The 61,249-nt window shown below is 38.9% G+C and overlaps 1 protein-coding gene across 1 annotated transcript; it reads left to right on the top strand.

The window, feature by feature from the left end:
• Nucleotides 1-2,741: 2,741 nt before the first annotated feature.
• LOC139745027 (serine/threonine-protein kinase 32B-like) lies at nucleotides 2,742-49,623 on the top strand. Its single transcript, XM_071655436.1, has 9 exons — nucleotides 2,742-2,764; nucleotides 3,565-3,692; nucleotides 7,493-7,582; nucleotides 8,634-8,737; nucleotides 12,920-13,036; nucleotides 42,688-42,813; nucleotides 43,800-43,925; nucleotides 46,544-46,608; nucleotides 48,104-49,623. Exons 1-9 carry the CDS (start codon nucleotides 2,742-2,744, stop codon nucleotides 48,249-48,251), a joined length of 927 nt encoding a protein of 308 aa, XP_071511537.1. The 3' UTR covers nucleotides 48,252-49,623.
• The last annotated feature ends 11,626 nt before the right edge of the window (nucleotides 49,624-61,249 follow it).

Here is a 61,249-nt window from a genome sequence, read left to right as displayed (position 1 = left end):
GAATCTTTATTTCTGCAAATGATATCACATTCTAAAAAATGCATGAAACTGTCCACACAGGGTAAAGTTTTGTATTTATCAAAATGGCAACTGTGTGTGTTCTCCTCTTCCTCCTCCTCTTCCTCCTCCTCTCTTCCTCTTCCCTCCTCCTCCCTCCTCCCCTTCCTCCCCTTCCTCCCCTTCCTCCCCTCCTCCCCTTCCTCCCCTTCCTCTTCCTCCTCCTCCTCCTCCTCCTCCTCCTCCCCTTCCTCCTCCTCCTCCTCCTCCTCCTCCTCCTCCTCCCCTTCCTCCTCCTCCTCCTCCTCCTCCTCCTCCTCCTCCCCTTCCTCCCCTTCCTCCCCTTCCTCCCCTTCCTCCCCTTCCTCCCCTTCCTCCCCCTCCCCCTCCTCTTCCTCCTCCTCCTCTTCCTCCTCCTCCTCCTCTTCCTTCTCCTCCTCCTCCTCCTCCTCCTCCTCCTCCTCCTCCTCCTCCTCCTCCCCTTCCTCCCCTTCCTCCTCCTCCTCCTCCTTCCTCCTCCTCCTCTTTCTCCTCCTCTTTCTCCTCCTCTTCCTCCTCCTTCTCCTCCTCTTTTTCCTCCTCCTCCTCCTCCTCCTCCTCCTCCATGGCAATCATTGAAAGAAATGATATGTGACACATCATCACATTACCTGTATAAAGTCAGAGATCACAAAAGGAAGAAAAGTATATGTAAAGCTGACTTTTGCAATATTACCTTCTCGGTTTTCTAACTTTTAAATTCTTTTTAAAGATATTATTCATGTAATCAAAACACAGCAAATTATATATCAATCCAAAGCTTAGCGTCTGATGAATTCATCACTGTCACTGGCATGTACAAATATCCTAAAACCATTTTTACTGTTTTCTATTACCTCAGCATCTGTGGCTCTCATCCCCTATTGACTGATTCTGTGACGCGCTATGTGTATTTTTGGCATGGGCGCAGCCATAGTGGGTGTATCAGCCAACCCCCCCTCCGCACTCCCCCACCCCTCTCCCTACATTAGCACGCGCGCAGAATGAAAAACTGCTTTAGCCAATAGGCGTCTCGTACTGAGTGCGCGAATGCTTGCTTAGTGCGCGAACCTTTGTTACAAGTGTGTGATAAACATGTTGCCTGGGGTGGGGGAGAGCAGGGGGGGTCGGCTGATACACCCACTATGGCTGCGCCCTGTGCCGTAAAATGTCTGCTGCCCTCAACGAACCCGAATCGGTCAATACACTCATCACTGCTAAATTGTTACAACTCTAGAACACTGTGATGTTAGGAGCACTCAGGGTTTTTTTCCCCCATCTTTTGGCAGAAATGGAAAAACATGAAATATAGTGAAGGTTTGTGGAAAAGAAAGTGGGACACTTATGAGACCATGATACATCATCGCCCACTCTCACTATCTCTCTCCCCCTCTCTCTTTTGATTTTGCATAAAGTGATATGTTACGGTGACTGGCTTCACTGTTCTTGGATAATGTGAAACTTGGGGATTCCAAAACTATTCATTTTCTTGTCCAATTCTGATGATACTTTTTCTTCTCCCCATGTATGATTTTATTGTCTCTTTTTATTTAAATCAATGTAAACATGGATTGGATTCCCTCACCTAAATGGTGCAAGATATCTCATTCTGCAGTAACTGCATGGGAGACTTCGAATTCTGTGACCAAACAGATCACTCTTCCATCCTTGCCACACAAAATGGCTGCTTTGGTAACCGTAGCGACAGCATCATCACAGTGTAAAGAGACTGCTGCAGCAGATAAGGATCCCTCACATTTTTGCTCACTTTCCATTGATGGGACTCTGATGTTATCTGTGTTTCCATTTTGGAGATGCATTTGATATTTTTTATGGGGGGGGGGGGAGGAAGGAATTCATAAATCTCTCATATTAAAGGTCACCTAATCTGAAAGGGCATCTGACACAAGAGTGATGAACAGATGAGTGCATTTGGTTTGGAAGACAATCTAAATGACATTACATGACAAATAGAGTGAATGCATTTGATTGAATTAGTAGCAAATAACTTTAGTACTTACATAAAATGCCTTTGATTAAATTATGATAAATTGATTTCTATGCCCTTTCCTCTCATCTGTAAGTTTAGCAAAGAGAGTCAGTTACTACTACATAATGTTTCTATTAAAATTTTAAACTATAGATGAAGCTGCTGTCTTTCGTATCATGTTTGCCCTCATCTGCTGTTTTAGTGTTTTTATTCTCCAGTGGCAATATTTCCACCATGAAATGAGTAGATATGTTAGATGTGTCACCTGCAACAGTGCTGTCCCTTTAGGATTGCATTCTCATTGAAAGTTCAAACTCTGACGAGGCATTTATCCACCATTGCTAGATTTACATGTATTTGGAGATTTATGATAGTAGCACTGGTTGCCTACTGCTGAAGATTTTATGTCAGGCACAAAAAGTAAAATGGGAAGGGGGGGGGGGGGGGGTGTGCAGTGATTACTCATTCATTAACAATGGAATTAGAATTGATCATGTGTCAAATAAAACAGGTATTAAGACCAGGACTGTTATTTTGATTGTGAGTACCATGCACTCTCATTAAAACGAACACGGTTATAACAAAATTCCGCTTACAGTGAAATAAAAATTTAGGCTGCAGCATTATCCGCTCTTATGTCCTTTATTGTTTATTTGTTCAGTTATAACAAAATCTTGATGAAACAAAAAAAATTGTCGTTTCGAGGACTTTGTTATAACGGGAGTCCACTGTAAACATGGACTTGGCACACTGCCAGAGGTGAGAATACACAAATGTGGCAGGATAAGGGTTAATCATTGATACATGTTTACTTGACTGAATGCTTCAAATAAATCAACAGGTTGTTATCAGGAGGATGGAATGATGTTAGGATGAATTGTTTAAGTAGCCACTCGGAGGAAGTAATTACCCATGGACCTAAAGGGAAAGTCCAGACGATTTTAATAATTTCACATCATGTGGTACATAAAATGACAGCTCCATGTATAGATTTATGGAATTTGTTAAAGTCTGTGAGCAGATAAACTATTTAATAGCATTACTCTGAAATAAAAAAAAACAATCAAACAAATTACACTTAACAAGGATGATAAGATTAGGAGGCTCTCATATTTCAGAAATATATGATTTGCAAATTACAGTAATGCTTGCTTTATCTGTGGAGGATTTATGCAAATGTATAAACTTGTATAAACTATCACCAAGTAGGCCTACTGCTTGATTCACGAGTGTCCCTCCCATAATCTCTCATGGCCATGGCCATATCCAATAACGTGAGAATGATGGACGAAACAAGCACGATTCACTTTATTAAAGCCCATAAAATTGGAATAACCCTGGTAGGGTATAGTGTGCATCCGGAGGGACCTTGCCTTTTGTTTTGATATTCTACGTATGTGTATGTATGTGCATATACAAATATACCAAAAAAAAAGTCCCTGGACAGTTCCCGCAGCATCTGGGGGGAATTAATATCTCCTCGCCTCCCGAGGCCTATGAGTGAGATTTACTCGGCCAAATTGTCTGATCTTCCACCCCCTGTGGGTGGCATGCTCCAGTTCTGCATCAGATGAGAAGGATGCCCGGGCAGGTGTCGGGGGGCTCATCGCCTTACAAACCATCCGTTTATCCAAGCGCATCTGCTCGTCAGGGCGCGGAGCATCTAATTTCCCCAGTTTTCCGGCTCGTGAAAGTCTCCAGCTTGTGAAAGTCGCACTGTTGTCTCCCCTTTCCGCACGGTGTGTGCGATATCGGTAGATAACGATGCTCCGCATCTGCATATGATGGCGGTTTCCACGAATCCGTCTCATTCGCAGTGCTGTGCCAAGCACTGTGAAATTCTCCTCTCCTCGCCTCCTCCTTTTTTTTTTTCTGTAGCTTTGCTGCTCTTAAGTTTGTGATGATGTGGATCCTTGTGTCTATGGTAGACTCAAATATACAAATTCAAAGATGGTATCTGTACAAAGGTATGAAGTTAAGCAATGTCATATACAATATTATTCACATTACCGTAAAGTTCCGTGTATAAGACGCACTATTTTTTCGTCGGAAAACGTTGAAAATCGGGGGTGCGTCGTATACACGGGTACAGTCCAATCACAGAAAAAAATCCGTCATGTACACCCAATTTTATAAGGCCAACTTGGGGCCATGTATGCCCATCGACGTTTGGAAGGTAAGCAATCACTAAAACTTACGGATAAAAGAGCGATCTTTCAATCTGGACACACACAAAAGCTGCAAATACGAGATAAACTTACATTGGCCTTGTGCAATAACGATATATCAATCTGGCCATAGACAACAGCTGTAACAGCACTGCTGTATGCTACCGATGTCAGTCTACCAAGCTACCAACAGCCAACCTAGTAGCTGGAATACGCGATGTACAGGTATCATTACTAAATTACCGATACCGTAAACTTATCAATGTACTAGTATCAATATGGCCATAGACAAAAGCTGTAAAATACGGAGTAGGATCGACACTCTGTCACCGTAAATATGAACGATGTGTGAAGCATGCATGCATATCCGTGTCGTTCGTTTGCTCTTCATTTCACGAGTGCGAGGCCAGCTAGGATAGCATAGCTACAACACTGTAGCTAGCTAGCTAGTTAGCTAGCAAGCCTTTGGCAAAGGCAGCACCTGCAGAGAGGCTTTTGCAATGGACTCGCGTGCACACAGCGATCGGATCGAAGCGCGCTTGCCCGTTGCGCGCTGTGTGTGCAAGTCCATTGCTCTCTGTGTGCGTGTGCTGAAATTATAGCGAGCTGCCTTTTGCAAAAGGCTAGCACTGCGCATACAAGCATGGTACAAGAGACCAAGGAGTGTGTTTGAAGCTCCTTGAAGAGACACACGTTACTGGTAACAGTGCATGAGTGTAATTACCGTACGCACCGTACGTCTTGCCGTATGATCCCTCTGCTACACTTGTTGATGTTTTTCTTATTTTTCGTTATGAACCTTCCAGTCTGACATGTGTCAATATGCGAGACACCCTCTGCTATGTATGACAGCAAAGATCGTACTGTACACTCATGAATACGATATGCATGACACATGTACCACGATTGAAAGGTGAAACAATAGCAAGTGAGTACCGAGACAAGTCTCGCATTTTGCGTCTTCCATATTTTGTTGATGTCCGATGAATACCGTTAAAAGAAAATATAAAAGGAAACGAAAAATAGAGCAAATACATGCTGCATTCTAGGGAAATTTTGAGCTGAAATAATATGTATGACACACGCAATATTTGCGTGGACATATTCGTGGGTTGTTTTTTTTTTAAATTCTAGGTCCGAAATTAGGGGTGCGTCTTATACACGGGTGCGTCTTATACACGGAACTTTACGGTATTGAAATTTTTGCAACTCGAATTGCACTTTGCCCGGTGCTCTACCGACTGAGCTGTAGAAAGCCCTAGTTCAGTGTTCGTCCCAGAAATCCCTAATTCTCAATGCTCGTGTGGTCAGAAGCTACAGCAGTGTGTATGTGTGTGACACACGCGCACACTGTCTTTAACCTGACATAAACCCGAAGGGTAATTCAACTTGGGGAATAAATAAGAGGGATCAGGAGAGATTTCCTTTGAATTTACCCATTGCTTGCATAAAATGGATATGCAGGGCATTAACCCGTTAAGGACGAGTCCCGAGTATACATTTGTACTCGGGCTGGTGTCTATGGGAAATGCTAGTTGTAGCAAAATCAGTCCATCCTCAATGGGTTAAAATGCATGAGGGACCTCCAAAATCTAGGAAACAACAGGTTGATGTGGTCATGCTCTTTTCTGCTTTTTGTGGCTGTTGTTGGTACTCTTAAATGAAGACAACTTTTGATCAGAAGACAAGGTCATTATTGAGTGGCAGGTAATTAAAATAGTGTCCTGTGATTTATCTCCTTGAAAGGTACAATGCACAATGACAATATGAGAATAACTTTTGACATAATGATATATGTTGCCTGTTGTCAATATGATTGGATTCTATTTCAAGACTAGACACAGGTGGTGGTGACATAGGCCCGAATTCATGAAGATGGTACAATTGAAATCATGGTTTAAACCATGGACATTTTGTATGGAATGCCAAGTGCCGCATGGCCTATTTCGTTACAAAATCAGTCATTTCGTCGATTTCGTCGACGAAATGTTCATTTCGTTAACAAAATGATCATTTTTTCCATGACCATTTTGTTAATGAAATAATCATTTTGTCCATTTCGTCAACAAAATTACTGATTTTGTAACGAAATAGACCATGCGACACTTGGCACTCCATGCAAATTGTCCATGGTTTAAACCATGGTTTCAATTGTACCACCTTCGTGAAGTCGGGCCAAAGTGAATGATTTAAATTTTTAATGAAGACATCCAGTGAATCACTGTGTTGCCAGACTCAACCCTGATGTGCCAATACATAAGAGTGATGAGTTGTCATCTTCAATGACTGTCATTTTGTGGGTATACGAGTTTCCATTCAATGGACAATAATTTTGTGGAAATGAGGTAGTCTTCAATAATGAAATGTAGAATTGATGAGTTGCAGCCTCCAGTGACAGTTGTGTCTTCAGAATGAGAGCGCAATTTCAATAGAAGGAATGCTGATATGGGGTAATGTCAATGTGTTTTATTTTGATAATAGAGAATCAGTTTGATGCAGCAGTGTTAGAAACCTAGGACTGGCAGAAACTCACTTTATATTTATCATTCATAACTTGATTGTACATACATTGTATGTTTACTGATATGATGGAATACAAGTCGTCAACATCGCAGTACTTACAGTCATGACTCGAGTGGTGGAGACAACTTTGAATGCGAAGCCTGTTGGAAGAGTATTTCAGGTTGTGTGATGTGGAATGATTGAAGGTGATGGTGGTAGTGATGGTGGTGGCGATGATGGTAATGGTGAAAGTGATGGTGATAGTGATGATAATGGTGGTAAAGATGGTGGTAATGGTAATGATGATAGTGATGGTGATGATGATGATGATGATGATAGTGTTGATGATGGTGATGGTGGTATTGGTGATGGTGTTGGTGATTGTGATGGTATTGGTTTCGATGATGTTGATGTGTTCATGATGGTGATGATGGTGTTGGTAATGGTGGTGGTGGTATGGTCATGGTGATGTTGAAGGTCATGGTGATGGTGGAGATGGTTTTGGTGATGGTGGAGATGGTTTTGGTGATGCTGATTGTGATGATGGTGATGGTGGTGGTGGTGGTAATTGTGATGGTAACAATATCAAATGATTACTCAAATGATAACTGATCATGATGTCATTGATTGCTGTAATAGTTTATCATATTTCTAATGCTGGTTGTCATCTCAAAGATGAAAATGAAGACGATGACTATGATGATGATGATGATGAAATGAAAATGATGGTATCTCTCTGTTATGATGGTGATTTTATGGCCGAATGTATTCAGTCAATTTATGAAAAACCCTCATTCTCTCTCTTTTCTTTCTACAGGTCATGTTCACATCACAGATTTCAACATAGCTACTATAGTCAAAGAGAACACATACGGTACCTCTATGTCGGGGACAAAGCCCTACATGGGTGAGTGCTATGTCATTTTACACTGCAAGGTAAATATTCATTAAAGTTTATGCCTCCTCGGGTTGTCTGTCTGTCCCTCCATTCATCTGTCTAGCTGTCTGGATGTCCCACATCTTATCATTATGAGTTAAGTTTTAAAAAAAAAGTTCTTAAATGGATTTACTTGGTACCTGGCCCACAAGGTATGCTACATGCGGGTAGGTGTAGATCCTCACTAAATTTTGGCTAAATCCCTCAGGAACAAAGGTCAAAAGTCACAGAACTTTTGCTAAAAAGGTTTTCTGAGTAATTTCTGATGGTAATGTAATCTGATAGGAAGTGTTGTGAAATAAATGGACAGTAATACTAAGTTTTAATGAAGTGATAGTGGTGAAAGGTCAAAGATCAAGGCCATTTGTCACCACCCTCGCACCAAGGATGTAAGCACTGGGTGGGATTTGAACTTGGGTCCTGCGATTAGGAGTCGGGAGTCTTATCCACTGCCGCAGCACCTCCAGTAATCTGACTGTAAGAGATATGATTTTTGTCAGAAATAAGCCAGTTCGGAGTTCCACTCTGCACATGAGCAGAAAAAAGGTCATTCGGACCAACGGGCACGTTGGTTTTTAAAGTCACTGGGATAAGCGTCTGTGATGTATTATTATGTATAATGATTATTCATGTAGGCCTAATCCTTATAAATGCTGCTTGCCAGCACATCCACCTGACAGCAAAAGTGGTATTTGGCAATATCGATAGAAAGAGGTTGTTCTCACATTCAATGTAAGATAATGAAATGGATGCTTTCCCAAGTGTTAATTGACGGATCATTCTGGCCATCTGGTTTATGCGAGTTCATTCTTTGTTCAAGCAGGATTGATGAATACCATAAATCGTTGCGTAAAGCTTATGCATTATGTTGCTCTGAAAACGAGTGAAGAGCCCCTTAACCGACTGAGAAAAAAGAAAGGTCATTCGGACCAATGTGCCCATGAGCTAACTCCGAACTGACTTATTGAAATGATTTGTATCTTTTTTTTTGTGTGTATTTCTTTCAACCTGTCACAAATAGCACCAGAAATCTTCCAGACGGCGACAGACGACTGTAAAGGTTACTCGTATCCCGTGGATTGGTGGTCACTCGGTGTATGTGCCTATGAGATGCTCAGAGGGAAGGTAATGCGAACACACCTTGCATAGAAATTCATTTGCACACAAAACAGCTGTCCGCTGGTTTAAAGCAAAATTTGTTATCAACATTTAAACTCCATTTTGACCCATATAGCCAGCATTACAAGATCCATCATATCAAATCATATCATATCATAATTGAATTTAAACTGTATCATATACAGTATATGAATATGTATGGAGATGATCAAATGATCTGATTTTGCATAACCAAACTTTCGTAATGAAATCATTGAAAGAGCATTGGTCAAATGTATCTGGATGGATCCCTGCTATATGAGCCCACTGCAAATTTCCTATGGAGAGACATTTAATGAAGTTGTCCAGCAACCCTACAATACTGGCCACTCTTCATAAAGGCCATCTTTAGATATAGACATTTTATGTTATCCCCAAGGGTCCAATACATGCAGGTTTGACTGCACATAAATTTGTCAGTGTGAAATTTCTTTGGTTTTAATATTTGCTGTTGATTTTTTTAGATGTGTCACAGCAGTGGTGGTGAATGTTTTGACTGTGGTGTCATACGCTCTGGGAAAGCAACGTACCATAGATTGTTGAATAAGGTTGCTGACGTGCATGTCCTTGATTGGATGTTGTTGTTGCTATTTGAAAGCTTAGCAAAGTGGGAACTTGTTTCTGGTAACGCTAGTCATGGCTAGATCCATGGAAGGTCCTCCTCTTTGTGACAGATTCCAAGAACAGGGGTCGTTCCTTGTTGAAGAACGGAATTAGCTTCTTCCGATTGGCCTTTGAGAGCTCAGCGGAGTTGCCGGGGAACGGGAGGTGTTGACTCGCTTGGGTCAAGTTTCGGGAGTTTGCACGAAGTATGGGGGTCCCCGGCGTTCCCCGCACTGTTTGCCCAATCTGCCGCTTATGGCATTATCACAGCCTTGATTAAACAAAGGGAGAGAGTTTGCACCCGGCTTTCGGAGGGAATCCACCGGATTCATGGCCTCTTTCATTATGAGAGATTCGGCCGCTAGAGAGTATCTTGTTCACTGCCGTATGTCGTACACTGCCAATTTTCGGGTCCCGCAATCTTTCATACATTAATTTCTCTCCTTCAAATGTACTTGACGTCTTATTCAGTCTATCTTTATGTTTACCATTTGTTCTCATGTATGCCCTGTTTACACTTTATTACATTTTCTAATTTGTGTTTATTTGTGGAAAATAATGCTAAACCTTAACAATTCCATAACTTTATATATGTTTCTGCTCGAAGGGTGCCGGAGGCATTATTTTATATTGTATGTCCGATTTGTATGACCCCCCCCCCCCCCCCCATCATTCTCATTGTTTAATTGTATCAATCAATCAAGTCAGCTTTTCCTTGGTGTGGGAATTGCACTTAAAGTCCTTGCCCCCTAAAAAAGATACATGTTAGTAACGATGACTAACAGTAGTACATTTGTATGTGATGTAGCTATCACCGTCCTGTATAGTTGTTATTTTTATATACTTGAGTTGGTTCTTGAAAAAGAACTTTCATGAAAGCAAGCAATGCATACAACTCGCAGCAAGAATATTACAAATTAGGGATGAGAGAAGTTGATGAAGAAAAGGACAGTACAGAGACCAAAGACATCAAAAGAATGGGCATTTGATGTATGACATAATTATATGATTTGTACGATAACGGAGAGCTTAACAATACCAATGTAGGAAAAGAAAGCTCGGCAGGCTACAGCTGAATATGGAGGATCAATGACTTTATGACTTTTATAGGGAAACCTCCTTATAACAATTACCTCAAAACCATAACAATTACCTCATTATATCAGATTTCTGACTCTCACAGGGTACAAAATCAATCAGAGTAATCATCCCTGTTAGCAACAGCATGCCTATTTGCAGCAGGGGCAGTTTCATTCATTGCTAAAACAGCTAAAGAGCATCCAGTGTGCTCAGTCCCACTTTAGAATGAAAAGCGGGAGATACTAACAAGTGTTATGGGAAGTGAGGGTACTCTCGCACCTGATTGGGCCTTTTTATCAATGAATGAAATGACCCCTGCTGCAAATAGGCACTGTGTCACAAACAGGGATGATTACTCCAGAATTTGGACATGCAAAGTCACATTGTTATAAGAGAAGTTTGTTACATCCAACCTCTTTTTTACAAGGTTCCACTGTAAGAGAGAAACCTCAGTCAGAGATTGTCACACCAGGGCCCTGTTTCATAAAACTTGCTATCAGTATTAACAAGGTACGATAGTTGTTATTAGCTACTGAAATACTTGCATCTGACTGGCTGAGAGCAAATTTGTCGTAGAAATGTGGCAGTTGTTACTTAAGTTTTATAAAACAGAACCCAGGTTTTTCTTGCAGTATTAAAGAGAACAGCTACATGTCCTACAGTGAGCCTTCGCCTGAGTCAAAGGTCTCTTTAAGTCCTCTTCTCTTTATATTCTATGGATTTTAGTCCCTCATAAGTCAAACTCTCTAGAAGTCAAAGCTATTTCATTAGTCCAAATAGATTCGACTATTAAAGACAGGGTTGACTGTCCAGTGTAGAGGTCAAAATGAAAGTTATGAAAATATTAACTTTAGCTTGAGTTGTTTAATCTCCCTTCCAATGGAATGTATTGATTCTCATGAGATGCATTTAATGTGACTCTTTTCCATTTTATTTCTCCTATGCAAAATGTAAATTGTGTATTTGTGTGAATAGACACTGTGCTGCTTCTTCTGGAGGTTCTTTTTTTTTTTTTCTTCCGAACTCAAGTTTTGAGACTAACCTGTTGCATCAAGGGAAGGGTAGTGAAGATGCATAATTATCATGGAGGAGCTTTAGGAAGGAATCCACTTGTAGAGGCTTAGTTAGGTGCTCTCCTAAGTCAGTATTTATTTTCTGCAGCCACTACCGACTGCTCGCTCTAGCTCCCTTACCCCACGGCCATTTTACTTGTTCCGGCGGCTTCAGAAGACATAAGAACATGGTGCACATGGGCTCCATGGTGATCAGGAAATCAATGCTTTTAAGTGAATTGAGCGCCAAGGTTTTCTTCACGCTCGAGGGAGAGGGGATGCATGTGGCTGCCCTTGAATTCGAAATGTGTTCTTTGGAAAGTTTTGGGAAGAGGGGAATGAATTATGCATTATTTTTACAGCTATTTTAAGGCAGACTATTTAAGTGAATGAGCGTCTATTCTCCACGGAGGGCTTGAGTCTTTGTTGTTCTTATTGACTACAATGTTTTCAAGATCATCCATGCTAGATATAATCTCTTCAAAGTCTGTAAATTTCAACTGTGGTTAACATGGCAAAGAATTTGAATAAAACATTTATATTGGAGAACAGAAAACTCCGGATATCACTAATTTGATATGCTGGTGATTGTAATTTTGGTAACTTGGTCCAAAGTTGACTATTCTTTCACAGTTGTATTATATTCAGATTTTGTGGATATGCCTATGAAGATTGATAACCATTATAACAATATCCATGTGGAACTTGATTGAGATTACCCTTTGTGTTAACAGATACAATCATATTTTACAGTACCATCAGGGCTGGATTGCCAAAAGAGTTCTATTGCCCTTGGCCACAAAATCAAGGGTCTTTTTTTTTTCCTTTTGCAGTTTGGAAAGAAAGACCTGTAAGTGTTGTTGAGTTGATGTATAATTACTGTAAAACACAATGCTTTTGTGGCATGAAATTTTTGCGATTTGGAGCCGACGGCCTTTTTTGCAGCACGAAATCTTTCACGAGTTGCCTTTAACATTCAATGCATATAGTGTAGACAAGAACTTTCACATGCATTTTGCTTTGGCTCTCGCGAAATTTGCGAAATCAAAATGCACCCAAACATTCCTCGTTTTACAGTATATCATAATGGGAGCCATTGAATGTGATACTGAAATTATAACAGTGATATTAATATTTGGTTAGCCTGTGCACTATAAAAGGTCATCAAATGTAGTCAGTTCCTAACGTTGTAGATGAAGTACTGTTTGAGTCACAAGACTATTTATGTTTTAGGACTTTAAAATCACCCTTGAATTTAAAAGTGCTCTAAATGCTTCATGTGAAACATTTGGTATGTTGCCTTCCCCACTAGCCACCATTGATACTATATCTCACCTTTCAGGGTTGCTGTCTTATAAAATGAGATGATTGTGAATCAACTTGTTTTGTTCTATGTTTCTCCATTCCCTCCCAGAGACCCTTTGACATCCATGCCAACTCCTCCATCGGAGACATCCAGCATCTCTTTTCCACCAGTAATGTGCATTACCCCTCCAACTGGAATCCATCCATGACCGACCTTATCAAACAGGTAAAACACCCTCTGTGTGAGTGTATCGATATGTTTGCTGCATACGCCATATATTTAGCGAGTCTGATTTTTGCGAATCAGGACTTTCAGACCACCACTTTTAGTATTTTCCGTGCTGAAAAGAAGCTGCCTTATGCACGGAACTATAGGGTACACATATCAGGAGCAACAAAGGAAGGATGGCTTTTGAGAGGGCTGAATAGCATATAGAGTAGATAGACAGACAGATAGATAGATAGATAGATAGATAGATAGATAGATAGATAGATAGATAGATAGATAGATAGATAGATAGATAGATAGATAGATTGATAGATAGATAAATAGATGGATACAGGAGAATATATCATACCTAATAGATAGATCAAGAGAGAAAAGAGAGGGAGGGGGGAGAGAAAGAAATGGAGAAAGAGTGGGAGGGGAGAGAGAAAAAAAGAGACGGGTTGGATGAGAGGATGATGAGGAGGTTGATGGATCGTAAAATCTCTCCTCAAACACACCGCCAAGGAGGACACTTGCCCAAGATCTTGATGACTGCCACAATGATCGTATGTCTGTTTTGCCCTTTTTTTTCAATACGGTCGAGGAGGAAGTGTTTACAGAATCTCTGATTGATTTTAAGGACTGCCAGCAGTTCATTAGGACTGGCGCCAAAAAATTCCTCTGTGCATGCAAAAAGGAAAACTTTCTCCACATATTATGTACCCCATTCTCAATTTGACATCAGTTTAAAAGGATAATCTGTATATTGATATATAAGCACTCTCTTACCTTAAATACAAAGTGGATGCTTAGCAGCATAAATTGAGTTGAATTTTGCATGCTTATTGCATGCAAGTGTTGCTTGCAATGCAGTCATGCATCAGAGTTTGCATAAATTTATTTTTGAATATCATATTAAAGAAAAAAAAGTTGCGATCTTTGTTTTTATAGTATTCAAAGAGTGGTACTATTTATGGGGGAATTCAATTTCAGATTGACTAAGATCAAAATGACATTATGACCCCGTTTACAGTGCGGGGCTACAGTGCGCGGCCGAGCCCTGCCTCAATTGTGAGGCCGGGCCCCGCAATTTTGTCCGTTTACACTGCCGGCCGCTCGGCCGCGCTTTTGATTCAAACCTTTCAATATGTTGTCGTTGTGGCGCTCTGCTTGTAAACAAATGCTATTTGGTATTGTCTGGTTTTCAGACCCTTTGCCAAATGAATTCCGTGGCGACGAAGTCGCCGTTCAGGCAAAGGTCTTTGCCGAAGGAAAAAATCCTTGGCAGGTTAAAACCACCTTAAACTGTCTAGTTTTTGACATTGAGGGGGTTAATATCCTGAACAGCGAAATAGTACAGGCAGAGAGTTGGGAGCCAGACTAAAATTGGCTGCGCATTTGCCCAGTTTACGTTTACACTGAGAAAAGGCCGGGCTCGGCTGCGGCTGAGACCACCTCCAGAGCAAGGCCCCGCATTTGGCCTTTTGCGCGTTTACACTGAAGCGGGGCTGGGCCGAGCCGCGGCCGAGCCTCGCACTGTAAACGGGGTCATAGACAATCACATGATGTAATGATCCTCATCTTCTTCTTCCTTTTTTTGGATGGTACTCTTTATACTTCATTCAATCCCTTTGCACGATGAACAATAGCATTTCAAAAGAAGAAGCTTCTTTGCCGTCACAACCCCTCTTCCAGAAACATCTATTCCAGTGTATTTCTTTTTTCCAAAATTCTAGGCACCCCCGGAACCCATGACAGAAAGTGGGCCTCACTTTTACATAATATATATATGCATCTCAATTGCCAGATTCAGCGCTCTCTCAGATGGCCATATTGATGACATAAACCTCAAACATGAACGGTGCAGAGGATTTACTGTGATTTGCAATTCTGCAATTTTGAGTCGAAGCGATGGGTATATCGCTGAATGCAGCCCATTCCCGAGGGCATTGCATGAGATTCCAAATAGTTTCACTGACAAGCCTGAGAGATATTCTCTGGGGCTAGAGTAAAAATGATTCATTTTAAGTATTGAAGCTGTCTAAAAGTATAACCGGTAGTTTGGTAGCTGAAACAATACCTCTCAGTGGCCAGTCTATTAAACTCTTGTCTAATCGCCACATGCATTTATCATGTAGGAAGCAGCCACTGTTCCTTTGTGGTGTGTGTGCACTGTGTGTGTGTATGTGTATGATATAAGAAAATGCTCCATATGTGACCCTGCATCACAAAACAAACAGAAAGTCGCCAGACATGAATTTATAGTTAAGACCATATTCTGAAAGAGCAGACTTTAAGCTTTAAAATGATGTATAACTCAAATCAAATGGACTCTCCTAACCTATCTAAATATTGGAAAGAAAGCACAAACTCAGGAAAAGTGTGAACTGAGAAAAGGGGCTCTGAAGTACAGTGTCTATTCAAGCGCTTAATCTTTACCAAACTGTGCTGGCTGTGCGATGAATGGGACAAAAAACAGGAAGTAAACCACCAGAGTAACAACAATGAAGGGATTATCAGATTAAACTGAAATTGAGCATGCCTTATTAAAACATTCTGTCCTTAATTAATGCCAACTTTCAAAGCAGTAGCATCATCCTTTCAAGAGGTATTAGAGTTTAAAGTGAAGAGTGTGTATAAGGTTTTTCAGAAATGAAAAGGGGCCTCTAAAGACACACCTAATCACACTATTCTTCTAAAAATTATCGAGATAAACTTCTAGAAAACACACTTTCCTGCCCGTTTTATGATCCCAAATTTTAGCATAATGTAGAAGAAGACTTGCTCTTTCAGAAAACATGAAAAAGTCAAGATCGGCTAGGTTGACCCATTTCACCTATTTTCAGTCCTCAGACAAAATCAGTGTGTGTGATTTTTTGTTTGTTTTGTGATGCACGGTCACATATGTTCTTGTTCTTCCATATGTGCTAAAAGTTACACTTGGCAAACAGGTTGTTAATGAGGGCATAGATTTTAGCAGTGCTGCTCTCACTGTACGGCATACCTTGCTTTGAAATCATCAAGTCAAGTACAGGTTCAAGATGGTCATGGTGCTAGCCACTAAGACTTACAAGCCTGTGGGTATATTTGATTACAAAGGTGAAATGTTAAAATATGTTCTTGTTCTTCCATATGTGCTAAAAGTTACGCTTGGCAAACAGGTTGTTAATGAGGGCATAGATTTTAGCAGTGCTGCTCTCACTGTACAGCATACCTTGCTTTGAAATCATCAAGTCAAGTACAGGTTCAAGATGGTCATGGTGCTAGCCACTAAGACTTACAAGCCTGTGGGTATATTTGATTACAAAGGTGAAATGTTAAATGCAGATGTTGATCTGCTGCCGTATCAATTTTTGTGGAATCTGGCTTATCAATGCTACATGAGGTCGAGACACGCTGATTAGATTTTGCGCAAAAGCCCTCAGGCTCAAAGGTCTGAAATGGGTGAGAAATAATTTGTTGCCTGAAATGACAGGGATTTCAGATTAAAGTCAAAGGTCACCAAAATTTTGCTGAAATTTTATTTTCTGACCATACAACTTGTACACTCCACTAGGGATAAGTGTGATGACAGCGTTATTTGGTGTTATTGTAGACATGATGTTGAAAATATATTTTCGGTGCGGCAGAAAGGAACAAAGTTTAGTCTGTGGTCAGTGATCCAGATTAATGAAGGGTCGTATACTTATGTGGTATGCAATGATGATTGCATGAGAATTTGAGGCACCCAAGTTGACCGTGCGGAGCAGTTGAATTGCACGAAAAAATGTGTTTATTTTGTTGTTGTTTTTTGTACGAGTGTGTATGTGTATATGTGTGTCTGTTTATTTGTGTATGTGGGTTTCTGTTTGTTTGTTGCAGACAAAGACGAGATACAATGTGCCTAGAGGAAGAGAGTTGATATGGACAGTAGTTGCTCAAGTGGTAAATTACCCACGTAGATTTGGCCTTTGTCAAGATCTCATTTGTGTCAAGTCAGCACTTAGCAGCAATTGCAACATGTCTTTTTGCTATTGTTTTTGTGATTTTTACCCTTAGCTCTGCTTCTTTTGGGGTCCCAAACCATTCATTATTCTTAATGCTGTATCCTTTTGTAAAATGTCAAATGTTTAATGAATTGGTTAAATAAACTTGAACTTGAACTTGAACTTGCTCATCATTCACACAAATCCCTGCTTCAATGCCAAATACGCAGGAAAAAGTGACACACAATGGCGTCACACCAAGCTGCTTTAATATGACATTCTTTCTTACAGTCTGTAGAATAGGCCACATGCTGATGAAAACTGTGTGGAATTTTTTTTTCATCTTCTGAAATTGCCACAAAACTGGTGTAAAAATCCTTCGACCCATTTCGTAGGCCATAGAAATTGGACCCCCAAGGCGTCCTGCGTCATGTAGAGATTGCATTAAAATGAAATAAGAAACAAAAATTGTGATTACCTGTGAGTAGGAAAATGAAATTGCACAACACTCACATTTGCGTGGTTGTTGCCAAGCTGCTCACCATGGCAACTGGAAATTATTGTAGTTGCATGTGGTGGAAAAAATGATGTACAGTCATGGCTTCACATACTGCTGCTATTGCATTCTTTCCTACCGTCTGTAGAATGTTGTATATGCCATATATTTCACGAGTCTAAATTTTCGTGAATCGGGAATTCACAATGATTTTGCGAGTGGTAAAATTCGCGATCGCGGAGTCCTGTACTGAACGGAGAAATGTACATGCGTACGTCACATCCACAGCAGGATCAGAGTCAATATTTTCGCGTGTTTTTAATTTCACGAATAGCACCTGACTCGCGAAATTCGCGAAAATAAAAGCCTCACGAAATATTCGGCGTATACAGTAGGGAACATGCTGCTAAAATGGTGTGGCATTTTCTACATCTTCTGAAATTGCCACAAAACTGGTGTAAAAATTCTTCACCCCATTATGTAGGCCATAGCAGGACCCAACAGGAGTCCAGCTTTGTGCAGAGATTGTAGCAATTTGAAATAAGAAACAAAAATTTTGATTACCTGAATAGGGAAGTACGTGACACACTGCTCACATTTGATTGGTTGTTGCCAAGCTGCTAACCATGGCAACTAGAAATGATTGTTTATAGAGTCATGTGTTGGAACCTGACTCATTAAATTGGAGAATGGTTCATTTAATCTTCAAAAAGTATATGGACTGAGTGGTGCGAGCATTTAATTGTATTCATTCACAATGTGAAGAGTGTGGCATTACCATGTAAAAGCCAGTGCACAGTTTTATACATAGCGGTAATTCTTGCTGCAGAAATCAGTGAATGATTTCATTCAATGAAATCATTGAAATTCACTAAATTAAAAAGAAAATGCAATTGGTAGTTATCACATGATGTGAAATCAGTTATTCAAGTTGATATGAAATGAACTCTACAAAAAGTATCTACTTGAATGCCTTAATTCTTGATCCTTTTTTTTTTCATCTTTATGAAAATTAAATACACATCGAGAAGCAGATGGTTGTCTGTCTTTTACTGGCTGTCCCTTGTGTATGTTGTAATTACACTACGTCACGTTTGTTCTAATATGTACACAGCCTAAACATCTGCTCTAATTAGAGCCAATTTGAGTGCCATTACAAGTACCCAAACTTTTGTACTTCGACCATTATGCCAATTTAGAGGGTTAAATGAAGTAGATATCAACATAATGCCCAGAGATTTTTTTCCATGTTTTTTTTTTTTTTTTTTGGGGGGGGGGGCGGGTTTCTGTGGGAGGAGGGGGAATTTTGTAGGTGTGGTATTGGAAGGCATCTTAACTTCGATACTAAAAGTAAAAATTCACGGGACATGGACTGCTTAGTTGACTGTTCGCAATATTTCATCAGAAAAAATGGTTGCCATGACGACACCATTGACAATATGCCTTTCTACAGGCAAGGATATTAGATTGTCTGCTCATTTGAAAAGTGCAGGGCACTGCTGCAAATACATATATGGCTTGAGAAGAGGTGCATGATGTATGAGTATGTATTGTATAAACCATGACTGTCCCAGGTACTCTTGACAGTCCTAGAATTTTGTGTCCTTTTACTACTATAGAGCCATTGCAAGTATTTTAGCTTGAATAAAGAGATAAACAAAGCAACAACGGGCATTCACGGTCATCAGGGATAATTTATGAGTGAGATTACATGCTGTTTCAATACATGTACATCATCCCTGCTCCTTCTGTGAAAGCACCTTGCCAGGTGACGTTTGCATGTTGAGTGGATGCCCTTTGAGGACAAGTCCCGGCTATGCTTAGGCAGGTGTCTATGCGAAATACATGTTGTAGCAAAATCAAAGTGTCCTCAACGGGTTGAGCCCCCTTTCCACCGACAATCTGAGACTCATCTGATCCCCAAAATGCAAAAGTTTTGACATTCTGCTGAACTCCGATGAAATCTGATGCGACAATTAAGCTCCGGAGACTCATACGAAGGCTCACCAAGGGTGATACCAACTTAACCTGTCCAATGACTGCTCTATCATCAGAAACTCAACACACTGTCTTAGGACGTTGGCTGGACATGCCCTATAGTCGACCAACACAAATCTAACGCACACCAGACTGACTCGACACTTATCCAACACTGACTGGACTTGCGACCGGAAATGGCATCCGATGGTGAACTAAGCTCCAAGCTTACATCCTTTATCAGACGATCTTGCCGCATCAGATCACACCCAACATGTCTGACACTGACCTGATAGAAGGCCAACACAAGTGAGATTCATCAGACTGCGATCCGATACTTTGATGGGTGGCTGGAAGCAATAATCTTTGCTTTCCACAACTGACCGATGAGAAGAAATCTCTGTGAAATGGGGGCATTTCTTGATTGGACCGTGCTGCACTTGCTGGTAGAAAGGTTGACCCCACTAAATCTAGAAAGTATGTACAATGTATGCCATGAACACTGACCATCAACTAAAAACTTATTTTGAACATCAATATTTGGTTTGCACATCATAATGAAAGATAGATTTGATACACATTCTCGCTGAGTACTTGAACAAAATTGCACTGCCAACATGAGTAAGGACCCAAAAAAGTAAAAGGAAAACAGTAACAAAATCTTTTGGAAGCACTTTCTGCAAAGTATTTTTGTCATATGGCTTTATGGTAATATGTGGCAAAGAGTTTCGGGTCTGGGAAACTAGCTGCCACTGCCTATGGCAACAGCAAGTATTGTGGATGCCTGCAATCAGTTGCATTGCCCAAAACAGTGATGGTGGGCAATTTATGCAAAAAAAAATGTGCATTAAAGCTGAAGATACAGCCAGACTTGTAGTAGGTTGGGGTCGTGCTAGTCTGGTTTCCAGACCCTTTGCCAACTGGACTCCGCGGCGACAAAGTCGCCGCCTTTGCCGAAGGCAAAGGGTCTGGGCACATTCGCTTCAAGTGGGAGGAGCCTAAATTTACCCCCAGTGAGCGAGGGCGATCATTCTGTCATTACGTAATAAGGAAGAGGTCACGTTAGTGACCCCTGCATCCTCACCCAGAGGTTCCAAGGACACTCTCCATATACATTACATGCATGCATCCACTGTCCGTGGAGTATTTCCATGCACTGTTTACTGCATGGAAAGGTTTTCTGGTGCGATAATCCTGTTTCTGATAGGGCCTATTTAGTCACTATATCCACACTATGCACGGAGCTATACACCATGCCCAAGACACATGGCATCCAAAGAGCGAAAAATGAAGTCGAAAAAAGAAAGTGCAGCGGAGTATTGTCGAAAATTTTTTGTAAAAACTTTGTATGTGGAGATGAGTTGTGGGTGGGCGGCCCATGTGATATATAATGTATTATTCTATGTACATGTATTTTTTTATGTTCGTGTTTGCTGATGAATACGTTCAGTTGAGACCCTTCTTTCTATAACTTAATAGCAGCTAGTGAATAAAAAAGAAACAGATGATTAGCAACGTGCTCTTCCGATCAGTTCTTGTCTTCATAATATCGTGTCCCTCTCGTGGAAACATTGCGGCAACTGACTAAACTTAAAAATATAACGATATTGTTTACTAGTATTTCTTCATCTCACACATATGATAATCACCAAGATAATAACATCGGGATATGTATGAACCCACACAAGAAAAATGAAGTACACTTGCATGTATAGGTGAGCTGGGGTATTGTGGCCCCTCAACATAAGATGTCTTCATACACCACTCTTCTATCCCTTGAAATTGCCCGCTTGATAGCCGTACAAGGTCACTTCTTACCACTATATGCTCCAACATCCATCCATTTAGCAATTATAGCATCTATAGGGGGACCAGTTTTTAAAAGAACGCGCGATAAGAGCCACATCTATTCATTTCCAATTTATTTTTCATAAAGTCACTTGATGATAAAAACCTTGTCTGAAGTGGTTATGTATAATGAAACAAATAATTAAACAAATATTTCTTTGACAGAAGGCCATTGTTTGAAGCATGATGCGCTTCGGGGCAATTATGCCCCCCCCCCCCCTTGAAAAGCTTTGTTTTGCTAAGAACATCCATGGGTATATATGCAAGAAAGAATACTAATTATTTAGTTTAAGTCGCAATTAACATGGTTCATTGCTGGCATATATCAAGTGGACGTAATACAGTGCAGTCATAATGAATTATCATTGCAGCTTGGTTTGGGATATTTTCAGCTGAAAGACTTCATTTCCCAAGGTCATCATGCAACAAAATTAACGGCCAAACGTTACAAACAATAATAGACTCTGACTTACAGTTTTTGTATTCACATAATTAAGATATGACAAGCTCTAGCATTTGATATAGATTTGTCCATGTAACTCATATATTTTTTCGGCTTATTGCAGATTTATCACTTGTATATAGGAAAGCATCGGTTTTGTGGAATATTTTGCCTCAATTCTCAAAAGATGCTCATGTACTTTTTTTTTCATTGTTTTTCATATGCTCAGAGACCCGTCCATATTAGTTAATCATAATAGACTTTCTATAAAAGAAACAGGTGCCAAGTTTATGGCAAATGATATGTTTAGAGACAATTATCACCCCATCGTAAGACTATTAATTGTTTTTTTTTATTTCTATATATAAGAAGCAACGCAAGTTGGCTGCTTTTATTACCTCATTCAATGCAAAATGAAAATTGAGTGTAGATAAGTAGAGAACAGAAATAAGTTCGGTACTAAATGGCACACCACAACCAATTATTAATTTTGGTCTCCATCCTGTAATTTTTGCTTTTTAATCCCTCGACGACAAACTTCTCCATTTCACCATTATGCATGTCTTTAGTTGATATGCTCCTTGGACCTTATAGGATGTAAGCATGTACGCCATATAGGTGGTATAACCAGGGAGGTGGGAAAACCGAGCACTTGTGTGACCTTTTGTAAATATTGATGTTGTTACATTTCTGATTCCAATAATTGAATGGTGAATGTGGCAAAGAATGGTTCATCCCGATGACGATGTTGGCTATAGAGTATATGGGAAAGGTGGGATACGGAGGAAGAAGAGGAAATATTCGTTTTCTATCAATAATGCAATCCAAAATTCCAATTGTATTCCAGCGCTCTTCCCTTAAATTTCATTGTGTAATATTCTATATAGTATCTTAACAATAACAACACCGCATTTCGCTGAAAAATAAAACATATTTTATTTTCGAAATTACGAATCCTATTTCATCACCAGATTGACGCGCCTTTGGAATAACGACCCTTCATTCATTTTGGGATAAACTAAACTTTGGAATAAAGAACCCAATTAAGTTTTTTCGGAATAAGGAACATTATTCAATATCATCTGATGATATTGAATAATGTTCGTCATTCCGAAAAACATGATCTGATCAACAAACCTTCTGAAGAATTACGACTCTGCATTCATTTTGGGATTAATCATAAATTTTTGATTCACGAAACTTATTACATTTTAGCACTGACAAACTTTCGGAATAATGAACTTAATCATTCGCATTAGCGAACTGTTCGGAACGTAACGAATTATAACAATGAGAATTATACGTATGAAAGCATTGACAAAAATTTAAAGAATATAATAATAAATGTCCAATTCAGATACTTTTAGCTTGAATAAATTTTTTTAAATATTTTTCCCGTGCACAGGTCATATTGAATCATAGCTCTTCTCCGAATATTAGCCTGCCTTATGCAATAATAATAGCTTGTCATCAACATATTTTACAGAGCATGTGGAAGCACTATGCTTTTCAGATGGAGAAATTGTGTGTGTTTTTGTAATGTATCTCATCGTTCTGACTCTTAAGTATGAGTTTAACGTTATACGAACAAATACAGCGGAAGGCGTTGTGCATCAATCAATATCGCCACAATCAAGTCTATTATACTTGCAGGGTTTTGTTGTTGTTGTTGTTGTTGTTGTTTTGCTTTTTTAGAGGGCCTCAATTTTTTCATCCACAAAGATGCCTGATTTTGAAACTCACAATTCCGGATACCTGATTTGGGAAACCTCTTTAGAGTTTTCATTGTTCGTCGAAAATGATCATTGATATCATGAGAACAATAATTATATCTCTCTAAGATTTATAATGTTTGTTTTTTGTTAAGTGCTGTCTGGGGCAAATTATTTGTATAGGGCCCCATTTTCTCTCTCTCTTCTTTCGCTCTTTAAAACAACAACAACAACAACAATAATGTCTACATGAATTGTTAACTTGTTTCTCTCTGAAAAACCCCAACCATCCCCCTTCCCCCCCAAAAAAAAGCAACAAATTAAAATACTTCACTGTTGATGCTGTTCATTTGGATATTTGAGCAACAATTCGCACATTGATGAATGTCGGAAAGATTTGGGACCTCAGATAATGTTCATTTACATTGAGCTGATGATTGCATTCCACGTCTATAGCACCTATAAAGGGACTGTACAGTACTGGTTGAGGTGGGCATTCATCTTTTGAACATTCCTAAGTGAGATAATGAAAAGCCTCTTATGAAATATGAAAGAGCATGTAATTTTAAGAAGGATTCAATGTTTATTTGATGAAAATTGGTTTTCAAATGGCTGAGATATCCAAAAAAAAAGTGCTAATAATAAAAGGCGACATGCCACAACTTTATTAGGATCTCTTTGTTTCACCTTGTTTTTTATCTTGGCCATTTCAAAACCGATTTTCATCGAATAAACTTTTGATACCCCTTAGAACTTAGAAGGTTTCTGAATATCTCGCAAAACGTTAAAAGCTATATCCTCACCACGACCAAAACTGTACACACCCTTTAAGATTAAATCATTGAAGTGAACTCAATATCACATTTAAAAAAAAAATGTGTATCTGAAATTGCCAGTTTCTATCAAAATATGCATCCATTTTGTATTTTTTCATTGGTCAAAGATCCGTGAATTTTGCTTTATTTGTAGGATTCAGTATACTAGTAGTCAAATTAGACCGGTTTTTGCATTCATACTCATAAGGCCTACTAAAAAAAAAAGGTTAAAAAAGATGTTGCTGGTTTTCCCCAAGTCGAGCCTACAAAAGAAATCCATTAGACAACATAGTGGAAACGAGAAAACGACTCAGATGGTTATGCATTAAAATACCGTGATTGAGATACTTTGTAAAGAAAGGAAGGGAAATGTGGTTCGCAATTGTTAACTTTACTGATTGTATTGCACTATAGGCCCTACATTAGTTGAAAAAAAAAAACAACCCAGCACAAATGAAGAAACAAACAAACAAAAATCTTCCTTGGACACCTATTCCTCATTGAGCTTATAACATAAGTAACAAGGATATGTGATTTTTGATTCTTCTTCTTCTTCTGATTAAGTCTGCCTCCTTCAATAGACTGAAGATTCTTGCAGACTGATTTCGTCGATAGACACAATGACACAAAATGGTCTGCTTTAATTTTATTGGAAACATAGTTCACTTGACCATTGTGCGCATCTATAGTAGTAAACAGGAAAAAACGTGAGTAACAATCAAAAACATCGAAAACTTTTAGGAATACACATCATGGAGTACACACTGTCTACGATTGCCGATTCTTCCATCCGACCTTACTTTAGATCTTAGAAAAGTCTGAATGTTCGTGTGCAGAGAGGTAGAATATACGCCTCCCTGAATGTATACCATCACCCTCATCCTGCATACTACAGTATACAGCATCCACACCATTGGTACACACACGCCGCAATGCCAACACACAGGTAGTAGGGAGAGTCCTCCCACCACCCGGCTCTGATAACACGCTGAGCAGGATAATTCGAATTTCGCGCTTCAGAGGACGGGAGCGCTGACAGATTTATGGATTCCGCCCAAAATCGGGCGGAATCCATTAACTCCAAGACGAATGCTTCCAGACCCTCTGCGCGAGAAAATCAACTTAAACTATACTAGTTTTCGACGTTGAGGGCGTTAATATCATGGATAGCGAAATAGTATGGGCAGAGGGTCTGGAAGCCAGACTAGGGTCATGCAGGCCTGTGTTGTGTTACAAACCAGATGTGAAATGTGTACTGTATCATAGCAATCCCGTATGCATATCACCTGATCGACGTACATATAGGCCTAACTCATACCCATTGTGCAATATGGGGGGGGGGGGGGATTGGTAGGAGAATGAGGAATATGGGGGAGATAGAAATAGCTGAAACATGTATGTGAATGCGACTAGAAGTATGTCACTGAAATAACCCCAACAATATTTTGAAGTTCTTGTGAATTTTCATGCAAGCTGCTGCTAGCAAATAATACGTTTGAAGAGAATTTTCCAATACATTATGTTCTTTTTAGAATCCCCACCCCTGGAAATCCAACTTTGTTTTATCTTGTATTCATTGCAGCATAATATTCGTTAAAAAAAGTCCTAATACCAACTGTAGTTGCCAGTACATTACATATTGTAAGGGATATAATGCTTTGTTGATCTTAAACTATGTTCCCTCTATTTTTGTTTTTGCCTGGAGCTCCATTGCATCAGAATGGATCACATCTTATCATATCATCTTGAGTTCAAGTTCAAGTTCAAGTTCAAGTTTATTTAACCAATTCATTAAACATTTGACATTTTACAAAAGGATACAGCATTAAGAATAATGAATGGTTTGGGACCCCAAAAGAAGCAGAGCTTGTAAAAAAGGGGTCCCGGATAAACATATAAAACAAAGCAAAACATACTAAAGTTTTAAACATATTAACAAGAAGTATAATAGTAACATATTTACATAGGACAGATGCAACACAAGCACACACACACACACACGCGCACACACACACATTCAATCACACAAACACGTGTCACAAAAACTCTCATGCACATACATATAATTTACATGAAATTGCAGAAAGATACTTTCTATCTTACTATACTTTTTTAAATTCAGCTCTGAGAGGGTATTCAGAGTTGGTATTTTTGTGACTTTACCAGCTCAGAATTATGTCCGAGTAGTCCCCTGCATGGGTGGACATGAGCTTATAAACCTTTCCAAAGATTAGACCGTTGTTGATGCTGCGTGTCTCCTTGGGCTTAAGCAGATATGTCGGAGTGGGCCCGTTCACATATGAACTAAAACATTGCTTTTCTAACTCAAACCTTATCTAGCAGTTTTTGCAATGTGAATACAAATTTGCAAGTGCATATACCCACAAGCTGTTGTGAGTTTGAGTCTTATTACCTGAAATATTTGTGAGTTTTTATTTATAGAATTGACACCTGACATTTTCTGTTGTACATATAGGCACCATAAAAACCACCTTTCACATCTATTGCTTGTGGCTTCTTGCATGCTATCGGTACACACGGCAAGCCAGGGATTTGCAAGGGCATGGCATGCCCCCCCCCCCCCCCCCCCCCCGAAATACTGCGAGACTTTCTGAAGTCGTGGTATTTTGATCAAGTGTAGACAGAGGATCGAGCCAAATCTTGTGATTTTAAATCTAGTGGTAATCAGAATGAGGGTGGGGCCTCAGATCATTCCTACCTTATTTCTACCCTATATTGGAGTGGCAAAAACATGGGGGGGGGGGGTGGAGTTTGCAATTGTAATGAGCAACACTACCCAGAATACTGCAGACTGCCATGTTGCCTTCACACGTGATCACAGTGATCCATGATGCAATTTTGCGTGCATATGCAGACTGTTTCAGTGCTTCATTGGTTTAATATCTTTGTTATTGTTGATGTTATTTTTTTTTTATGGAACTTGGCGCATGTAGTTACCTTGGGATGTATGCACAAAGCATATTTTTGGGGTGTTTGACAATACTATGGTGACCACATTAGTGGATTTTTTTTTTATATTGGGCTAGATGTCATCATGGCAATTAACTGATTTTACTGCAATGAAACTTTCCAAGCACAAGTTCTGTAGCAGGGGTAACTAATCATTCTCAATAACGTTTATTTGTTTTCTGGTGCAGACTAGAGAATTTAAGTTATTCCTTATGCCTTCCCAACTTAACATTAGATGCAATGATATCTCAGAAGCATGCAGGTTTGCGGGTGATAGGATGGTTCACACACACACACATATTCACACACAGACACACAGACACAAAGCCGCACAAACACATTCCCATGTTTTTATGAGGTTGGGCATGAAGAGCAGAAGACATCCTATGGTGAAAGTCAGCCAATAAATGCTGCTGGAAATTTATGATGTTTGACTCCAGCCTTTGGGAGATTCATGGCCGTTGAGTGCCGTGCGAGGCAGTCGTCATTTTCGTCGGTCGATTTATGGCATTCTCTCATCGCGCGGTGCTTCTCTGCGGCCCAGTGCTGTCATGCGATATAGGGAGTGACAATTGGTGGTGGTATGAATGTCTGATTCTCCTCTCTGCAGCCGCTGCTAAAATGAAATATGACGAAATAAAACGATCAGCACATATTTCCGTTTGCTGGCGAGAAATCTTCAGGGGCAATAGCTCACTACTAGCGGCTGCTCTTAGCAGTAGCCTTATGAACTGCTCCATCTAGCAGTAACCTTATAAACTGCTCCATTACAAAACGTCTCACAGCAAGATCTACTCAATGTCTGTGCAAACTGGACTGACTGTGGTCTGTACTGATTGTTCCTCGTTATCATCAGGCTGGTGTTTTTTAATGTCATTTGACCCACGTTGCCGACAGTGCATTTGATGGGGGAAAAACCCTATTCCCTAGGTAGTACTGGTAATATCCACTTGGGTTCGCTCCTGCCAAATAAAAAGATCAAACGCCTGAGGATGATGCCTGCTAAATATGCTAGGGAAGATTATTATTCCAGAATGTAGAAAAAAAAGGGGAGGGGAGGGCCATACCAGTTAAAAGTCCTCTTGTATACTGCATACTTGGTGTAAGAGTGTGATTGGCCATCTCCAAGTACAGCCTATGGCAGAAGAGTGGAGTAAAATATCAAGAGAATTGAGGGTTTTTGCTTTTGCAAGGACCTGGGTATAGAACCCCCCCCCCCCCCCCCCCTCCACCCCGAGTCGGAGGTACCTCATGCATGTTTCCTAAATCTCTGATATAGGCTCCTTTTTGTGTGATAAAATGCAGCACAAGAATTGCTTATAAAAAGAGTAATTTTTTTTTCTCTTTCTCTTTGACTCCTGAGAAACTTAAAAAAGGGTTATATGATATCTTAAAAATCCGATAAAAATTAGTAAAATCTGTGGATCAAACCGCTTTTAGTTTTGAAAGGTCATTCCTCATCCAGGATTATCTTATTTTGAAAGGTAGAGCTAACACATAAAATTTAGACGTGCAAAGTATATTGTTGTATACAGCATCTTTGGCCAATCATAGCCTCATCAGACCCACTACATTTGTATAATATAAGGCTGTAACAGTTGAATTGTGCTGTTATCAGGACTTTGTATCATTAACAAACACCTTTGTCATGAAATTTTCACTTTTGTTTGGTTTCTTTTGCTTTCTTTTGTTTGAGTTCCGAGATCTATTTGAAGATGTCACCTATGGTATTGCAATGACAGCTTACCTTAGATGAAGGGGGGGGGGGGGGGGGGGGTTGTCTGTCCTGAGATAGGGGTTGGAATGAGAGCCCACCTGAGATTGGGAGGGGTGGGGGTTGAGCAGTGTTCCAGATTTAGGGGGTCTCTGGGAAAATCCTGCAAAAAGGGGGTTTCAGAAATTTTGGCAGTCCTGCGAGATAGGGGATGCTTTCATAGGGAGAAGATGAGCATACACGTACGAAATGTTACTGAGCGGGTAGGGGGAGCGAGGTGCATAGACAAGAGCAACACAGTCCTAACCACCAAACTTTATTAGGCAGTACAATTAGAATGATAGTCCAGGTACAGAAAAGGAAGATCGACAGTGTGTTTTTTCATTTCACCCTCTGACTAGGATTGACATGCTGCAGACTTCCAGCCATGAGCCAAGTCACTTTGAATTAATACTGTCTAATACTGATATTGTCAGTCATACAGTATGTTTCAGTGCAGGTATATGTTGGCCATCTCTTCAGCTGGTGCATGGTAGCAGGAATGATACGTAGACAGGCACTTTCTTCTCCTGTCTTATGATGCTATACAAAGGGGAGGTCATAGTCTCATAGGTTGATGCATGTACATTTGAAGGCATCGTTTATCATAATTAGCAGCTGAAACAAACACCCAGCTTTAGTGCTTCAAAATAGTTCTGAAATGCGAGTTAAGGATAGAAACAACCTGTGTAAAAAAGTTAATCAGTATAATCAATGTTAAGTATAGTTAAATATACAAAAGTGTGAACAATGGTTATAATGAAAATATTTCTAGACTAAACCGTCTACAGTTATAGTTTATTGAGAAAATTAGTGATATCTCCTTATACTTGAGGCTTTATTGCAAAATTTGTATATTGTAGGATGTTGTGTCATACACTTGACCCTCATGCATTTACATCAAATGTGATATCTCAAAAAATTTTAAATCACTGCTCCCAATGGTAAACAGTACCTTTAATGCAATTACATGAGTCCTACTTGAAAATTTCATATGTTTCACCTACCATAGGTAAACCAGAGGGATGACTGTTAGAATTGGATAGTACATTCACATTCACGCTTGCATATTAGTCAGTTATTTCCATGTGCCACTGGAAGAAGTAAAGGAAAGGGGGGGGGGGGGAGGGTGGAGCATGCATATTCCACATCGTATTCCAGAAATGTCAATTATTGTAACTCATGGGTTGCTTCAGATGATGTGCTGCATCAAATTTGCAAAGTGAAAAACCTGCCTCAGGCTTATCACACTTTACACCAAAAATGTCACAGATCTTTTTTAGAAGTGGGGGGAGGGGGGGGGGGGGAGAGAATAAATCCACTCCAACATGGCATGCCAACACAGCCAGACAAAAAGGAAGGAGAGAATAAAAAGTGACAAACTATAAGGGAAAGAAAGTGGATAATTGTCTCTTTCTGTTTACCCTGGCTGGATGTTGTTAACTCTTTATGTGCCATGGTGGAAACCCCCCTGAGTGCCACGTTATTCTGAGACGCGAAGGTAGTCATGCTTCGAGAAAGAATTTGGTTTTTCCAGTTTGTATAACTTCTACAAATTTCTGTTAAGGTGGACATAATAGTGAGCAAAGTTACTGAGGAATGCCAAACTTTGCTTCGATATAAATTGTATGACAAATCTATATTCAATTTTTCTTTTGAATGACCAATTGCTACATTACTGTAAAGGCATGACTTTTGCACATAAAACCGTGACAGAAACTTAGAATGTACACGCAAATCTAGTTGGGAACACCGCTTGATAGTCAATCACCACATAAAATGCAAGCCGCGTGTGAGAGGAACAAAACGCAAGAAACGCTTTCATTGTACCGCGGGATTAGCGATTTATCGATCGGTTTAAGCGGCTATGTTTGTTGAGCAAAATATGCGAAGTTGGCATGCCGTCGACTGAGTCGGACGTGCGAACGTGGCACATAAAGAGTTAACCCTTAATGTGCTTTGTTCACCAGTAAGCCAATTTGTAATTACATTTTGTAGCTCATGTACACGTTGGTACAAATGACCTTTCTTTTTTCCTCAGTTAGTTCGGCACTTCACTCGTTTTCAAAGCGGCATAATGCATAAGCTTGCCCGACTTAACAATTTATGGAATTCATGTTCAAACAAAGAATGAACTTGCGTTGAGATCAGGTGATCAGAATACTCCATCAGCTGACAATTTAGCAGGCATCCATTTCATTGTTTGTATTGAATGCAATAACAGCCTATTTCCTTTTATATTGAAAAATGCCATTCTTGCTGTCAGGTGGATGTGCTGGCAAGCACCATTTAGATAAGGATCACATGAATAATCATCGCATCACAGATGCTTATCTCAGTGAATTTACAAACCAAACTGCCAGTCGGTACAACTTACCTTTTTCTGCTCGCGCGCAAAGTGGAATTACGAACTGGTCTATTGGCAGGCACCTTGGGGTGCTTTCTTTACTGTACCTATTGGCATCATTATAGGTGTCTGGAAAGTAATCTTGAATAGATAGGGATTACTTAAATCCCCCTAATCCGTGTCTTGTCACTATGGCCTTCCTTTTTGACTGAAGCAGATTACTACATCTGAATGGGCTTACGAACCAAGACAAAAGATCAAGTTGAACCCGTTGGGGACGATTTGATTTTGCTACAACACACATTTTCCATAGATGCTTGCCCGAGTATACTAGGGACTCGTCCTCAACGGGTTAAGGGGACTACTGAGTAGGGCCTTCTGTTGAAAAAGCTAGGTGCAGAACATGTTTACCCGTCAAAGACTAGTCTCATATATACTCAGGCAGGTGTCTATTGGAAATGTGTGTTTATAGCAAAATAAGCCTGTCCTCATTGGGTTATTAAGGACCAGAGAGAGAGAGAGCACTTGACTTTGCATAGCTGTGCTGACTGGGTCAGCTGCTACCTCTGGCTTCTGATTCATGATGGGCTTGAATGAAAAGAAAAATGATTGACAGAAATATCAAAAAGAATAAACTGAAAAATATTTATATTTAAGAGATTAAAATTTACTTGGTGTAACAGCACTACTTGTATGTGCATTTGTAATTATCTTCGCATGATTATTATTAAAGGGGGTGTACCGGTACATTGTGTGTTTTGATGCTTAGAAATTAAGTTGTTCACTGACCCCACCTCATCCCCCATCCCCACATCAGGTTTTTATGAGATTGACTTTAACTCTCTCGCTGCCCATAGCAAATTGTTTGCACTCAATCCCAGTGGCATTTTGAGATGGTGGACCTGAAGAGAGTTAGGCAGAAGTCTCTTCATGCTAGATATGATTTGTTTGCTCCCCTCATGAATATTATTTACGTAAATTAGTGTATCAGGTTCAGCCCACATGGGGGAGAAAGTTTTGAGACTTTTCGGACAGACTATGGAGATCGAAAGGAAGGATAAAGTTCTCAGAAGTTGCTGTTTCTCTAAGAAAGTTTGGTGGTGATTTGTTTGGTGTCACTGAGGACATGTGTACTGTTGTTGATTTGCCACCATCTTTTCCTTGGGCTCGTAACACCCCTCAAGCACCAAGATGGTCTAGTACTGTTATCAAGCTCGTTAAGAACTACTGCCACAACTCCTTCAGGTTACTCCCCACCACAGCCTGATCACCTCTACAACTACCACCACTACCAATGCCACTTACCAACACCACTACCATAACCACAACCACCACCGCCACTTTTTACCATTACCACCCTTTCCACTACTCATCAAACCTCTGTTGTCATAATGAGTTGCAGAGGCTGATTGAAAAGTTCAGTATTTGCAGAGTGCTGTATTTGAGAGTGTGAATACATAGTGTAAGTGGTGGGTAGGCCCTCAACATAGAGGATATGTTGGATGGTTAATTCATGGTTACAGGGAATAGTAGGCCAGCCAAGACGATTTTTTTTACTTTGGACGGCAAAATTTGTTAATGCTAAGTTTTCCAGCTGAAAGTCTTGCAAAAATACTCAAGTTTAGCGTACGGCCGGATGTCAAGCGCGTTTTTGCCGAAAAATGCCTTTTTTAGCACAAAATTTGAAAGAATGTCGAAAATCACGATTTTTATTTTTTTACCGAAATAAGTAATGGTTGATAAGTACCTTTCAAACTAGAAATGTGTTATCTTCCATTTCAAGTTTAGAACCTGACTAATATGCATTTGAATGTAGAATTTTTACACGCACATATATGGCGCAATGAAACATAAAAACTTAATTTACTCAAAATTGTACTTTGTAAAATCTACCAATATTTCAAAGTTTTTTTAAACTACCTAAATCAATCTATTCAAAAGTTTTTATTTTTCCGAAATATAATATATATTCTGATATCTCATGCAGCAAAGAAATTACAAGATAAGGCGAAAGATAACTCGTTTTATGTTATCCTAAATGGGACGATGTATTTTTACCGGACGCGCATTTTGAATGAAAAATCGAATGTATAGCGTAAGCCCATATATATTGTACATGGTATAGTGCGTGTAGGTGTTTATCTTACATAATTGGCGAAGTCAATGGACAGGTTGGATAGCTGACTGCAAAACCCTTTGTGGCACCTTGATATGACTGAAATGTGCTTCTTCCCCCCCCCCCCCCCCCCCCAAAAAAAAAGATAAAATAAAAAAAATAAAAAATAAATAAAATCAGTAGTGTTGTTACCATGGCAACTGATCATCATTAGGTCACTCCCTGAAAATTTCAAATATTCATAATTGTAAAACGTACGAAAGTGTTGAAACATTTTGTGTGTGTGTGAAAAATGTATCAATCTAACTAATCTATGTTTAACAATGAAACCTAAGAGTTATATATAAATTGTTTACTATGTTCGGAAATGGTTGTCATGGAAACCGTGATAACAAATCACGTGTTACTGGGAAAAATTACGATACCAAATCTCCCATCCTGCATACTCACCCCTTCCCCCGAGAATGCTTTGGAATTCATAATGCTATATAGTTTGCATTCTCAGGCCCTGAAACGGAGCCCTGCAAGGGATAGGCACGAAATCACTTTTACTTTTGTAATGTTCTAAGGCGAGGTGTTTGCATTTTATTTAGATTTATTCTCCCGCAGAAGACTTATACTAAATGTTTCTTTTATGATGGTTGATTGTTTACATGAACGATGTTTGGAACGCACACTTAGTCGGCGACATAAAAATGTTATTATGTATCCCGGATTTGTGTGAAAAAGTAAGGCAAATATCACCCTCAAAAGACAAAACAAGAAGTAAAAAGGAAGTAGAAGTGAAATGCGTACAATGCAATAACAGCCTCATTTCCCCTTCCCATCATTAAGTCGGTTATATCATCGAGTCTATATTGCAGATTATATTAATCCTTGGCCAAGTTCTATGTCCTTGGAGCAGACATGTATCAACTTGTTTGTTTGCAATTCGATTTTTTTTTCTATATCATCACAAATTTGTGAAAAAAAATCATTTCAGTTATCACCAACACTCTAAATTCCCAGTCAACCAACAAAACGTACTACACAATGTGCACACGCCCGCAACCACCGTCTCAAACAGCGTTCACGAATGAAATACAGTAAACAGTAAACAGTAAACGAGGCAATTTCTCTTTTTTAAAGCAATGATTTGCCATTAGCGTACATTTACTAGAATAGCAGCACTTGACATCTATGTTGCTGGTTACCAAAATGCTGATTAGAATACCATACACAGTAAGAACATGCTTGAATCCTGCAAAATATATATAATTATTTCTCTTCAACAGTATTTCGTTTTGAAAGGTAAAGAACCTCAGTCTCCATTTGTGGACATCTAAAAACAAACAAAAAAATCCATCTGAAAGCAATCTTCTTAAATGATTAAAAGCATTAGAAAAGAATGAGTCCTCAGTGAAAATGTCTTTCATGAACAAATCTCTGTGACATACATCCAAAGAGTTTGAAAAACAATACAAATTGCGCTGACTACATTAACTGCATTGATAGCCTCAATTTTTTTTTTAATGTGACATATACTATAATGTGTCCAGCATCACAAACGTTACACCAGTTAGAAAAACAAAATGTTCTCTTTAAGCAATATTTCAATATCTCTATCTTTTTAACAATTTGTGGTTATATATCCTAGCTAATCATGACTGTACGCTGTTGCATTGAACTTTCGTCAATGTACAACTAAATTAGAATGGTGACTGCCAAATTTTTAAAAATCTACTTTTAGATATTATTTTTGTGTTCTGCAGACCAGTGTGATAAGATATCTGTACTGAATACTCGTCTCTCAGTGAAGAAAAAAAAAATCACCTCTCCAAAATGCATGGGTAATGTTTCCCTCTAATACTTTCCCTTATTCCAAGTACCAGAATACATTGCTGAGGCCCTGAATAGCTAACATATATTACAGTACAGTGCACTCCCGTTATAACGAAATGCTCGGGACCAGCAGTTTTCTTTCGTTATAACGAAATTTCGTTATAACCGAACAAAAACAATATATAACGAAAACAAGAAACCACGTATAGATGTCTATATATCATATTATGTTTGCTGAATACTCATCATACACTGAAAAGTTATATGTGAAATGTGATGGGATAACTGTGACAGTATCACAATAACAAGTTCCCCTCAGAAACTGTGCGTGACACAAGGAGCGAACACCCATGCAGAGACGTTATAAATGCTTGTTCCGCTACGTATTTTCGAAAGCAATTCGCATTTCGTTATAAGGGAGCACATTTCTTTTGTTTTTCTTTGTCTGTGGGGCTCAGAAAAGACTTCGTTATAACGGAAATTTCGCTATAGCCGTGTTCGTTATAAGCGAATTTTGTACCATAGACTTTAATGGTGATAATTTTGGGACCAGAAGATTTACTTCGTTATAACGAAATTTCGTTATAACCGTGTTCGTTGTAACGGGAGTGCACTGTATTACCAACATCATGACAATTATGGCACATGTGAAAGAAACCTGGCAAAACATACATTTTGACCAGTACATTTTCTTTTCACTACTTCTTGTACTTGGCGTTTGGATTGAAAGATTTTACTTACGTTCGTTCCTTTAAGCTACATACTATTCTTTTATATCTTAAACTAGAAAAGAAAAAAACATGCTCTTTGCTATTTCCCTTCAGATTCACCAACTGTTATTTTGTTAAATTTTCTCTTTTTAAGCACTTCAACGTGCAGTTTTCTTTTTTTCTGACTAAGATGTCACATATTTTCCTCCATCTGATGAAGAAAGGCAAAGTTCACTTCCCTTTTGTTGCCCCCCCCCCTTAAAAACAAAAACAAAAGACATTCCAATCTGACAGGATTAAAATGTTGGCGTTTGGGCTTCAAAGGAAATAACAGGATCAATTTCCATGAACTACTAGTATGCGGCTTGTAACTCTGAGTCTCAAAGGCATGGTATAGTTTTGGTTGAGATGGAGATTCAGACTTTAACTTTTTGCAAGCAAATAAAAACAACTTATGAAATATGAAAGAGCATCAAATTCGTAGAGTAATTTGAAGTTTGTTTGATTAAAGTTCTTGGTTTTGAAACGGCCGAGAATTTTTTTTAAAAAGTGACACAGAATGATAATAATTAGAAGTGGGTGCCACCTTTATTAGGACCTCTTTGTTTTTGTACATCTCAGCCTTTTCAAAACCAATTTTTAACAAATAAATTTGGAATTCCTCTTGGTATTGTTTTCTCTTTAATATTTCATTACAGGGTTCTCATTATTTTACAAAATCTCCATCTCAGCCCCCATCTCAACCAAAAGTAGACCATCCCTCATCCCTTTAATGCTGCCATCAAAATTGGAAGTAGATCTATATCAAATCATATTGTAAATGCTCTTTGCCAAGTAGTGTTATGCACATTTTGATATCAGGCCTTGTTTTACTTCATCACTAAGGAAAAAAAAATAGAAAAGAAGCATTTAATCTGGATTAGTAGAAATTTCTAATATATACACATATCTTTTATATATTCAACTTCTATAATAGTCCTGAAAGCACATTGTGATTATACTTGAGAAGTTTAGATGGATGCATTCCACATGTAAGTTCAGGTTCTGATGACATCCTTCATACGGAATCTGGATGCGGACCGGATAGCCTGGCAGGGTTGTTTCTGGAGAGAGACAGAGAGAGAGAGAGAGAGAGAAAGAATGGTGTATCTGTCTTTACTTGATGAAGAAAGTGACATGGGCATTTTAATCTTTGGTGAAGACACAGTGACATATACGCTAATAAAGACATACAGTTACTTGATTTCCTCTATATGTAGTGTTTCCTTGAAACTGTAAAGTATATTATTTTATACAGTAGATCCTAATTGTAGCAATCTAACCGCGAGTACACGATGAAATATAAAATGTAGGAAACTTTCATGATCCAAATATCCAATTCTTTCCATTAAGCTTTTTATTCCATTCAGAAGAATTTCAAGGTAGTGCTTGCCTGATACTGCAACTTGATACATTCAACACTTTCGTGCATATAATGTCCCCGTGACCTTTCACATCAATACCCTCATAACTAATCAAAGTCAAATTGCTTAGAGGTTATGGTAACTTTCCCATCCGAAGGTAAATATAATGTCATGGTAGCAATGCTCTACAGTCAATAAAAATCAGGGTTTCCCTGTAATTTACAATCAGCAGCAAAATCACAACAATAACTAAAATGCTACTTGTACAAGGCTCAGCAGGTAATCATCTCTTTTGTATAAAACCAAAGATGAAGATGATCTGCTGAGTAAATGTTAAGTTATTGCAAGATGAGAATAGGACAGATGTGCGTGTGAATGGATGACTGCAACAACATAAAAAACTCGTGCAACCATCTTTGACAGAGGCTAAAAAAAGATAATCAGCGTTAATTCATGTAAATCTTCGTTGTTGGAGTGATTGACTACATGCATATGCAGTACTGCATTCATTTAGCAAAACATGCGTTAATTTTCTGCCCAATGAACGATCGACAGTCAAAAATTTGGTCAAGATGTCAAAGGCTTGACAAAATATTCCAACATATTTGGGGTTTACATTTTACATGTATTATTGCTCACCTCCCATATTTCCTTTCGAAATAGAGTACAGGATGCACAGATTAGAAGTTGGTAGTCAGGACATCTGTCTCTTTCTTTTTTTCTCTCTCTCTTGTCCGTAGTTGGCTGTGGTTTGCAGGGTCCATTTTGTCCACTTCGTGCTAATTCTGGTCAAAAATACAATTAACAAAAACTTGAATAAGTTATCATTTTTATGAGTGAAACAGGATAATCATACTGCAACAAAAAAACAAACACATTCATCATGAATTAGAATTAATCATCACGATCTCATGAATCCCTTAGTATAGAGATTTTGTATCTTCAGGTCACTGTCAACATTAATTTGTCTTACATGTGATACATTAATCATGTCATTGTTATTATCATCTTTGATGCTCTAAAGCCATATCTTACTGACAATGAATTATGTAGGATGGAAGTCATCTTGACACCTGTAATTCCTGTACACAAATATTTGATTGTATCATGCTCTCATTTGTATGTGGATTAGGATATGATTTCCTTGCATAAATCGGTTTGTATTCATGAGATGATATTCCTAATTTCAAATGGTTGACACTTACTTGTGAGCTGGAAAGGGCATTCACATCGCAGTCAAGACATCTTTCTATCTCCCCCTCACTCAAGTGGATGTGATCTCAAACTCAGCATGTCCATTTGTTGCTGACACCTTGATAAAAATAAAGAACAATACATCACAGCATATCACCCTTACGTCATACTTAACGCAACATAATAACAATGGAAAGTTAATTGATTTGTGACTACAGACGTATTTTCATCTGTGCACACATTGAACACTTGTGCCAATTGACATGGTTGAGAAATATTTCATTACATATAATATGTTACTTGATTACATTTATGTTTGATTTTTATATGATCTCATCTTCAGTAGATAGAATACCGTTCTTCCATATGATCCTCTACAATAGAACATGCAATGAATTTACAAGAAAACAAGAATACACATTTGATCAGAGATTTGCTCCCCTTCTTATATAAATGGAGATACACGTGTATAAGATTATTCTCCTCTCTTTGTTTGCAAAGTACTTGTACACTGCATTGTAATGCAACTGTCAAAGTGAAAACATGCTTGTTACAATTTTATTCAAATGGAATAGGAATATTTGATACTCAATGTATTTAGATTTGGCATTATTTTCAACTGGGCACTGAAGTGATACATTTGATAATCAAACACTTAGTAAGTTAGTATTTAAAAGATATTTCAAATTAGACCGCTATTTAAGACATTTACCGTTCTTACCTTCTGGTTGTTCTGCACTTTGTTGCAGGTAGAAAGAGCTCAGTCTTTACAATTAGATTTTGGCAAGTCAGGATAGGCCTATGTCTCTCTCTTTGGTGAAGTTTGAAGACAAGACTCAGTCTGTCCACTTGTTGGTACATCTAGCTGAAAACAGAAATCAACATGACTCAAATAATTTTTTTCATTTTTAAAGCAGAGCCTTATAAGCTAACAGTGAACAAAAAATAAAATCAATTTGAAATTTGATTGTTTTGAAAAGGCATCTTGACATTGACATAATTTTCTTTGTTCCCCATGCAAATCAATTATAACTAAAAAAATATCTCTTTTATTAAGATAATATTTTTTTTTTTTGCTTTTTAAAAAGTTAAAAAAGAAGAAGGAAGATATTTAGGTTTCAGTGAGTCGGTATAAATGAGCCATTAAAAATGTAATATTTAATTTTTTTTTCAAAGGAACCTTTATTCTTTGAGACATTAACATAAGAACTTGGTACTTATGAGTAAAGACATTTCTAAATAGTTCCTCTTTGACTAGATCTACTTGTAAACTGGAAGAGTACATGTAAATGATTCACAGATTAGGAGAGGTTGGCAGTCAGGACTGAACACTTTCTCTCTCTCTCTCTTTCGGGCATATTCGAATGGCAAGATCACTTGGTTGTAGACTCGATTATATATAAAACACCTAGGCCTAAATCCTAGACTCTTTTTCTGAACCCACAGGTCTACAAATACCAGAAAGAGTGGAATCGACCTTAGACCTCTGCTCTAAAGACTAATATTAGTCTAGCTAATTCACGTTAGAGCTAATGTTAGGATCTTCTAATGTTAGATCTAACATGAACTTTTTGATCAAAGTTAGCCTACATATATAGTATAATTATTATGCATAGATTTTAGAACCTCTAGATGTCTAAACTTAGGTCTAGCTAGGCCTAGTAAGCTTGGTCTTTACAACAAAACTGCCTAAATATGAGTAGTAGGTTACTAGAAACCTCTAACGTTAGGTAGAATCAGTGGCCCAGATCTTGACTAAGGTTAGACCTAGATCCTAATTCCAGACGCCAGCTATTTATGCTTCAGACCCCGGCCCTAGATTTTATATTGTAGGTCTAGTATATTAGACTTTAAACGTTGGTAGATCTACATCTACACCTTCTGTATAGACTACAGCCCCTTGCCCTGGACCTGGCTCTAGCCCTACAAATATATCTAACCAGCGCAGTAATGTTAGTAGTAGTGGGCATGTACTGTCCACGTTATACAACTGCTAATGTGCTAACGTTAGGTGTTAAGTTCATTGTGATTATACTATCATAGGGCCTAGCCCGATTGAATTGTTTTGGCATAATAACAGGCGTAGCCGTACATTCTAACACTAACACTAACGTTAGAGTAACACTACCCCTACTAGCTAGAATGTCTAACACTAACGTTAGTATTAACAGTTAGAGAGAGTGTAACCGTTAGATAGATTAGACCTAACAGTAGACGAGGATTCAGTCCAACTGCATGTGATGAGGCCATAGATTACAAACCTAGATCGAACGAACAAGACACCTAAATCTAGACGTATACCTAATGTTTGTTAGGCCTCTTTTCGCACCGCGTCAAGACGTGCTTTACGGAATAATCGGTGTTCCACTAACAAGCACCGCCGGCACGGTCGGGTGGCGGCCCGGGGGTTGGTAGGCATGCCCGCGCCCACGGGATCGGTGCGAAATACAGTAATTAAAGACATCGGCCTAACGTAGTACTAGCGCTTGAACCTTGATATTAACCAAGTCTCAGATGAAAGTTGTATATCTAACTGTTAGATCAAAACAGATTTTTAAGTTTCGTTATGCAGTGCAATAAAGAACTATGTATTTAATTACTAAGTTACTTACATTCGAAGGAAATAGTCCCTTTTCCAGTCACCACGTTTCCAACTCAACGACCGAAACATGCAGCTCTAGCTCGCGCGAGAGATTTCACCTGTAGCTAGCTCGTAGGGGTAGACGTACGCGGTACGCACACGTATTAAGTATTCGCGCGCACACAAGCTGCGCGGGGCTACTGGAAAATGCTCGAAAATGCATTTTCTGAGTTCCTGCAAGTTCAGAGTTTTGATTAAAAGTAAAGATTTCTTCAAGAAAACTAGAAATAATATTGGCACATTCAATTAAAGAAGCACTTGTAGTTTTATAAAACATTAAATTACTTTTGGAAGATCATCTAATTAGCTTGGAAAAGCAAACTTTGCAGAACGTTAATTAATCTGTGAATATTATTTCGAGAAAACAACACCCAAACATTTGAGAGCCCCATATATGGCTGTACAAAATGACTTTTTAAATTGCTAAGGAAACACATTTAAATTGCAATTTCATTAAAAGGGACAATTGAAACTCATGATCTTTCAAATATCAATTGAATGCAAGCAAAAAATAAAAATCGTGATTTTTGACATGCTTCTGAATTTTGTGCTAAAAATGACATTTTTCGGCAAAAACGCGCGTGACATCCGGCCGTACGCTATTCCTTAGTATTTTTGCAAAACTTTCAGTATGAGAACGGAGCATTAACAAAAAATGCCGTCGAATCCTTATCTAGAGCCTTTTTTGAGGTTTGGCTGGTCTACTAGAAATTTTTGCATGAGTAAAAGGTATATGTTTTTCGGGAATCATCCTTATGGTATTTCATCTGAGTGGACATGTAAAAGGTGTTATTCTGGAGCATATACACAATTAGGTGGTACATCATGTGATCATTTCAAAGTTTTAGAGGTTTGGAATGAGATGGCAAGTCACATGAATGTTCTTGTTGAGCACCTGACTGATATACGAGAAGAACTCTACAGCATACCTGCATGGCGCATTCTTAACTTTTTGTGAGATAAAATGATTACAGTCTTGATTGAAATGTAAATGTGGTTAATACACTGGAAGACTATGTTATGTTACAACCCAGTATATCATGCAGTTGACTGTAAAACACAATATTTTTGCGGCATGAAATTTTTTGCGAGTTGCCTCTAACATTCAATGCGTACGTGTAGACAAGAACGTTCACATGCATTTTAATTTCGCGAATCTTGGCTCTTGTGAAATTTGCGAAATTAAAATGCACGCGAACATTCTTCGTTTTACAGTATTCTTAAGTCTGCCATTATTAAAAATAAAGACATGTTCACAGGAAGATTCATGGCTATTTTCTTCGAGAACAGCATCAAATGGAAAGAGAAGATAAATGTCATATGCGTTAATGTTTTGAACGTTCGCTCTTTTTGAAATGTAGAAGATATTTTGGTATAATAACCCAAATTTGATTTCATTCCTCTTCTCCCATTCTGCCTCTCTCTCTCTCTCTCTCTCTCTCTCTCTTTCTACTTCCAGCTCTTAGCAATCGACCCTTGTCAGAGGATATCAAGTCTAGAAGCATTATCAAGGCATCCCTTCATGACCGACGTCGACTGGGACGTCGTCCTCGAGATGGAAATCAAGCCATCATTCGTGCCACCTGTAGGTAGACCGTGCTGGATGGTCTTCAAAGATGATGATAGAAAATGAAGATAGAATTTAAAGTTCAGCATTATTATGTAAAACTTGATATGAATGCATATTCAGTCCAGCAAAAAGCTATGGAGAAATTATGCTCCAATCAGTCTGAAATCACATTAAAATTGACATTTTGAAGAATTTGCATTTGATTTAGGTTGAGTTCATCTCAGAGTTTTTAATGCAGATTCTTTTTATGTGTCCAAGTCTTGAATTTTGCGGCATTTACTTTGTGAATGTATGTATCGTTTGCAAATCATATTTCTAGTAGATACCTTTCAGAGAAATAAAAGTTGTCTAGCATCTTGACTCAGTTCAAGGTTTCTATTTAAAATATTCTGGATTTGAGTATTACTTCTGTAGGTTTTCTCGATTCACTTCTCGTCTCATTTAATGCATTAACTGTGCACCTTGTATATCAAAGAGTGAGAACAATGAATGAGAGCGCAATTACAACCAAGAATCCATGGCATGAAGGAGATTTCTTATTTGTAGTGGATACCACAATTCAAACTTGGAGTTTGTGAGCCGTTCTGAGACCACCTGTTGTCAAGGTATGTGGATGAGTGGATAGGAACGCTCGTCTCTAAATCACCGGAGTGTGGTCTGGGTTCGTGGGTTCGAGCTCAATGAAGCCCAACACGTTTTTCCTTCAGCAAGGCACTTTATCCACATTGTTGCTCTCAACCCAGGAATATGATGGGGTACTTGGTAGGATGAGAATATTGGTTGATCAGCATGTGTGTGCCTGTAAAATGGCTGCGACTGGCTGGAATGCTCCCCAGGGAGTGGAGAGTACGTACGCACTGTCAGTGCTGATTGGAAATAATGTATCCAGAGACTGGGGGTATAATAGTATGTATGAATCTTGAGCACTTTACAGAGTGGATTTGGTGCAATATAACTCACATATTATAATGTTATTATTGTCATCAAATTTTTTTTTTCAGAAAGATCATCTGAACTGTGACCCGACCTTTGAACTGGAGGAGATGATCATCGAGGCGCGGCCGCTGCACAAGAAGAAGAAGCGGCTCGCCAAGCAGAGCTCGAGAGCAAAAGACAGCAAGGAGATTGTAAGCAAAAGGGACTTGCCTTTTGAATTGCAAAAAATTTCTTGAGGAGACCAAAACTTTGGGATAGTCTCCCTCTCTCAATCAGGCATGCATCATCAATCAACAGCTTCAAAATTCTTCTGAAGGAACTTTTTCTGTGGCCATGTTTGTTGTAGCACATTTCTGTAGGCTTACCAGATACCTTGAATTAATGTTAACATTATTTATTTAATGATCAGCATGTTTCTCCCTTATATTGATTGTATTGTTATGCACAGTTAAGTGTATTCCTAGAAACTATGCAATATAAATTTATAATTAGGCCTATCAGTATTATTGATACTCTGGGGCCATATTCTGAGGGCTTAATTAGTGTTTGATTAGCACTTAATTAGCAAATCGGTATTCTGAGAGTTTAATTAACTACCATGACAACAAGCGTTTTGACGGGAAAGTCTTACACACTTGCGCGTATCAATGCGCATGCACCTCTGAGAGGACTTAACCACAGAGTTAATTACGAATCGGTATTCTGAGTGTATAATTAAATGTGAAAGTTAATGGAAAACTTAATGATACCAAAGAGTGTCATTAACAACCCCGGTATCAAGCATTACAGCGTTTTTTCTCGTCTACAATGATGCTTACCGTCTTGGGTAACTGAGGAGCAGTTGAATCTTGTGGACATGGAATCTGTTGAATTCAGAGAAAAAAGAAATGTAGGCGATCTTCAAGGAATTTTGTCATTTTATGTCAGCAAAGAGGTTGAGATCTTCGTGTGCGTAGGTGAAGGGTTGTAATCAAAGAGCGGAGTGTGCGCACGGAGCTCTTGGGTTGTAATTACAGGGGGTGTAGAGGATCAGGCATTGAGAGCATATTTGTGCGTGTAATCATCATTTTGGCTTTTAACAATGCATCTGATTGGATGGAATAACAATTAAATGGGAGGAACCTAAGATAGTTATCGGGGACTTAATCATCCTTAATCACGACCTCAGAACACCAATTTGGCCTATGATTAAGGGGCTATTAACTTCTCGAGTTAATTGCGACCTCAGAATACCACCCCTGGTTTCCAACTAGTGTTACCCCTTATCAAAATGAACTGGCTTACTCGATGACTAATTGAAAAAAAAAACAAACAAACAAAAACTTTATATCAAATTGAATGTTTAGCCATTGATTTTCTAACATTCTAATATTTGTTGAATAGTTGATGCTGTGTTCGAATCATTTAAGACAAATGACATGTGGTAAGCTGAGGGAGATTCCTGTTGGGGAATAAAGATTGATTGTGCAATGATATTCTGTTTCTGTTTCTGTTCCGTCGGTATACTCAGAATTAACTGTACTCCACCAACGTTTTGTAACTAGTGTGGTCGTATGTGCAGGGCAGGAAGAATGTTTCACATTTGAAGCCTCTGTTTGAAGACTGTACTGGATGTAGACGTGACTGTTTCCTCGTTGAGTAGGTTCCAGTCTACTGCTGTCCTGTGGAAGAAAGAGTACTTGTGTACATCTTTCTTGGTCAGTGTTCTTTGGATTACTTCTGCTGTTCCCTCTGGTCATTCTCCCCCCTCTGTCATTAACTCTAATGTAGACGTTGGGATCAATTCCCACTTTCCCATTCATGACTTTGAACAGTAGTTGAAGTCTCGAAATTCTCCTCCTGTTCTCTAGGGTGTCCCATTCCAGATCCTTTAACATTTGAGAGACACTGCTCTGTTGTATGTAGTCATTCATACAGTCTACAGAATCTGCTGCCTTACGTTGACGGTTTCTATGAGGTGAATATCCCCTTTGTGATACGGATCCCATGAGCTACTGGCATACTCTAAGATAGGTCTAACTAATGTTGTGTAGACAGTGGTTTTGATGGACTTGGTACAGAACCATAGATTCCTCCTCAGGAAACCAACTACGAAGAACCTTGTTGGCTTTGGCGGTGATCTTTTTGTAGTGGGTGTCCCATCTCAGTTTGTTGTCAATTTCTACCCCGAGGTATGGATGCGTGCTGGCTTCTTGGAGAGGTTGTCCACAGAAGGTGTATTTAGTCCTGTCTGGTGGATTCTGCTTGTTTGAGATTGTCCTCACCGAGCATTTAGACGGGTTGAATGACATGTCCCATTTGATATTATATTGTGTTGAAAGTCACAGTCTCAACAATTATTTTCTTCCAGAACAGAAAACGATGTATTGCAAAGCTTGGCTGAAGATGAGATGAATTTCATGTGCTTTTTATTCTGCGGAATCAGGACATTATTTACTGGAACATATGGCATGCAAAAATATTTGTGTGCTTTTATTTTTGCACTAGCTTCTGGTTGCGCAAAATGCGTGAAAATTCCACATCGTGAGAAATATTTCCACTTTTACAGTATTCAAGTTTAGATCATTTGATATCAGTGAGGCATTGGAGTGCTTCTTAAAATTTAAAAATTGTATAACCAAACCTGCTTCAAAATTTCAAGGCAGGAGCAGCATTTTTCAGATTTAAAAAAAAAAGAGCACTTTGTTGTTTTTATGATGATGAACATTTGCAGAATAGGGGTTCGACATGCACAGTTTACCAATTGTATATCCAAGTCATGCACTTTGGTTTTATTTGTTCTTTGTCCCTCTCTCTTCTCTCTCTGTAGGATGAAGAAATGCAAGCAATGCTAGATAACTTGAGTGCAGAGTTCAGAGTATACAACAGGGAGAGGTGAGATATTTCAAGGACAAGTCGACCTAAAGCCCCGGTCACGCAGCACTCCACGTCTAAATCACGTACAAAAAGTTATGAAAATCTGGTGGACGTGGTCGTAAGTGGCAATTTTTTTTATCAATTTTGGTTTGGCCGTGCTTTGTACGGGGTATGGCTGTTGGCGGCTGTTCCACTGCTGAAGCACTGCTTAAGCACGGCTAACCACGTCCAGCCACGTGTATATATGTGGAAAAATCCATTTGTCAGTGATAAGCCGCTAAACACACGATATTTCCCGTGATACCAACGCGTAACCCGCGTCAGATGACCGTGCTCTGCCAGTGGCAGACCGCTAAACTTTCGCATCTTTACCGCGTCTCCCCCAAGTTTTAATCACTGCCGGAACATGGATTATCACGTGTGTTTCATGTGTGTTGCATGTCTTTACCATGTGTGCCGCCCGTGATTGTCCGCGGAATAAAATTTTGAACAGTTCAAAACTTTTTCCCGCGTCCGACGCCGTTCCGATTCTTCCCCGCGTCCGGCCACGTTTAAAATTGATTGTAGCTCGTCTTTTAACTCGACATCAAAGTGAACAACATCGTCTGCTTCACGGGAGACCACTTTTTGATGTGTTTTGGCCGTGATTAAGCCGTAAAGCGCTGTGTGACCGGGCTTTAATGTACATAAAGGATTGAGAGAATGCAGCAATATCAGTAGAACACATCAGTGAAAGTTTGAGGAAAATCGGACAATCGATTGATAAGTTATGAATATTTTTTTTTTTGCTGGATGAGAAGACTAACTGCAGGATATTTGTGCAATCTTTTGGTGGTTGACATCTGTAGCGATATATTGCTCAGTGCAATCAAGGAAACGTAGAGCATGTATTGCTAGCCCCTGCGTGCACCCAGTCACAACTACCGTGTGTACATGGATTGTGATATACACTTGTACAAATAGCTATTCTATACCTACTGTACATGCATGCATGTGGCTGATGCTTTGCTATTATTGATATGTTGGACTCAATAATTAAAAAGTCATAATCATTGAACGTACACATAGACGGTATGAACATGATATTATACACATTGCCATTTGAAGAGGGAGTGTAGAGGAAGATTGGGAAATTTGCTGCCATTTGTGTTGAACATAGAGTGTATGTGACCGTGCATCACAAAACCAACAAAAGTTGCATCCCTGGATTTTACGTTAGGACTCAAAAGAGATGAAATTAGTCAATCCTGTCAATTTTATTTTATTTTTAAAAATATTTTCTGAAAGAGCAATTCCGTGAACCAGATGTAGTCTCAGCGGAACATATCCCCGACGACAAAATACAGACTGATCTTTTGGTCAACTTTATCAGGGCAATCAAAATCTCTGTGAATTGTTGTTGTTGTTTTTTTATGTATGTATTCATTCATCATCTTAGGACAGTAAATTTTTACCAAGAATTTACCAGCAAACTATTCTTTTCTTCTTCTTTTTTCTCCTCGTAATCCACCAGGACGAAAAATCCCCAAGAGCTGAGAAAATCACAGGAGCTCTTCAACACTCCCACTCGGACAAGGACCACCAATGATGGCAACAACGGGGGTGCCGTCAGCGAGCAGGTCGACTCGATACCCGCTGAGTCAGAACAACTCGCAACGTAGCTACCACGGAGCCATCAGACTTTAGGAATACCTATTACATGAAGGCCTTCAAGGGCACAGTCTAGTATACTTACATTGTATAATTGGTGGGAATGATGAATGCTAAAAGAGTACAATGTACAGGTGTAATTGGATGTGTTTGGTTTGTGGTTTGTTTGTTTGTTTGTTTGATCTCTTTTGTGATGTCTTTTTTTTGGGGGGGGGGAGATGAAAATAAGTAATTTGTGTTTGTAATGAGTGATTATACTGTCAATATTATTTATCCCCACAGATGATAGGAATTGATGGACCATCTGAAAAAAAAAAACAACAAACAAACCTGAACTATCGGCACCCGTACCAAGGTTTGACCGTGCGCAAAAATACATAGGTCTCCACATGTAGTAGGCAGTTGAATTTTGGACAGCGTTGTGGTCGAATCATGGGCGGCTTGCATTAAAGCAATTGTGAAAGACTTTATACTCACATGAGCACTCACTCGTTTGGATCGCTTTGCACTTTGATAGTTGTATCTGGTTTTGCTGATAAGAAAAGGGCTTGATTTCAGTGACCACTGACTTCATTTATTAAGTCTTAATCCCTTAGTTTTAACACATTCAGAATGTGAATGATAATGTTTTTTCACAAACAAGGTACACGTTCATGGTTTGATTATGGATGGCTCTCCTTTGAGTACTTGATATTTACACAAATGATACAAGCATAATTTTTGTTTTTGTCTCAAGAGTCGATTGAATTAAATGGGATAAATATTAAGCTGACAATTTCATATATCAAATCCTGCCTGTTCATCTTGCACATTTTCCAAGTCCCCAATCCAGTGTGATTATGTACCAACTAGCAGATTAGATGGCGTGAGCATTTTACTGAATCAACAAAAAGAACTTTGTCACCATAGCAACCTCATCTTTCATGTGTACATAAACTTCATGTTTACGGTGCAAGCCAAGCTACGCTTTCACTTTGGGTTAAAGACAACTTTAGCTACTCAAAAGGGATGTGCAAGGGAACTCAACTCACATATTCTCAGTTTGGTACTGGACATAAGCAACTCATACCAGGCTGTGTGTCTTACGGATCTGTAAAGTGAGAAATAGTGCGATTGGTATATGTAAAAAGAGGGGCTGTTATCTTTTTGATGTTTTTGAAATATAAGTTATTGTAGATGTACAAATGTGTGTCCCAATCTCCCGTCATTATATGTCTTTATCTCATACACTCGGTTTATGTTTTTATGTAACGTCACTTTGAATATTGTGATGTATTTTGTGTTCACTGAACTAAACTTTATTCCCAAGTACTGAGGTCAACATTGAAAAAAAAAAGTGTATATTTAAGTGTACCAATAATAGAGTGCACGGACAGAGTAATATCTCACAACACTTTTCAATGGTGACATGTCCCCCCCCCCCCCCCCCCCCCCCCTTGCCTTCGCTCTGGACAGGACATTGAGAGAAAACAGTGACTAGAACTGAAAAGAAGGCCAAAATAAAATCTGGTTGTAACATCTTTTGTGAGTAACTTTCATCTAACATTTGGGTTGCAAGGATCAAGGAGCATAACGAGTTACTGTTGGTGCTATTAGAAAGGCCGTACCTAATTATTGCACATTCCCAATACATGATTTGTTTTTTACCTTTTTATTTCCCAATGTGAATCAGGAAAATATAGCCCCCCCCCCACCTCTTCTCAACATTTCTCTGACCAAAGAGGGTGTGTGTTGAGCAGATACCCATACACTGTTAAAGGGACTGTACAGTACCAGTTGAGGTGGGGATTCATGTTTTGAACATTCCTAAGTGAGATCATGAGAAACCTTTTATGAAATATGAAAGAGCATGTAGTTTTAAGAAGGATTCAACATTTATTTGATGAAAATTGTTTTTCAAATGGCTGAGATATCCAAAAAAGTGATGATAATAATAAAAGGCGACAGGCCACACCTTTCATTAGGATCTCTTTGTTTCACCTTGTTTTTTGGATATCGCGGCCATTTCAAAACCGATTTTCATCAAATAAACTTTTGATACCCATTAGAATTTAATGCTCTTTGACATCTCAAAGAGTGGTTTCTGAATATCTCACAAAACGTTAAAGCTAAATCCTCACCTCGACCAGAACTGTACACACCCTTTAATAATAGTGAGCATATTTGCCCTGTCATAGAACAATGCATTTCAGCCTCAAGGTTGAAGGTGCAGTGTTGCCCGTGAATTGACAAACTTTTTTTTTTTTTAAAAATAGCAGGAGGGATATGAAGTGATGAAGGAAATTCGTTTGAATGCTGACCCCAGTAGTACATTGTAATGAGGATGTGGTGCAAAATGTGCAATATTCTTAGGTCAACACTGACAGTTGTGAGTTAAAGATACAATATAGCTGAATGTCCTGAAGCTTACTTTTTTAGTGGATGTTCTTTTTTTTTTCATTATTTTGTATGGAGCTTGTGTTGAAACTTATTCATTTTTCTGTATTACTTTTACAGGTTAATAGGTACATGTAAGCAATATTTGAAAAAAAATGATGCTATAATATCTCTTAAATCAAATTGCCTTGCATACTTTTTTTCTCCTTGTACATAATTTCTTCTTCTTCTTCTTCTTCTTCTTCTTCTTCTTCTTCTTCTTCTTCTTCTTCTTCTTCTTCTTCTTTTGTCAACAGGGCACAGTAAAATACCCTTAGAAAGATTGTGATTTGTAGAAGAAAGAATATGATGGCATGAATTTCGAACCGAGTGTTATTTAGAAAAGGACAGAAATCCACATGCATTGAGTAAAACACGTAATTCCAAGACAGTACAGGAAACAGATTTCACGAAGGGATTTAATGTCTTGTTTTAATGATATCCACATGATCTATGTTGCCCTTTTGGTTCTGTTCCGAGAGAGTACTCATGCCATTCCTCAGAGTTGTATTGTCCTTGGTAAGATTTGGTTTAAAAGGCAAGATATGCTGTATGTGCAATACAATTTTTGCTAGTGTAGTATTTCCCACATTTCAGGACTCGTGAGGCAAATGTTGTGAGCATTTGCATTCATGATCCAGAACCACAACACTGGAACAAGAAGTACATGTAGGTAGCATCCCTTTTCAAGAGAAATTTACCAATTTCCCACCTTTGAGACAATCAAATCTGTTTTTGTAAGGCTATATTTTTTTCCAGAGTTTTTAATTTCACAAACATTATAGTGTATAGCAAAAGAGTTCGGTTTAGCCCAGCATAAACAACACGCTGTATTTGCATCTATTCATATTCTGATTGATGTTATGCATTGGTTGATGGCACATGCAGTTGACTATGGAATGGGGATACATGTACTGCTTGACTGCTTTCACACAGGCAGATTACCAACCTTACCCTTCTTTGTCAGCACGCAAAAAAAAGAATCTCGTTTGGGGGCATTGAAGGTTCTTGGAGAATAGTGGGAGGAACGGGTTTAATACAGCCGTGTACAAACTAAATTGGCATACCTAGGAATAACACGGATCATGTGTTCAATGCAATTCTTAGTGTTTATTCAAGCACTGAGGGGTTTATGCACACTATCTCACAAATTCCATGGGACTTACAGATACAGTACATGTTATCACTTAGCTCTTCACTTGGCATGTTCCAAATTTGTAGGAACATGCTGCTGTAAGGGTGTGCCTCTATACGAATATCGTGTAATTCACATATTTGTGCAATTGGCACACAGTCATTGTCCATGCTTACAGATTTTGATTGATCATATTGTATGCACGAACGATGTGTTTCCGACGTAATTCCCCAACATCCAAAGTTTGCCTGTTGACAAGTCTTTTACCAGAAAGTTGTTCATCACAGAGTCTTCAAAGGATTATCTTCGTGGCATTTGGCTGAAGACTCAGTGGGCACATTAAGGGCTGATATGATGAACACTGAAGATGATTTCTTTAGTGTATGATCTCTTCACGAATGAATGAAAAACAAGGGTGGACACTATGATAATTTGAGTACGAGATTGAAATTCTCAAAGATCATGTTCTATTGTTGTGTCCCATTAGCAAATTATGACACAATGTAGACTTTTACAACAGGGGTTGTGACAACTGTGGGCAAAAAAAAAACAACAACAAAAAAAAACCTACTTAAAATGAATGCCATGCATACAAATGTACATTCTAGTAAAATATTATTATTTTTACAAAACTATCAATGGGGGTCGCAAAAAAGAACTATTTATTTTGTACTGTGAGGTTTATTTATGTGCTCATACTCTGAGGCTCAGTGATTGTGTTACCTTTTTTTTTTTTGTTCTAAATCTTATTGTTATTTTGTGTTCAGCTTGTACTGTTGTATTGAACATTTACTGATTACGTGTACATGTATGCCATCTTTTGAATTTCTTCATCGATTCTGTACAAGTACTGGTACATAAAAAAGGGGGGTGCACTGTTATATTTATTGTTTCTGCCTGCAAAGTACTATTTATGTGTCACACAAGGTGATTATACTCAGCACTGTAATAAATCAAATGGATTAAAACCATTTTTGTACAAACAAAATCCACCATAGAAAGTGCTCTATTATTATGTGAAATAATGGTCTGGAAGTAACCTGTAACAGACCATACATGCAAAATGTCACTACATGTACATGTATATTATTCCTCATATTTTTGTGTGTGTTTCTATTTTGTACAGACAATGACCTTTCTATTATAAGTGCAGCAGAGAACATCAGTGTACATAAAAAGCATTTTTTTCCAATGCAATCAATGCAAGGCTGTGTACAGGATCAGTAAATGTGTTATATGGGAAGTTTTGTGCGTCAAGAGCCATCATGTGAATCCCACACGAAGTAGTGGTGGTGGGTGTTTTTGATTGTCGAAACAACTGCATGTAGATATCACAGGACCAAGATACTCATGTCACGCCACCGCATAGAACTTGACCATTTTGACGAGGCTAATTAAACCATGTCTTGATTGCAGACACATGCTGGTTGGATCTTGTTTGCTTGCTCTATGGTGTTGTTACTGCCACTGTTAAAGGGTGTGTACAGTTCTAGTCAAGATGAGGATTTAGCTTTTAACATTTTGCTGATATTCAGAAACCACTCTATGAGAGGTCAAAGAGCATGCAATTCTAAGGGGTATCAAAAGTTTATTTGATGAAAATCAGTTTTGAAGTGGCCGAGATATCCCAAAAACAAGGTAAAACAAAAAGATCGTAATAAAAGTTGTGGCATGTAGTCTTTTATTATTATCACTTTTTTTGGATATCTCAGCCATTTGAAAACCAATTTTCATCAAATAAACGTTGAATCCTTCTTAAAATTACATGCTCTTCCATATTTCATAAGAGGGTTCTCATTATCTCACTTAGGAATGTAAAAAACATGAATCCCCACCTCAACCAGTCCTGTACGTCTACAGCCCCTTTAATACAACCATGCCATCCTGTACTTGATAATTTATCGACCGTTACATCACATATTGAATGGTCATTATAAATACTGGTGGATGATTAGTCATGATACAATCATGTGATCAATGCAGTGAGGATCAAAATCATTACATTGCGATCTGCGACATCAGGTCAGGTATTAATATAATTTTAAAATTTGGCTGGCTGCCGACGGGATGCACAACAAGCAGCTTTGCAAAACTAGTATGACTCCATGCTGGAATGAAATGAAATGTATCTACAGCGTATCTGTTGTAATATAACATTTGGCAGTTCCCTGGGACTTTATTTCTTTATCATTACTTTATTTATCCTCAACACAATATTTTCCTGTAGCGCTGAGCACTTTAGGAAAATATAGATGTCATGTGTTTTATTACTCCCCTCTAAAGAGCCAATACTTTTTATGATAGTGGTATGATGCTGATATTTTTACCAAACGCTTTTGTCATCCTGGGAAGGTTGATATCATTTTGTGACAATGAAGACAATAGATGTCACACGATGCCAGCTTGGTGGTAGGAGCCTTTGACCTTAGGTCCTCCACAGCTTTATAGTCTGCTCGGCATATGTGTGTCTTGCTCAGGTTGTTGTGGGCGCCTGTCAACACAACCCAAGCAACACACACGTCTGCCAGCAGATTACAAAGCTGATGGAGACCCCAAGGTCGAAGACTGCTACCACCAAGCTGGCATCCTGCAACATCAATTGTGACCCTGCATCACAAAACAAACAGAAAGTCACCAAATATGAAATTTGAGTTAAGAGCATATTCTGAAAGAGCAGACTTTAAGCTTTAAAATGATATATAACTCAAATCAAATGGACTTTCCTAACCTATCTAAATATTGGAAAGAAAGCACACACTCTGGAAAAGTGTGAATTGAGAAAAGAGGCTCTGAAGTACAGTGTCTATTCAAGCACTTAATTTTTACCAAGCTGTGCTGGCTGTGCGATGAATGGGACAAAAAACAGGATGTAAACCACCGGAGTAAAACAATGAAGAGATTATCAGATTAAACTGAAATTGAATATGCCTTATTAACACATTCTGTCCATAATTAATGCCAACTTTTACAGCAGTAGCATTATTCTTCAAAAAGTTATTACCTTGAGTTGAAAGTGAAGAGTGTGTACAAGGTTTTTAAGAAATGAAAAGGGGACTCTAAAGACACACCTAATCACACTATTCTACAAAAAAATGTTCGAGATAAACTGCTAAAAAAACATTCTTTCCTGCGTGTTTTATGATCCCAAATTTTAGCATATGTACAAGAAGACTTGCTCTTTCAGAAAATATGAAAATGTCAAGATCGGCTAGGTTGACCCATTTCACCTATTATCAGTCCTCACACAAAATCAGTGTGTGCGACTTTTTGTTTTATGATGCACGGTCACAATTGTCTTCATTGTCACACTTATAAAGCTGGATAAAGATTTGGGGTGACATTATTATAAAGATGATGACTGGCTGGGGAGGGAACATACCAAATGTTCCACCCGAAATAGCATTTCAAACCCTGAGGGTGGAACGTTTGGACAAGAAAAGTCATCATCTGTTATATTACATGGGTTAGTCAAATATGTCAAAGTACGTCAGAGTCAACCACCAGCACAACACACTCGATCGCTCGCTCGTCGCGCAGAGCCAAATTCACTGTGCGCGCGGTCCTAGGCCTTCTGTCATTTCATGTGTTACGTGAAAATGTTTTCCCATGGGAGAACATTACGAAAAATGTTAACATTACAAAAAACATAACAAATGTGCCTCCATCACATGACTGTGTTGAGCCAATCACTAACTGGTATTTGACTAACCCATTTGATATAACAATTGTGTCTCCTCAAAGTTTTCTACTCCTGTAAAAGTGGATATTTTTGCGGGACAAATTTTTCGCACTCAGCCGGGTAAGAAAAGTTAAGCATGTTTTTAAGGTGAAAACAAAGTTCTGGTAAGGGCTTGAAAACCTGTCCGGCACCATTTCATATTTGCTTGCAATATATCGAAAGAGTCTACAAAGAAACATATCTGGCTGACGCGGTTTGCCGGAATGATGAGTCGTTTTGGAGTATTTTGAGAAAAATAATAAAAGTCGGAAAACCGACTTTTATTCCAGAAGGCTCCAGACTAACTCGGTCTCAAGGAAAACTCGCCCCTATTTCAGACAATTGACACGCAGTTCGTGATCGCCATATTTATTTCTACTGTATAATATACCAAACGAGGCCTAACTGAACAGACAGGAAAGTGCGTGCTAATCCTGTACAAAACAAATGGACAGCGCGCGGTCCTCAAGCCTATACGCACACCACCTCAGTCGCTGAGACGCCCGGTCTTTGAAGTTTTTGTTGTTTATCAAGCGTCTTTGATTGTTTTTAGAGGTGCTTGATAGGCGCACACTAATTTTGCATGCGCGCCAAAGAGGTTTTTGATGCGCGTGTCGTAACAACTCGGACCATTACTGCGAGTAGCCAGAACGTGAAGCGCTACAATGTAGTTTATACAGGCCGCTCCCATAGTACAACACTGTACAATCCAGAGGGACAACCAATACTAGTACAACTCAGCCCGCCATCAAAGCGAGGCCGAGTTATCCCCCGAGTCCGAGTTTAGCCTGACCCCGTTCGGGTAAGTTCTGAGTCTGAAACTTTTTGGTTAATATTTCACATTTTCGTCGTTACCCATCGAATATCTTGTTATTTCAGCGTTATTCCGCACATTTCCTAGGCATACATTGTACGTTCACATTTGGTAGCGAATTTTGATAACTTTTGCAGGCGTACCAGAACTTTATTTGGGCTTTAATTCCACAGAATCATGGCAAGTACAAATATTTGCGTGCTTTTATTTTCGTGCTAGTTTCTGGTTACACGAAATGCATGAAAATTTCCACCTTTACAGTAATAAACTCCCTTTCAATCGCATGCTTTACCATTAACATACTGTTTTGTAGCTGACATATGATATAAGTTTATATATATATATATATATATATATATATATATATATATATATATATATATATATATATATATATTTATACACATATATATGCAATCTGTCAATTGTATTTACGCAGAAAATTTTTTTGCAAAAACCATGGTTTAAATTTGAACCACCTCCATGAATTTGGGCCTACACTTTCTTACTGCGAAGGCCCAAATTCAGGCTTGTGCAAGGAAACTGGCATCCCCAATGTACATTTTATGTATGGGTGTGTGTGTCATACTTTTATATTACAGACACAATCTATATCGGGTCTGCAAACAATCACACACTAAAAATCAGGGATATTCCACAGAGCAATCAGACACACGCATCTACATGGGGAAAAAACAATGCCTGAATTGGGGAGATTTTCATTATCCTCTTGTCTCGACATGAAGAGATGAAGTGAAGTCTTTGGGAAGCCTCTTGCAGAACCAGGGAGAATTGGCAGCTCTGTGTGCATACACGAGAGACTGTGAGGGAATTGGGGGAAATTGAATGTGGAGAAAATGGGCATGTTAATTGGCATGTACCCAAAATGTTTGGGCGCAGAATAACAACAGCTTGGGAGCAGTGTGTCAAGATTGTGTTTGGAACATGCAGAATTATTGAGTTAAAAAGTCATCGGATGGAGATTCCAACGAGAACAATGACTTGTTTACAGCTCAGGTTTTAATGTCTGCAGAAAAAGCTTGTTACACCCAAAACAAGCACTTTAATGAGCTCATAATATGAATGTGAATATACAAATGCACAGAAAATAAAGCAAAGCGTTCAATTCGACAAACACTTCAGCCAGCTGGTCATTCATTTATCTAGTATTTACAAACATTTCATACATGTCTTTCTTATTCATATCTGAGCTTTTGACAGTGAAGTTCCCTCATTAAAGAGTATTAAGTTGCCCTGTGGCTGGGTTTTAGAGGGCTCTGTCTCGTAACACTCGCCTATTCTGATCTTGCTAGTGCAGTGACAATACAATAAGGGGACTGCAGCCACTCCCCACAAAGCAGACAAAAATTGATGAGTTTCGAGAGTTCTGCCCTTTTTTTATCTGTGAATGGACCTCTTACAGAACTCAAACCAGAGACACACATTGGGTGATTTCAAGTTTGGTGCTAGTACTAGTGCTAGTGCTATCTCCAAAACAACTGCCTTAGATCGAGCTCCAACACTGACAGTCAGATTAACGCAAGCGATACCGATCACAATCATAGATCCAAACACTAGGTGTTGGCATCAAACCGCCACTAAGTCTGCGGGGAATTGCGTGATGAAAAAAAGTGATGGCGCGTGGTTCAAGCCAAATATTAAAAGATGTCATCATGACTGCTCGATAGTTTTAGACGCATAATGGGGACGATGGATTAAAATTCCACAAATTTTATCCCTTCTGCAAAACACTATGATCTTCATTTTGCTGCCAGGCTGAGTGTTCTTGTACGTTACACAGGCGACCATTGCATTAGCATAGACTTTGCACGTACAACGTGCATCTATTATGGACATGAATGTGGGTCTTGCACAGCAATGCTAACATCAACACCAAATTTAAATGGCAAAGTTGATAATCCCTAAGGGCTAAATATTAGCCAATGGGGAAAAAGCACATAAATCACCAACACAAATGGTGGAGCTTGGTTCAGCAGACGACATTAAACACCGAGGCCAACACCAACTGCGGGAAATATGTCATAATTTTTAGGTCAACCTCTCAACAACGACTGATTCCAAGTTGGGTTTAGTGGCTGGTGCTTGTGTTGAGATAGCACCAGCACCGAACTTGAAATCACCCACAATGTGTCAGATACTGTTTATTTTCAGTGATCAGAAAATTATGAATGTTGAAATTCAGTTGTATCAATAACAAGATCTCATCCTTATTCATAGCACTGAATTGCTCTTGTTGGTGTATATATTTCTCACATCAAGATTTAATCAACTTGTCAAATACCTTTTGAATAGTAGACCACAAAACACTGACATTTTGATCATTGCAAAACTATTGAGAAATTCCCTACTGCTTACAGCAAAACAAGATGTTAACATGCATTTTAATTTTGCGAGAGCCAAGATTCGCAAAAGTAAAATGCTTGTGAAGGTTCTTGTGTATGCATTATCGCCAGAGGCACTTCGTGAAAATTTCATGCCGTGAAAAAGGCCGTTGGCTTCAATTCGCGAAAATTTCATGCTGCGAAAATATCAGGTTTTACAGCATTTAGGAAGCCAATAATTACCCAGGCCCTCTCTAGCAAAACAAATATAGGGGAATCTCTTCAAAAGGGCCTAAATGCCATGATCCTTTCCTTGTTATATTGGGTTTCTCACTATATCAAGGTAAAACAACACAGAAATACCACAGAGTTGGGATCTTCAAGATCAGCTTGTTATAGGAGGGTTTTCGTTGTATCCAACCTCTGCAGAACAAGATTCCACCATACATGCAATTGGAGGCAAACAGATTTTTCTTCGTCACTCAGAGTACCTGTAACACACCTCTCTTATTCTCTAACAGATCCAAAAAAACTTGAATGCTTGATTAGGACCAAATCTCTGCTACTCCAATACAGTGCACTCCTGTTATACAGAACACGGTAATAACAAAATTTGCCTTACAACGAAGTAAAAATTCAGGTAATAAAATTGTTGTCCATATGTCATCATTTCCTTTACTGTATATTTCATGAGTTTTTATTTTCGTGAGTCAGGTGCTATTCACGAAAATAATGACTCTGATCCTGATATGAATGTTACGCACACATACACATTTCTTCGTTAAGTACAGTGCTCCATGATCGCGAATTTAACCACTGGCGAAATCATTGTGAAGTCCCGATTTGCGAAAATTCAGACTTGCTAAATATATGGCGTATACAGTATTTGTTTGCCTATAATTTATACGATGCTGAAATTTCAAAATAACACAAGATTTCTGTTGGTCCCGAGGTCTTTGTTATAAGGGAAGTCGCCTGAATGTAAAATCTAAAGTTCATTGTCTCTGCGCAGCCTGTATATGTACATGGAAGGCTTGGCCTGTGCCCTGCAGTGTTCCTCCCTTCCTCATACAAGTCCATTCTTCACTAGGTTCCTCCACTTGTCCTTCAGGTGGATGTTGGTGCGGTGGTCGAAGTCGTACGCCACCAGGATGTCGGCCCACCGGCCAACCCCGAAGCGTGCCACGCCCTCCTTCAGGTACTCAACCTCCTCGTCGCTCCACGGCCGGCGGAGCGGGTGGGCGGAGGGCGAGCTGTCGCGGAGCAGGCTCCGCCTCTTCCGCGGCGTGCTGAGCTTCTGGCGGTCTGGATTGATAAATAAGAGGAGGCTTGTGATAGCTTGGAAAGCCTGAGTTTAAACTTTAGCTGTTGTGGTCCTTCCAAGCCTATTGCTGATGCTTTTGATTTGACATGTTTTTTTTTGTTTTTTTTTATAACAATGTCCTTGCAACCAACGGCAGAATTGTGAGTCTTACATCAGACTCATAAAAACAAAATACATCCAAATACCTACACACACACACACAAAAAGTACACATAACTATTCATGGTGAAGCAAAGTACAATTGCTCTACAAAATATGAAATTATATTATCTTGGAAGGGAATCCTGAAAAGATAATTGTAAGTGGTATGTATTGTGTATAAGAAACAATTAAAAAGGATAGCTGTCATGCCTACTCTTCCTCTATCTCTCTCTATGAACAATTCACTCCAATATCTTTATTTAGTAAAGGCCCGGTCACACTGCCCAAAAGTCGCCTAAATGCATGAATCACGCAAGAAATTTGGTTGTGCATGCTTGTCCATCCAGAATTTTTGCTGAGCTATGCGATGAAAATCAATTACATAAAACGGCGCAATACCGCGTAAACTTTTACGCGAAGCCGAGTTTTGAGCTGCTCAAAACATGGAATCCCGTAAAGCGCCAATCCGGCGCACATCGGCGGATAACTACGAAAGTTCCACGTCAGACAAACTCATGAAATGTGCAAATCGCGCATGTATAGCGTGAGGCTGGAATTTCCTACGTGATTCATGCGTTTACGCGACTTTTGGGCAGTGTGACTGGGCCCTTAGATTATCAAAAATCATGCCAATACTACATATTTACAACAGCAAAACAAATTGATTTGCATACACTTCATGTATTATATCTTGTGAAAAACACAGATGGAGATTTACATGGCTAGATGCACCTCAGCTGCAAACAGAAGGGTGAAAATGATCACGTTTTGTGTGAGGATGTCTATGAATGTTGGGGTGGGGGTTCAATCTGTGGAGATAAACCTTTGTGTATCATTACGGATCATTTGCTAAATCACTGTCAAAGGAATGAAATCTGGATATTTTATCCATGGCAAAAATAACGCGCACAAACTAGACCCAAGTGTATTTGATGCAAACAGGCATTGATATTTGAATAGCTACGTATAGTTCCTGGCTCTACACAGGGTATCAAACAGGCGTATTGAGAAAGAGAGAACAAAATTCACAAATTATTTGCGAATATTGATAAACTTCAGGAAATTTGTCGACTGGCAAATCAAGAGGAGCAAAAACTTCACTCACAGATACTAGGTCTGT

Source organism: Diadema antillarum, unplaced genomic scaffold, assembly GCF_040938485.1.
Source record: "Diadema antillarum isolate AM-2024a unplaced genomic scaffold, OU_Dant_1.0 seq00001230_RagTag, whole genome shotgun sequence".
NCBI classification, from domain to species: domain Eukaryota; kingdom Metazoa; phylum Echinodermata; class Echinoidea; order Diadematoida; family Diadematidae; genus Diadema; species Diadema antillarum.
Note: the sequence above shows the minus strand (reverse complement) of the source record. Positions and strands in the feature narration are given on the sequence as shown.

Coding starts and splice junctions, on each gene's coding strand:
- LOC139745027 (XM_071655436.1), top strand. CDS start 2,742: ATGGACTTGGCACACTGCCAGAG. Junction 7,583..8,633: donor GGGGACAAAGCCCTACATGG/GTGAGTGCTATG, acceptor TGTCACAAATAG/CACCAGAAATCTTCCAGACG. Junction 42,814..43,799: donor AGCCATCATTCGTGCCACCT/GTAGGTAGACCG, acceptor TTTTTTTTTCAG/AAAGATCATCTGAACTGTGA.